Raw genomic sequence first — 72089 nt, 5'->3', positions numbered from 1 at the left:
TATGGTTGGGGTGAAGGTTCAGGGTGATACAAAGGGCAGGAGCATCTTTTAACGGTTAGGAATCTCAAGATTTCTACTCCCAGCACTGCCACGGACTTAGTGTGCAAACTTGGGCAAGTCTTTTCATTTCTCCATGCCTCAGTATCTCCATCTGTAAAACGGGGATAGTGATGGATCTGTATCATGGCAGGGGTGGATGGGGCAGACCTGGGAGGCTAAGTAACTAATATCTGCAGAGAGCTCCAGTGCTAGAGTAGGGCAAAGCACTATTTAATATTCATTGACTGATATTGTATCATTTCATTCAGTATAAAATGGTGTGTGGAGTGGACCATTTTCCTAGTTTCAAAAGAGACCCAGGGTGAAATGAGCAGCATCATTTGGGAGAGAATAACGTAGAAGTTAAGAGACATCTCTCACTGGTGGAGTTAACGGGCTGCACTTTTGTGCTGGCTATTCATTTACATAGAATACACAGCCTTACAAGCTTTAGCATCAATCAGAATGGTGGGGAGTTTGGCCTTCACTCTGGGATTCAAATTCTTTATAAGTCGCTTCATCTAGGGTGACCAGACAGCAAATGTGAAAAATCGGAACAGGTGGTGGGGGGTAATAGGAGCCCATATAAGAAAAAGACCCAAAAATCGGGACTGTCCCTATAAAATCGGGACATCTGGTCACCCTAGCTTCATCTCTTGATGTTGAAAAGACAAAAATAATGAACCTCTTGAAAGGAGGTGCCAATTATCCTCCCGTTCCATTGTGGCATTGTTTGGACACCAGCTATAGAAGGCTAGAGTCAAAGAAAACTTGTTGAATGACTAAATCGGCTTACAGAGCTTTGTAGCGATTTATTCCGCTCTTTGGTCCTTTGGGTTTGTGTGCCTCTCGTAAATGAGCTTATTATTCTATCATGATTCATGGCTCTGCAGAGGGTATCTGTGCCGCCAGGGAAGAGAGAGGAGCTGGCGTTGGAATATTTGAAGTGTAGATCAAACAGAGGTAAAGCTGAAATGCAGAGGAAAGGAAAGGAATGGCTGGCCATGGAGAGGGCTGACAGATAACCACATGTGTGATGCAGCCAGAGCAGGAGATGCCCCTCCATGATCAATACCATCCCTGTCTCTGGTGCTCATTTCCTGGGCTTTAGAGATTGCTGAGTGATTTGATGCCTCTCAAGGTACCATGTCACCACTCGCACCCTCTCTCAAGGGCAGCTTCCAACCCCTGCTTTCTTTCATGGGAACTTTCACATTCTTCTTTCCTTCCTCCAGGGATCTGCTCTCTCTCCACACAGGGAAATTCAGCCTTCCACCTCTGATGACTGGGTTTCTTATGGGGACACTCTGCTCCTCCATAGATCAAGCTGTCCTAAGACTCCTTCCTGCCCCAGAGATCAAACTCTGCTTAGAACATATGATATCTTGTCCTACTTACTGGCACTGCGCAGCTGGCTTAGTCACACTGGGCCCCCTCTGTCACTGGAGATTAATACCACAAATGGTAACCAGCAGGCAGTTTGAGACGGGCCTTCAAGATGTCCCAGCCCGTCATCCGCATGTCTGATCTAATCTGTCAGTCAATGTCTCCTTGGTAAGAGAGTGACAGCTTGAGCCAGACTGCTTAGCCACATGCCATAGCATGTTTGGTGCCTCTGAGTTGTCAAGGCAAGAAATGGTCCATCTTTTAGTCCCTCCCTTTATCTTTCCAGGGCACTGTGTGAGAGCTATGTCCCACACAGGCCTCACCTGGCCATGAATTAGGTGCGTTTTCTCTGAATTATTCAGCCACAGGCCAGGTGAGAGGGCCATGGTGCAAGCCAACTAGATCCAGTCTCAGTCCTGTGTGAGTCCTTTTAGCTTTCCCAGACACTCTCTCAGCAAAGGGTTCTTTGCATATCACCTGACAGTTGCTGGTGCAGCTGTGGCCATGTTCACTCAGGTCTGACCTTGGGAGGTCTCCACCTCTGATCCTGTTCTCTAGAGTCACTTAGGAAGTCAGGGCCTGATTCTCCTCCCCTTTACACTGGCATAAATCAGGAAAAACTCCACTGAAGTCTATGGAGTTACACTAGTGTGAACCAGGGGACAATCATGCTCACAGTCTTCATGTTTACTTTGTCCTGAATTTTCTCCACATGCTTCTCTACTGATGGACCCACATTTCTGGACTGGAACAGCCTTCCTTTTTTGGGCAGCAATTGGGGTATTTATTCTCGGTGTTTGTTTCGTCATGGGTTTGGTGCTCACACTTACTGGACCTCGCTCTGCCTAGTCTCTCTCCTTATTACGTCCATTGTGGAGGTTGGAGGCATGCCTGAAAACAAATATGCACAAGGAATGGGCAAACCAGTTCAGACAAAATAAAAGGCATCTTGAATAATGTCTCCAGGCCCAGTCCGAACCGCTTTTGAGTACGGAGACATGATGGTTCATTTTTAAAATTCTTGCTATTTTCTGCTTTCCTGTATTTGGGGATTCATAGCAGAGGTGGAATGCTTTGCTGCCTTGACATGTGGGCTAGGCATGGCAGCACCAGCCCAGCCCGGAGCAGGAAGCTCTAGCATGCGGTGAGAGAGCTTCTTTTTCTTCAACTTTCAGCCCTGGGGAGCAGACCTGAGAGGTCCTGCATGAGCAGTTTGGACAAGCACATGAACGTGTGGGTGCTTTGCTTCTCTTGCCTGAACTAGCAGACTCCTTGACCATGCCAGCTACTAAAATAAACCCAATAAAATAGAGAGAGGGAGACGGGGGGCCAGGAACTTAACTAGATTCAGCGGGGTTTTGCACAGCATCCACATCAGCACAAAGTAGCCCATGGCTGAGAACCATCTCTTGAGGCTCCAGGCACTAACCATTCTGTTAAAAGCATGCACGTATCTTTGCATCTGCCTGCTGTGCCGGATGTGCCCTGAAGCTGAGCCCCGGAAGACTGGGATTTCTCCAAACCCACTGAAACATGGTAGGGAAGGGGCAGGGAATCAGCCCGACATGAGGCCAGGACTACATGAAATAGTGCAAGTAATGGGAGACTTCTGCTTGAATTTGGTGTGTGCTGTTCCTTGGATTGGGCAGACTGTGGCACTTGTGTCATACTCCATCAGTCAAGGTGAGGGGTTTAATGCCTGTTTAACATGACTCCTTGCTGATGGAGGAAGGAGCCACTTCCTGCTAATCTGATATGGGGCAGGCTGGAGAGGTTTATAATGGCTGGCAATCGGCAGGGGAGCGCTTAATGGATTGGTTTGGTGTTTGCATGGGGTGCAAAGAAGAGAACCAGTGAAACTTACTGTGGTTTAAAAGAAACCAAGTAACCAGGTAGATAAGAAGAGAAGGGCTGTGACATTCTTATTATCATTACTATTTATATTACAGTGCTACCTAGGGGTTCAGCTGAGGTCAGGGCACCATTGTGCTAGGTGCTGTACAAACAAATAGTGAGAGAAAAGCCCTACCCCAAAGACTGACAATCTAAATAGACAAAAAAGCCCAAGGAGGTATTTCCATTTTACAGATGGGGTAATGAGGCACAGGGAGATTGCATGAGCTTGGGCAAGTGCACAGGTTGCTTGTTACAGAGCCAGGAAGTGAATCCAGATTGCCCGAGTCTCAACCCAGTGTTCCAGAAATAGATAGCGGCAAAGGGCCCAAAGTAGAGGTGCAAATCAAATTCCGAGCTGGGAGAGACTGATGCTTCTTCACTGGAGCTACAGCTGCTTCCACCAGGTCTGAGTGTGGCTTGGGGCCAATCTGTGCCATGGAAATAAGACAAGAAAGAGAGAAAGCGCGTGGTTGATTAAATCTGAGAGATAAGACCTGGGGAGGAAATGGGAGGTGCCACCCACAGCAAATTGAGAGGAAAGCTACCAGAAGAAATTACAGGGTATTTTTTTTTAAATGATGGTTTTAATGGCTGAAATAATAAGGAAGGAACAGCTCGGAGAAGGCTGCTGGTGTTGAGGAGATGTGGAGGCTGGGGATAGCAGCAGGAGCACAGCCAAGAATGCCTGCAACAACACGGCCTCCCCAGAATGGGGGAGCATCTCAGCAGCTGTTAGAAAATGCCACTGAATAATAAAACTGAGTGATGACTGATGTCTAGATGTTGTGTCACTACTTGGGAGAGGGTCCAGGGTTAGCTATGGATCCAGCAAGGTACTGAGCGCCTTCTGTTACAGCCAAAGGGTCCTGCTCTCTGTGAGTTCAGGACTGGGCCCCTTGCTTGTTTGAAGCACAGCACTCTCTGTGAAAGGCTTGGTGTTGGATTGTGACCCTGCCAGTTTGCCAGTTCCCCCTAGACTCAGCACAGCATGTGGGCTGGGCTTTTCAAAGGAGTGTGACAGGGTCAGGTGCTCCAAACACATTGCAATTCAATGGGACTTGGATGCCTGACTTCCTTAGGCTCCTTTGAAACTCCCAGCTGTTTTCCTCACTGACACACAGAACAAGAACAAATGGATATAAACTGGCCATCAACAAGTTTAGGCCTGAAATTAGAGGAAGGTTTCTACCCATCAGTGGAGTGAAGTTCTGGAACAGCCTTCTTAGGGGAGCAGTGCGGGCAAACTACCTAATTGGCTTCAAGACTGAGCTTGATAAGGTATGATGTGACTGCCTTCAATGGTCTGGTGCTGATCTGTTACCGCTAGCAGCAAATATCTCCAATGGTTGGTGATGGGACACTAGATGGGGAGGGCTTTGAGTTACTACAGTGAATTCTTTCCCAGGTGGGTTTCTGGTGGGTAGAGGATTTTCTGTAACTTGAAGTTTGTAAATCATGAGTTGAGGACTTCAGTAACTCAGCCAGAGGTTAGGGGTCTATTACAGGAGTGTGTGGGGGGCACGATCAGCATTCACATCACATTCCCCGCCAGTACCCGGCCCAAGCCAGGGAAGCTAATGATCCAACTGACAGACCAAATTCAGTGATGAGTCCTGGTCATGTGCCACCTGAGGCACATTGCACATGCGTGAAGAAGATGAAGAAGACAGGAATGGGTGGATGAGGTTCTGTGGCTTGCAATGCACAGGAGGTCTGACTAGATGACCATGATGGTCCCTTCTGGCCTTAAAGTCTATAAATCTACATACTAGGGGCCAGATTCTGACAGCTGTATTCATGTGGAACGCTACCTTACTCCTCGAGTAGTCGTTGGTGTAACTACATTGTGGTCTTGTGCCAGGTTGATTTACTATCGGTGATAGATTCCTCATCACTTGGAGTTTTTCATTCAAGACTGAGTGTCTTCCTAAAAGATCTGCTCTAGCTCAGCCATAAGGTACTAGGTTTGATGAAGAAATCACTGGGTAAAATTCTATGGCCTGTGTTATGCAGAAGGTCAGACTCGATGGTCCCTTCTGGCCTTAACACCTTAGCATCTGTCAGCTTGCTGGAGCAAGTCACACTGGTACAAGCCCTGTCTTGCATTGTTGCAGCACAGCTACCCTAGGGATTTGCAATGATGTAACTGCAGAGGGACAAATGAAAGCGGCAGAGACAGGGCCTTACAATGAGCATGTCTACTGTAGTAAGAACTCCTTTGATGCTGAATCATAACAGTACTTGACAATGTAAACAACAACAAAACTGTAGAGATCAGCAGACCCTGAAGGCCCTAATCAGCACACATCTAGCTTGGTTTCTTCTGTTGCACAGAGAACAATCATCTCCTGGAAGGGAATACTCCAAGTCCTTCCTTTTCTCAGTGGGAAACATGGACTTGCTGAATAGAAGACTGAATTCCTAAGGTAAGCCTGTGCCCTCCAGTAGCTGATGTTTTGACTTGGGAAATGAGCCAGCTGGAGAGGGGGTGTATGGGAGACAGGATACAAGATGTGGATGGAAAGGAAGCCTGGGCAGTCTCAGAATGGCCTGAGTACAGGGTTGTTTAATGCTCCTTTGGCCCACAGCATGTGTGCTGTATCTGGGAATCCCTTGGTACTGACACACACATGTTTTAAAGCCAATGGGTTCATGGTTGGGGCAATGGTTTGTGTTTGTGTGTGTGTAGGGGCAGGGGAATCACATCTCTGATCTGAACAAACCATCTAGGTCTCACCATGAGCAAGTAACTGAGAAAGGGGGTCAGAGTTTATCAAATCTCAGCCCGCTGGGTTAGTATGGGGAAACCAAAAGCTGCTAGGTTTCAGAGTAGCAGCCGTGTTAGTCTGTATCCGCAAAAAGAAGAACAGGAGTAGTTGTGGCACCTTAGAGACTAACAAATTTTCGTGGACTGTAGTCCACGAAAGCTTATGCTCTAATAAATTTGTTAGTCTCTAAGGTGCCACAAGTACTCCTGTTCTTCCAAAAGCTGCTAGTTGGCTCCCTATAGAGTAAGGAGCATACCAAAGGGAACAGTTGAAATAATTCTCCTCTGTTCCCTGTTCATCCTGGCCCTGATTCAGGACAGCATTCAAGAACGTGGTTAACGTTAGATCACGCATTTAAGTCCCAATTAAGTCAACAATGCAAAGCTTCAATTTTCCATTGACTTCAAAGCATAGGGCTAAAGCTAAGCACAGGCGTAAGTGCTGTTTGGAATAGAGATATTTTCCTGAAATGGAGCTCCTAGGAGGGGTCTGGTTCCTCCCTGGTTGGAGCTGGCCCACTAGTGGATTATTTATTTGTATTACTGCAGAGCCTAGGAGCCCCAGTCATGGACCAGGATCCCACTGTACAAACACAGAACAAAAAGTCACTGACCCAAGGGGCTTACAGTCTCAGAAGGGAACCCAGGATGGACTGATGTTTCTCTTGTCCCAACTCATGGACAGAGTCTGGGCCTATGGCTGGAGCAATGTGGGGAAGAGCAGGGGGGAACGAACAAGGAAACTGAATTGTCTTTCCATTCACTTTCACAAAGAAAATTGGAAAGATAAAAATGTCCTGCATTGTTTCTGGACCCAACGGGTTGTCTGCTGAGCTGATGTATTGCTTACACTTCCTATGCATTATAGTCTTTTTGTTTTAAAATTGACCATGCCTTTTAAAACAGGTTTTTATGTAACTTCATTTCCTCCCGAGCTTTTGTACACCGCAGGCGGGGGGATAATCTTTCCAGCCAGCAGGGGCAGACAGAAGTAAAACTGAAGCTTAGCGGTTTCAATTGACCCTTCAGAAAGAGTCAGCCTGAGTCTGGCAATTTTCTTCAGTCTCCAGCAGGTTGATAATGTTCCCCTCATCTCCTCAGACACAGAAGGGGACATCTGGGTAATTACCTGCCATTGCTGCTATGGCCGTATCAAAGCAGCATTGGCAGTTCGGCCTAGCAGACCCGATCGGTCTTTTCCATGTCTGACTCCTATGATTCTGTGCTAATGAGCCACTCCTTCATAGTGGGACAACTGAGGGATCGTGCCGGTTATATCAGAATGGAGCGAGAATACTGGGGAATTCAGAGACGGACCGTGTGTGTGTGTTTGCATTCGCTTGCCTTAGTATTTATTGGTGAGTCTGTGAGACAAATTTCTGTGCCCCCCTGCTCACCCCACTATGCACAAGGTAGGCTTGAGGATTTTCTTAAGCTACTGAGTGGATTTATCATGGCCTTGTTTTACATCAAAAAGTGTATGTTCAGTCATTAGGACCCCAGACTCCTGGCTCCTCTGATATCATAAAACTATTAGTTCTGCACTCATCCACAACATCTTCCAGGAAAAACCAAAGAGACAAGACCTGCATTTTTAATTTAAGAAACAAGCAGAGTACAAAACCCGAAAGCTGCCAGGCCATTTTTCATACACCATAGGGAAGCAAAAAAGACACAAACCCATTTTCCTCCCTTTGCAGCTCACCTTTGAATACATTAATATAATTTTGAAGGGTTGTAGTGGATGGGAATAAGCTAAGTATCAGGGGGTAGCCGTGTTAGTCTGTATCTACAAAAACAACAAGGAGTCTGGTGGCACCTTAAAGACTAACAGATTTATTTGGGCATAAGCTTTCGTGAGTAAAAACCTCACTTCTTCGGATCTCGGATGCATCCCTTTAAATAGTTTGTGAGCTCTTAAGTGGACCTTGCCACCATGTTCTATGTTTTGAGATGCTCCCAGAAACCAGTGTGCATGTAGCTACTCTGTGCATGTTTGTGCACTCCTCCTTTGAAATAGGTGTAGATCGAAATGCACTAAAGATCCATTTGTGTGTGTCACCAGAGTCCTCACGGATACTTAGTGTGCCACAGGCTAGTGTGGGATAGAGTCACACCCTGATTTGCAGCAAGCTAAGTGTGCGTGGGGACAAGCCCAGATACCGTTATTTGGGACCCAGAGGGTGGTTCCTTCATGTTGTTGTATAAAAAGCAAAAGACGCAGCAAAGGAGAATGAAGAGGCTGAGAAGGGAAAGACAAAACTCCAGGATCACAGCAGCATCCTCATTCAAATCATAGCCTTCCCAGCTTGCAATGGAAGGGACACGTTGAATATTCTCTACAGCAAGGTTAAGTCGTATTCAAATAACCATTCCACCCAGGCTTTATTAATAAGTTCTCTGTAAGATTTTAATTTTAAAACTGAAAAAATCCACATCACCCAGTGCTCCTGTCCTACCAGACTGGGAATAGTGTGGGCAGACCTGCCTAGAGTCCAAACTTTGCATCCTGCTGGTCATTTGCAATTTCATTCGAGAAAGAGGAAAGACATAAACCAACCAAAGAGACATCATCGCAACCCCTGAACATAACGAAAGGAAAGGGTATTGTGCATTTTCCATGGGGCTGTATTTCCAGGCTGGAAATAATGTGATTTCTTCTGTTGTAGATACAAACTGGCTCTTCCATTTGGATTGCAGAGCTGGAAAATGTGTTTGAGTCTGATAATGTTTCTGTCCTGCTCGGTCATAGCCTGTGGTCCCAGAGATACCAATGCAAAGCACGACTCCTCGGTGAGATTTATCTGGGGTGGAGTTAGGAGGGCCTGTGTCTATGCACCTGTACGTATCTAATAATCTGCATGTGCTTGTGTTGTTAGTAGTAATTATCTGTATTATAGTAGTGCTTAGAGGCTTATTGTTCCAGGCACTATACTTACAAGTAAGACAGTCTTCCCTGCCCAAGAATCTTAAAGTCTAGGCAAGGCAGTAGAGGAAGAGTTATCATTTACAGAGATTGTGATTTGCCCCAAATCAGGGAGTCTATGGCAGAGCCAGGATTTGAATGCAGATCTCCTGAGTTCTTAACCACAAAACCAGACTTCTTCTCAAAGGCTGCCAGTCTGAGTACATTATACATGGACCAGTGAGTCTAGATCTGTGTGTCAGATTTTGCACGTCTGTCTGTATGTCTAGGCATGTCTGTGAGGAGCTTTGGCTCTTGTAACAGCTACCTGTTGCATGTAACATACATATACCTACATAAAGCACACACACAACTGGGGAGCCAGGAATGGAAACCCTGGTCTTTCAACTCCGAAAAACATAGGTTCCCACTCGCTGAGCTAGAGGAGAGCTCCTCTGGCAGCTAGTAGTAACAGAGAATGCTTTTATTTATTCATGTGTTTTGAGCTGCTCCTATCTGTACCACAGGGCCATGCTCAGCAACATATTTACAAACAGTAATGCTTTTTTATTTTCCTTTCTGGGGTAAGCTCTCAAGTGTGTGCATGAGACATAGAGCTACAAGTCCTCATGAGTTTGTGTGGGAAGTGTGGGCACTGAGATGTATTTAGTGCATAGATGGTAGGTCCTTTTACTGGGATGCCAACCTTCAAGAAGAGAATGAACCTGGATGGCTTCAGTGCAGGCCTGGAGTCTCAGGGATGTGTTTTGCTTCATGTTTAATGACGTGGAACAGGATTCCAGAACTTGAAGGTATTTAGCAGTGTTTGAAGTCTACAAGTGCTTGGAGGATGTGAAAACCACGGAGGGTGAGGAACTGAGTATAGCCGTGGGTATAACCAGAACTGTGCAAACTCTCCCAGGTATATGTACCATGAACTCATGTTCATGAACTGTTTGATATCACAGTTGGTGCACATAGCTTTACGCTCCCTGGGGTTTAGAAAGATGCTCCGGTACACAGGGTTCTGTTGCATCACACTCAAAGCCTAGATTTTTATCTGTAAAAGTCGGTAAACAACGATTTCACTGTACACACACAAACTGATGAAAGAACATAACAGTTGAAATATATAGATCGGCGAAGTAAAAAAAAAAGCTGCTTGAAAACGTCTTCGATTTGATTTAAGGATAATTGCTTTGAGTATTTTGACATGGAATGTTCACAGTTTGTGTATTAATGGTTATAAAGCTTTAAATTTTTGCATCTCAGTATCTACTGTCATTAAATAATTATTGCCTGAGCCCCCATTAATTTCCCATAACTCTGAACATTTAAAATAAAAAAAATGCTTAAAATCCATAATTTTGCACAAAATTAAAATTTAAAATTGATAAACACAGAAAACATGCTTAATAATAAACATTGAGGTTATCTGCCAAAATTATAAAAAAATGGAATTCTGCCAAGCCGAGGTACAATTCTTATGTGTGTCAAAAGGTAGAACAATGAGTCAGTAGGCAGGAGTTGGAGGAATTACAGAAGGTAATGTCCCAGCCCACTGCCTCTCTGCTAGAACGAGCCACGAGGGTTTGGTGAAAATTTCTCTTGCCTCCAGATTCTCTCAGCCAAATCCAATAACTCCGCTAAAATATCTTCTCTCTCTTTTTTGGAGAAACCAAGTAGAAATAGATTCTGCTGAGCTGACACTCTTGGTCACAGGTATTTGGCTGAACCAATCAAGGAGACAGGAGAAACACCAATAAGACTCATTCCATTGATCTATCCAGAGAAGCCTGGTCCAAACCCAGAATGGCCCAGGAACATCAATATCACAGTTTGTGGATAGCCAGAGAGGGGAAAATGTTCTCAGACTGTGATGGTTTGTGGTCAGAAAAATTGTCATGTGCCTCTGTTGGGTTACAAACATGGGGCAAACTCTGACCCAGGCTGATTTCAAATAGCGTTGCAGTTGTAACTGAACATGTGTGTAGAGCTATGTGGAATTATTAAAAACAATGTGATGAAATTAAGCAAAGGAAAATTTAGGCTGAGAACTCTTAGACTGTGGAAGTCTCCTAAGAGAAATGGCTGTAGTCCTGTTGTTTGAGGTCTAGACTGAACAGGAGCTATGGGATAAAAATCAGAATTTATTATCATTAAATCAATTACGGGTTAATTGGTTCCTTTCCAAAATGTATTTATTCACATATGAATCAGAAGCATCGTTAAAAGCATATGTCAGTAATTTGAAAACCTGGGCGCCTAAAATTAGGCTCTGGAATCCAAATCTAGGTTCCTAAATAAAAGTTTCTTGTTTTTTTGGAGGTACTGAGCACTTACTGCTGCCATTGATGTCACTGTGTCTTGAATCAGGTCTCTGGTTCATGGCGATTGGTCTTGTAAGTCACTTGGCATTGCTTCTGTTCACCGATTGCATGTGCCTAACTCCTATAGTTATAAGGAGGGCTTGAAGAAGCTGCTCCGGCCTTGCTTGAGGGAGCAATAGAAGCAGTATAGCAGATAAATGAGATGAGGACGGCTTGGAGAACTGGAAACCTTTTCCCATACAGACCTGTACTGAGGCATTGTTCGTAGGAAAACATAGGCTACTGTAAGATTTCTAGGCAGTGTGCAGAGTTTAAAACTGAGGCCCCGGATTGGAAGAGCCGAGGTTGCTACCAGTCAGGAAGAGAGGGATTCATTGCCAAAGCTGTATTTTGCCTGGTTCCAGTCCCTCGCCCTCACAAGTACTAAAAGTTAACCAAACTCCTCTCACAAAGTAAAGGTGATAAACAACCTAATTTTCTTCCGAATTACATGCCAGTCCCAATGAAATGCAGCAGCAGGCCAAGCTGGCCTCCTAAAGAGCATGTGGTACAAATATCTCTCTGAGCCAGGACCTGCCAGCCTGCGAATGTTAGGATGGAACAGGAGGACAATTTCCCTGCTGATGAAACATTGCCTTGCTCAAGGGACAATGTTATTGCTATTATTTATTATTTATGCAGAGCCGTAGGTGTGCATGGTGCTTTATAGTCCAATAAAAAAGGATGGGTCCCTTTCCTGAGGACCTTACTACAAAGCTGGAGTATTACAAGGAGATGAAGTCATGGAGCTGAATTCTCCCTACGCCCCAACATTGGTCTGGCTACCCTTTTAGGGTGTCTTCTTTAGTCCCGAAGGAATTTCCTGGGCATCGGGGTCAGGGTGGCTTTCTCTTCTCCTCTCCTTAGCTGCAGATGGCATTTGGGAGGTCGTGTCTCTGATCTGATATGCATTCCAAGGCTGTCGGCAATAGGCATGAGCACACAATAAAATTGACGCTCTCCCAGCCCCGGAGTTTTCGGAGTTTTACGGATTCCCAGCCATCTGCCACTTCACCAGCTGCTCACAGTGCAACCGGAAACTTCTTTCAATTCAGTGACACAACCTCTCGGGAGGAATGGAGGAGCAAGACTGGCATACCCCCGGCCCTATATCTAGTGGGTCCTGGCATGGACTCCGACTCCTGGGAGGCTGAGGGTGTGGAAGTGAAGGCAACGACAGGGGAAGAGGAGAAAGGGGGCTTGGAAAATGCTGCCAGACTGCTATTTCACACAGCAGTGCCCAGGCAGGTCTGTCATGGAGATATGCTGGCCTGGAAAACAGTGAGAATGTGAGTGCAAACCTGAGGAGAGCTTATCTCACCAGAAGTGGCCCAGCCACCCTAGCACACTGGGCTCCTAGAATTGAACTCCAAAGGAACTCAGACCCCTCCAGTTCCATACTTTGCTGCACCAGCATGCTGGGGCTAGCCATTCGGCTGTGGAAGGGCAGCTGTGCCAGGCACGGCAGGGCAGGGGTGGCGGGAGTCACCTGGTTTGGGAGAAAGAAGAAACAAATTCTGCTGGAATGAGGGAGAGGCCATGGAAGGGTATTTAGCTGTGAGCAGAGCGCCCAGGAAACCCAAGCCCTAGCAGTGGTTAAGCATCTTTCTCTCCTCTGAGGCTCCCCTTTGAGCACTTCCCAGTTTCATTAAATCTCATTATTATAATCCCCTTTGGATTCCACCAGCTGCCGAGAATGCTCTGCAAACCTACCCCGCTCATGCTCCCTGAGGAACATGGGGTGATACAGGGCTGGGCTGGGGAAGGCAATCTGGGTTCCTCAGACCAGCTGAGAGTGAGCGGTCAGTTTACATAACTCCCTCCTGCAGAAATTCTTCCCCTGGCATGTGCCATTTCAAACCTGTGCAGAAACCTCCACCCCCACCCTGCCCCATCACATTTTTATGCATTTTCCAATTAAATTTCCTCCACAAGAAGGAGAGAGACACTCCGAATCCATTAGCATTCGTAATTATGCCAATGCTTCGGGGAGCCGACTGTCCGTCATTACATATAATTAATGCTTCTGGTTACAAGTCGAGGGATTGTTCCTTTTTTTTTTTGGTAGGGGGTAGGGGTGCAGGGAGGGCAATGTTCCTGTATTTAATTTGCATAATCAGGAAGTCTGATTGGGTATTCATGAGGGTGGGTGGAGGGACTCCTCTGGAGCACATGCTGCTGAGCTGGAAGGAGAATCAGAATGAAACGTGTGGGCCCTGAGTGACTTCAGTCAACAAGGTATCTGGGGGCTCTGCTCTGGACTGGGCTGTCTGAACCAGCTGGAAGATGGAGCTGCCTTTGGACTGCAAGGAGACCTGCTTCTGGATATATTTATCCCTTTCCTCTACCTTACACTTCTACTGGAGACAGCTCTGGCCCCTGGATGGGGTGCAGATCTGGGATGCAGGAAATAGGGTTTGTTCCTGGCTCTTCCACGGACCTCAGGTAGGTCACTCAGGCTGGAATTTCCAACCCTGGGTGCCCAAAGCTAGGCACTGACATCTGTATTGAAGCACCTAAATAGCTGCCCTGATTCTCAATACTAGCTCTAACTCTAGCTCTTCAGTGGGATGTGTAGGGGCTCAGAACCTCCAAAAAGCAGGGGACTTATTCAGGTGCCTGAATCTGGATTTCGGTGCCTGATTTTGGGCACTGGGGTTTGAAAATGTGAGGCTACACAGCTCTTTGTTTCAGTGTCATCACCTGTGAAATGGGCATAGTGAGCCTCCCCCTCCTTTGTAAAACATTGTGAGATCCAGGGATGAGTTGTTTTCCTGCATATGTTGTAGTCACCATTAATCCTCTCTCCTCCCACTCCCAATGCAGGATATGGGGCAAGACCCGCTCCCTCCACCACAAACCTTTCCTCGCTTTCCCTCTTCCACTCTGGCTCCTCATGCTCCTCCTCTTCCCTGATCTTTCCCTTCACCCATGTTTCTTTCCCTCCTCCTCTCTTCTCTCACATTCCTCTTCTCCTTGTTCCACCCTAGCAATCATCAGAGTAACAGTGGATCCTTTGGCATTATTTAAACCTAAAGCTAGGGGCACGTGCAGCTCCAGAAGGTTTGCTCACTGGTGCTCAGATATTTGCAGGGTGTGCCACTGACACCCACCGAAGGAATCATTTCCCTGTCAGCAGACCTTGCTGGGTTTTTAATGGCAACCATTCTAGGGAGTTTCCTCTGAACTGTTTTGCTAGAGGGAGAGAAAGAACATTCAGGCCTTTGACTTCTAACAGGGCATTGACTGGGTGGTAAGAACAGAAGGCACATGGGCCTGGGACGGACACTGTCTTCTACATTCAGTTGGTCAAAGGCCTACGGAAACAGGTACCCAGATAAGGGACTATGGGGAGGTGTAGGGGGCACTGGCAGAAATATGTGCCTGAGTACAGCACAGGATCACGTTGTCCAGCAAGGCAGCAAACGGGGAGAGCAGAGAGACCCAAAGGTACCAAGCAGATGAAAAGGCAGCCTCGGGGCAGAGGTACAAAGGAGATTTTCTAGAGTGGCCAGTTGTCCTGCAAGGGAGGAGGGCCAAGTGTGCAAAGTGGTTTGGAGCAGGGCCTGATGCCTGAGGTGTGAGGCTGGTTGGCGTGAAGCTCACCTCCCACTTTGTGGATGGTATGGTACATTCTCCCCAATTCTAACTCTGCTTTTACAGGACGGACACTACTAGAAACTGAGTGGACCTCACTGCCTCCTGGCAATCTGGCTCCCAAATACTTGCCTGATGGGAATGGGCACCCAAAGGCATGTGGAAGTCTCTGGAAGTCTCCTTCATCTGGGTCTCTGGCACAGCTGCAGTTCTGTGTACTGGCCTTGGTTCCCCGATTCTCACACCGCGGGGCTAATGGGAGCTGGAAGGATTTGCAATACAACAACACTGAGCTGCTGAAAGGGAGGGAATTCTCCTGCTTGTTCTTCAGCTAGAAGGATGGGGGATGTAAATATAAAGCAGAAAAGTGTGTGTGGAGAGAAGAAGAAGAAAAGTGGCCGAAAAAGAGGCTGACATTCACCAGATCCCCTCCAAAAACCCATAAATATCTCAGTGGTGAGACATTTCTGGAGTGTGAGTGATTTCACACTGGAGAGGATGGCTGCTGGAACAAGGGACTCCTGGCAAAGCTGGATTCGCTTGTTATGGTTTTGCACTATCTGACTGAAGATCCATTTGAAGTGGATGACGTGGCGTTCTGAGGTTCAAAGAATCATAGAAGATTAGGGTTGGAAGAGACCTCAAGTGGTCATCTAGTCCAACCCCCTGTTCAAAGCAGGACCAACCCCAACTAAATCATCCCAGCCAGGGCTTTGTCAAGCTGGGCCTTAAAAACCTCTAAGGATGGAGATTCCACCACTTCCCGAGGTAACCCATTTCAGTGCCTCACCACTCTCCTAGTGAAAAAGTTTTTCCTAATATCCAACCTAAACCTCCCCCACTGCAACTTGAGACCACTGCTCCTTGTTCTGTCATCTGCCACCACTGAGAACAGCCTAGCTCCATCCTCTTTGGAACCCCCCTTTAGGTAGTTGAAGGCTGCTATCAAATCCCCCCTCCCTCTTCTCTTCTGCAGACTACATAAGCCCTTTTCCTTCAGCCTCTCCTCATAAGTCATGTGCCCGAGCCCCCTAATCATTTTTGTTGCCCTCCATTGGACTCCCTCCAATTTGTCCACATCCTTTCTGTAGTGGGGGGCCCCACACTGGACACAATACTCCTCATGTGGCCTCACCAGTGCCGAATACAGGGGAATAATCATTTCCCTCGATCTGCTGACAGAGCTCCTACTAATGCAGCCCAATAGGCCGTTAGCCTTCTTGGCAACAAGGGCACACTGTTGACTCATATCCAGCTTTTTGTCCACTGTAATCCCCAGGTCCTTTTCTGCAGAACTGCCACTTAGCCAGTCGGTCCCCAGCCTGTAGCAGTGCATGGGATTTTTCCATCCTAAGTGCAGGACTCCACACTTGTCCTTGTTTAACCTCATCAGATTTCTTTTGGCCCAATCCTCCAATTTGTCTAGGTCACTTTGGACCCTATCCCTACCTTCCAGCATATCTACCTCTCCCACCAGTTTAGTGTCATCTGCGAACTTGCTGAGGGTGCAATCCATCTCATCATCCAGATCATTAATGAAGATGTTGAACAAAACTGGTCCCAAGACCGACCCCTGGGGCACACTGCTTGATACCGGCTGCCAACTATACATTGAGCCATTGAGCACTACCCGTTGAGCCTGACGATCTAGCCAGCTTTCTATTCACCTTATAGTCCATTCATCCAATCCATACTTTTTTAACTTGCTGGCAAGAATAATGTGGGAACCATATCAAAAGCTTTGCTAAAGTCAAGATATATCACGTCCACTGCTTTGCCCATATCCACAGAGCCATTTATCTCATCATAGAAGGCAATCGGGTTGGTCAGGCATGACTTGCCCTTGGTGAATCCATGTTGACTGTTCCTGATCATCTTTCTCTCCTCCAAGTGCTTCAAAATGGATTCCTTGAGTACCTGCTCCATGATTTTTCCAGGGACTGAGGTGAGGCTGACTGGTCTGTAGTTCTCCGGATTCTCCTTCTTCCCTTTTTAAAAGATGGGCACTATATTTGCCTTTTTCCAATTGTCCTGGACCTCCCCTGATCGCCACGAGTTTTCAAAGATAATGGCCAATGGCTTTGCAATCACATCTGTCAATTCCCTCAGCACCCTCAGATGCATTAGATCCAGACCCATGGACTTGTGCATATCCAGCTTTTCTAAATAGTCCTTAACCTGTTCTTTCACCACTGAGGACTGCTCACCTCCTCCCCATACTGTGCTGCCCAGTGCAGTAGTATGGGAGCTGACCTTGTCTGTGAAGACCAAGGTAAAAAAAGCACTGAGTACTTCAGCTTTTTCCACATCAACTATCACTAGGTTTCCTCCCCCATTCAGTAAGGGTCCCACACTTTCCCTGACCTTCTTCTTGTTGCTAACATACCTGTAGAAACCCTTCTTGTTACCCTTCAGATCCCTTGCTAGCTGTAACTCCAATTGTGCTTCCGCCTTCCTGATTACACCCCTGTATGCTAGAGCAATGTAAGCTCACTGAAGATTTCTCTGTTAAGCCAAGCTGGTCACCTGCCATATTTGCTATCCTGCACGTCAGGATGGTTTGTTCTTGCACCCTCAATAAGGCTTCTTTAAAATACAGCCAGCTCTCCTTTCCCCCTCAGATTAGCCTCCCTGGGGATCCTGCCCATCAGTTCCCTGAGGGAGTCAAAGTCTGCTTTTCTGAAGTCCAGGGTTCATATTCTGCTGCTCTCCTTTCTTCCTTTTGTCAGGATCCTGAACTCGACCATCTCATGGTTGCTGCTGTCCAAGTTGCCACCCACTTCTACTTCCCCTACCAGTTCTTCCCTGTTTGTAAGCAGCAGGTCAAGAGGAGAATGGCCCCTCGTTGGTTCCTCCAGCACTTGGACCAGGAAGTTGTCCCCAACACTCTCCAAAAACTTCCTGGATTGTCTGTGCACTGCTGTATTGCTCTCCCAGCAGATGTCAGGGCGATTGAAGTCCCCCATGAGAACCAGGGCCTGTGATCTGGAAACTTCTGTTAGTTGTCCGAAGAAAGCCTTATCTACTTCATCCTCCTGGTCTGGTGGTCTATAGCAGACACCCACCATGACATCACCCTTGTTGCTCTCGCCTCTAAACTTAACCCAAAGACTCTCAACAGACTTTTCTTCAGTTTCACATTGGAGCTCTGAGCAATCATATTGCTCTCTTACATATAGTGCAACACCTCCACCTTTTCTCCCCTACCTGTCCTTCCTGAACAATTTATACCCATCCATGACAGTGCTCCAGTCATGTGAGTTACCCCACCAAGTCTCTGTTATTCCAATCACGTCATAGTTCCTTGACTGTGCCAGGACTTCCAATTCTTCCTGCTTGTTCCCCAGGCTTCTTGTGTTCGTGTACAGGTGTAACCCACACATCTTCTGGGTGTGGTGTTCTGTCCCATCTAGGGGTACTGAGATCACTTAGAGAGAAAGGTAAAATGAGTCTGCTCTACAGCCTTAGCTAACAGCCAGTTGGCTTTTAGCTCATGTGGTAGAGGCTCATGCATTAAGCACCAGAGGTCCCCGGTTTGATCCTGCCCAACAACAACTGGGGTCTGTTGGCATTACACAGGTACCTAAAATAAATACAGGCGAGTCTCATCTTACGCAGGGGTTCTGTTCCGTGGTTAGCGCGTAAAGCAAAAACCGCGTATAGTCAAAATCACATTGAGTTGAATGGCGGGCGGAATCGCCCGCACTACAAGTACAGTATTAAAATTGTTATTTTTCTCTTTTTTTTGTTGTTTTTTTTGGCCAACCGCATAAAGCTGAAATCACACATGTTAAATGCGCGTAAGATGCGACAGACCTGTTGCCGATTGCCCTAGATGTTCTGTAGTTTGTAAAGCACCTGTAAAATCTTTGCTAGAGAGGGAGAGGGATAGCTCAGTGGTTTGAGCATTGGCCTGCTAAACCTAGGATTGTGAGTTCAATCCTTGAGGGGGTCATTTGGGGATTTAGTTGGGGATTGGTCCTGCTTTGAGCAGGGGGTTGGACTAGATGACCTCCTAAGGTCCCTTTCAACCCTAAGAATCTATGATAAAAGGATGAGATTTTCAGGGATCAAACCCTCTTCTTAATGATAAGAGAAGACCCAGTGCCACCAGTGAATATGATCTCTAAAGACTTGGAGAAGAAAGCCCAGAGAGGACCTATTGGAATGGAGGTCTTGGGGCTTTAAAGGAAGTATGGCTGCTGCAGAATCATCAGGTCTGGGGAAGTTGATTTGTAACCAATAGGGATGGAAGTTTCTGGCTGTGAAATAATAAGGAGGATGTCACTGGCCCCTGGCCCATTTTCAACACCAATGACATTCAGGCCTCAGCAAAGCATGCCAATGGGGCAGTGGTCATCAAAGACAGCAGCGAGTAGCAAGAAGGAAGGGAGCAGATAACCTGCCTGGAGGGTGCATTCAACTCTGAAATAGTCTCCCACAGACAATGTGGGAATTCCCATCCCTTGAGACTTTGAACACGAGGCGACCTATAGCATGCTATTCCTTTGCCTTTATATCAAGCTTTATCTCTGAGGATCTCAAAGCACAAAATGATGCCCCATAAGGTAGGTCAGTGTTATTGTCCTTAGTGAAGATGAGGTCCTGATGGTGTGAGGACTGATCCAGACCTGAAGGCCAAAGGTGGGCCAAGGGAGAGGGAGTAGGAGCGAATGAGGTCATGAGGATGAGAGGTTGTGAGGAGTAGAGGGGAGAGCCAGGTATCACAATGAGCAAGGCAGGAGGATGGGGAGGAGTGTGCAGACTGACCAATAACACTATGTACACACCTATGTCTCAGCCTCCAGGAAGCTTTCACACCAGAACATACTGTTCCAATGGTCAATCGGGATCCTATCTCCAACTGTGGCAATTTCCAGGTGCTACAGAGGAAAGCATAAAATCCCCAGAGTGCATCTAGTAGAGCAGTACTTCTTTGGGGGCAAGACAGCACTCCCCACGAATGCAGTGGCATAGTGTGTATACCCCCAGGGCCACGGAGGTACCATCTTGCTGAACAGATTCTATAAAAGGCTGATTCAGCATCCATTGAAAGATTTTAGGGCACTGAGGGAATCAACTTCCAGCTGTCAAGCTATAACTATGTGGGGAAAGGTGAAGAGCAGAATCCCCTTTGAACTAAACCCCCTGCCAGCAGCTCCATGAGGGGTCACATTGCTGGTTTGTGTAGCTGTCTCCTCCCCTCCCCCCCCCCATTTCTTTTTTGGTTGTAGGGAAACTGATGTGCAAGAAGGAAAAACACAGCAACACACACACATGTGCGGGCGCGCGCACACACTGGAGATTGCTAAAGGCACAAGTTAAATCCCACATCAAAGCAAAGAGCTATCGGAGCAGCACTGTTCAAAGGCTCCAGCTTCCTTTCTGGTAAAGACAGATTGTCACTTTGATTAAGAGATTCTAAGGGGAGCGAGGGGGGAGACTGTGAGAGAAGAGACGAAAGAGAAGAGAGAGTTTTCACTTATACGCCTCTTCCCTTTGGCCATCCAAATAACATTTGGGTTTGCAGAAAAAAAAGAAAAGGAGCCCAGTTTAAAATAAGTTTAATGTAACAATGAATTATTTAAGTGGGAAGGAAATACAACCTTCCGCTTAAAAAAATGGAAAAAGCTATTACGGAAATGTCAGAACAAATACCTAGCTTGATCTGCATTAATATGATAAATACTAATATATTCATTTCGCCTAGTGCTTCTGGGCTCACAGAGGTACGTTTGCAGCGCATTGCTTACGGTAATCAGGTCATAGCTTCAAAAGGAGAAGTGCAAAGTATTCTGGGTCACATTATGCAAACTGTTGCTAGAAACCCCAGCTGACCATCCAGTATTGCTGAGAAGAGCCACTAACAATCTCCTAGTAAGCATGGGATTGAAAGAGCAGCTGTAGTCTGAAGGTCCTGTACTCCCTAGCATTTGGCATGGCAAACATCATCCTCTACTAGTCATAAGAACATAAGAATGGCCATATTGGGTCAGACCAATGGTCCATCTAGCTAAGTATCCTGTCTTCTGATAGTGGCCAGGTGCTTCAGAGGGAATGAACAGAAAAGAGCAATTATTGACAAATCCATCTCCTATTGTCCAGTCCCAGCGCCTGACAGTCAGAGAGGTTTAAGGAATCTCAGAGCATGGGGTTGCATTTCTGACCATCTTGGCTAATAGTCATTGATGGACCTATCCTCCATATGAACTTATCTAATTCTTTTTTGAGTCCAGTTATACTTTTGGGCTTCACAATAACCGCAGCAATGAGTTCCACAGGTTGGCTGTATATTGTGTAAAGAAGTACTTTCTTTTGTTTTAAACCTGCTGCCTTTTTAATTTCATTGGATGATGCCTAGTTCTTGTGTGATGTGATGGAGGTAAATTACACTTCCCTATTTACTTTCTCCACACCATTCATGATTTTATAGACCTCAATCATATCCCCCTCCCCCCGTTGTCTCTTTTTCTAGGCTGAACCGTCCCAGTCTTTTTAATCTCTTCTCACATGGAAGGTGTTCCATACCCCTAATCATTTTAGTTGCCCTTCTGTGTACTTCTTCCAATACTAAGAGATCTTTTCTGAGATGGGTTGACCAGAACTGCTCACAGTATTCAAGGTGTGGGCATAGCATGGATTTATATAGTGACATTATGATATTTGTGTCTTATCATCTATCCCTTTCTTAATGGTTCCTAACAGTCTGTTAGTTTTTTATCTGAGGATCTCAAAGAACCTTTGGTTGCTACTGCACGTTGAGCAGATGTTTTCAGAGAACTATCCACAATGACTCCAAGATCTCTTTCTTGAGTGGTAACAGCTAATTTTGACCCCATAATTTTGGATGTATAATTGGGATTATGTTTTCCAGTGTGCATCACTTTGCATTTATCAATATTGATTTTCATCTGTCATTTTGTCACCCAGTCACCCACTTTAGTGAGATCCCTTTGTAACTCTTCACAGTCAGCTTTGGACTTAACTATCTTGAGTAATTTTGTATCAGCTGCAAACTTTGCCACCTCACTGTTTACCCCTTTTTCCAGTTCATGTATGAATATGTTGAACAGTACTGGTCCCAGTACAGCTCCCTGGGGAACCCTGCTATTTCCCACTTTCCATTGTGAACACTGACCATTTATTCCTAGCCTTTGTTTACTATCCTTTAACCAGTTACTGAGCCATAAGAAAGCCTTCCCTCTTATCCCATGACTGCTTACTTTGCTTAAAAGCCTTTGGTGAGGGACCTTGTTAAAGACTTTCAGAAAGTTTAAGTACACAGTATCACCTGGATGACCCTTGTCCACATGCTTGTTGACACCTTCAAACAACTCAAATAGATTGGTAAGGCATGATTTCCCATTACAAAAGCTGCATTAACTCTTCCCCTCCCCAACAAATCGTGTTCCTCTATGTGTCTGATAATTCTGTTCTTTATTATAGTTTCAACCAATTTTCCTGGTGCTGAAGTTGGGCATTGACCTGTAATTGCTGGGATTGCCTCTGGAGCCTCTTAAAAAATGGGTGTTATATTAGCTAGCTGCCAGCCATCTGACACAGAGGCTGATTTCAGGGTTAGGTTACATACCACAGTTAGTAGTTCTGGAATTTCATATTTGAGTTCCTTCAGAATTCTTGGTGATACCATCTGGTTCTGGTGAGTTATTATTGTTTAATTTATCAATTTGTTCCAAAACCTCCTCTATTGACACCTCAATCTGAGACAGTTCCTCAGATTTGTCACCAAAAAAGAATGGCTCAGGTGTGGGTAGTCACCTAGTCATCCTCCTCCTCCTTGTTGCTTGTCAGGCAAACAGTGGAACAAGAATTTCTGCTGATTTTGGGTTGCAACATGAGTTTTGGGAGCCTGTTTGAGCACCACCTCCACCTCCAAAATAAGGAGCTACAGATCCACCACTACTCTGTGCAAAGCCAAGGTTGTCTCTTCCCCAGAAAGGATTAGTCACCGAAACACTCCTAGTGGCAATTCAGCTGGTGCCAAGTTCATGCAGGTTGGCTGAAGATTCCCGGCATATGAACAATGTTGGGCGACGGTGTGTGTAAGAGGTGTCTTCCTTTGCTTTTAGTCAGCGTGGGAAGCAGATAACTCTTGCAGCAAGTGGATGACCACAATGGGGTCACCTTAAAGAAGAAACAATGCTGGTTATGCATCTCCAGAAGCCGTGGTTAGAAGCTTCTTGGAAGTAGACTGGACCCCCTTCAGAAATTCCTTTGCTGTGGTTTTCCTGCAATGGCCCAGTTTCTGGACAGCATCGAGTCTCCTTTCCAGTACATTTGATTTATCAATATAACGGGTGTTGCGTCCAGCTGCTTCTGTCCCTCTGTCTCTCTTTTCCCTAAATTTAAATATTAATGTTGGCTTTTGGGCATTTTGTGTGAACATGTTATGTCCCCGCAATGGACCAATTCCTCAATTAAACAACACATGCGTTCAATTATTTATACCATTATTTTCTCTGGAGGGATTCCAAAGGATGCGCAGTCCGGCTGCTGATGTACAGCCTGGCCGCAGCTTGTGGCTTTGGGCTGGAGAAGGCAGACTCTCCCAATGGCCATTTTCAATCCGTCCACTGTAAACAGTGATTACTTCTTATTTATTACAGCTAAATGTTCCTGCTCGCAGCCGCCATGGTATTAAAGTAAAATGTTCTATGCTTAACACGCTGAATGCAGAGACACGAGGCTAAATGCAACACATAAAATCTTTATGGGGCCATAAACAGCCTCTCAGAATATTTTCGGCAGTTTTTTGTGCTGTCAGTCCTAGGTCAGTTTTTTGTGCTGTCAGTCCCTCATACTCCCCCTCGGAGCCCTTAAGAATCAGACAAGACTGTGATGACACTGCCAAGGGATTGGTAAGTGAAGGGAAGGGAGAACTAAACTGAAACAGGACCTAATTACCCACAGTCATCACTTATAGACCTTGCATACTCCAGGATTTGCCCCAGTTACAGCTATTGGCAGCCAGTGGCTGGTGTAGCTGTGCCAATGCAATCCCCTAGTGCAGACAGGCAAGGTCTCTGTAAGCTGCAATTTGCATTAGTGCACTTACCCCAGTTTCACTCATGGCTAGGCTGCATTGGAACAAATTGTAGTTTATAGTGATTTTTTGCCTGTCTGCAAAAGGGAGTTGCACCTGTGCAGCTATACCAGTCCCTGAAATCCCCAGTGCAGGAATGACCTCAAGGGGCGAAAAAGACACTTCCTGTAACTCAGTATTTAAAGTGCAAATCTACTCTGGAAAGTCCCACCTTCTTACTCCAAAGACCTGCTCCTTGTGTCTGTGCTGAGTTCTCTGCTCCCTGTGTATATCCATATCTGCTTAATCTACTGACCAAAAAACAATCTTGTCTCCTTTTCCCTCCTGTTTGCTCTGCAGTCAATGCAGCTATGGGAGAGTGAGCTGGATTCTTATTATAGCTTGCTCATTGTCCACAGACTTGTTAACCAAGTTCCAACTAAAGGGCCAAAGTTTAGCCTCAGTTAGACCAGTGCATCCACTCCAGAAACAATGGGGTTGCACTGGTGAGACTGAAGAAAGCTTGTCCTGCAGAATCTCTATTACTGATGATGATGTGGAAGCAGGACAGGACCCTGATTGACTCTCAGATCCCAGGTTGAGTTTATAGGGCTGGCTGTTCAAATGAACATTTCTTTATTTTTAAACCGAGCATGTTTGATCTCGAATCACTGAGACATTATAAACATGACATCCTATGATGCTATTTTTACAATAATTGTGTATTGGGTGATGACACTTCAGTACCAAAACCTCAGCATTGCCTTGCTCTGTGTGTGAGAAATTTTGGCACATGGAAAAAAAATGAAGCTGTTATGTCCCCCGTGACTGTGGAATGTAAACATTGGTTTACATTCAGCCAATGTATTCAGATGTCTCTCAGTGTTGTGTACCATTCCAAGTGGGGTGTGGCCACTGGAAAAGAATGGAGACAAAGTTGGGACTCAAGCTATGTGTGTCTCTAGTTTGTAGTTTTCTTTAATAAAAGCCTCCTGGTTAAGACCATGATTCCAGCCATGATCCACAGAATACTCACTAACTTTCCAAAGTCATCTTCTGGAAGGTACTAGGCTTAATGTCAAACCTAGGATGGTTTCCCGGGGTCTGGTCTGATTTGTGGTTGTTATTGGTCTGTAATCTGCAGGGGGATATCCCTGGGAGGTTAGCAATTGTAAATCTTTTCATACACCACATAACATTCCCATGCATATTGGGAATGCCCCCTCCTGCCTGCAGTATGGTGATGGGGACAGCTTTAAATTCCTGCACATTCTTGATAGCTCTGGATGTTTCAATGCCACAGAAGTTTCCATACCCCTGCATCTCCTCCTCCTCCATTCACTAATTATCTCTTGCTTCTAACATATGGCCAGAGCATCTTCTGTCTAATGCAGACACTTCTGCTTCCTCACTTCAGCAACCATAACAACTGTGGAGTGGGAAATCTGTCGTTTTACTCAGCCATTTGCAACCACCAAAATGAGATAATTACAATGGCCCTAATTAGCCAACTGCAGTACCACTGCCCGTATAATAATAAATAGTGCACACTTAGGAGCTAGACTAGATATAACAGTGTTGGGTTCATCCTCCTCCACCTAGGCATGGATCCAGCCTACTGAGGAGACCAGCAATGGTGTCTGCTGGAGCATTGAGCAATCCTACCTTTTAGAAAAAGGACCCTGTTCAGATATTACACTCTTCTCCCACTGCAGCTATTGACAGACTTCGTAAGCCCTCTTGAAACCCTGCCAAGAGGAACCCTGCTAGGGCAAGCTGCTGGCAGCTTCACCCACGGTGCCCACTCACCCTTTTTGCCTGAGTTCTCACCCCTCATCACTGCCTTTCCAGGCTGTTGGGCTTTTTTTTGTCATTAGCAATTACACAGGCCATGCCATCCCAATTACTCACTGCTTTATGCTGGCTGCTGGAAACCCACCCAGGACTGGTAATCACTATTAAGTGAGGGTGCAACCTTAACTATGTGCCATTACGTTCAGTTTCAAGTTGATATATGGCTAAAGCAAATTGAATTCTTGCTGCTATCCTGTCTGACTTTTGTTACATTACGATCCATGCTCTTTTGTTTTTGAGTCAATAGCTGCTGCTTTCGAGAAATATGGATTATTAGAATTTATAGCTCATCCTACGCGTCTTTTCAAACACTCATATCCTTTTATCATTTCTTTTTGTTGTTGTTCTGCCCAGAGTGGTTTGTATTTCTCCAGGTTTTAGCACCTGGGACTCTTGCTACTTGTGCTAAATCAATACTCCTTGTCCTCATTGCTTTAATATACACAACCATTTGTGTGATGCATGAATTGCAGTGGGTTTTCTGCCTGTGATTGCCATTTACTCCTCCTGAGAGAGCATTGCGTCCCCACTCTGCCTGTGCATCACTCTTTGAAGTAAATACAAAACATCTGCATTTAAATGCATTTAAATGCAGATTTCCATCTGAAGTCCTGTACCTTGGGTGGTGGATTTGCCGGCTTCTTTGTAGGAATGTATTGCAACTGACATTATTTAAATACTTCCTGAAAAGCTATGCAACATAGGCTTTATATGATCTGCTTTTTGCACTTCTGGCAACACAGATGAGTTCCTATGTGCAACTCTGACAAAGGATCTGGACAGCAATCAGTTCAGAATGAGAGTGGGAATGGCCCAGGCAAGTGGTAATGGGGTAAAGCACCATTTGCTTCTAGTATCTAGTGGTGACTTTGGATGTTTGTGGGAAATTGAACCTCCTAATGACATGGTGTCCACCTCACAAACCTACCCTTGCTGTTGCAGACAACATGAGCAGAGAGGCTGAGGACTGGATGGGTCATGGGGGCTGAACTATCTTCTCAAGTGGTCTCTCCAGACCTGAGCTGATGTACAGTGATAGCACAATATGGGGAAGTTTGTACTATTGCTACATCTGTTCTACCTGTTATGTGGGTGTATAGAGGACTCCAAGGATATTAATTGTTGTTGACAGGTGGAGGCAGCAATATGCGAACCATACTACACTGTACAAGTTTAACTGCAGGGATGTGTGATCTTCCTGAGGCATTTCATTCACATACTTACATTCTTGGCCCTTTTCCAGTGGTGTAATGGGGACATAAACCTGCTGGGAATACTGCTAGTGTAAGGGGTCTCCCCAGGCATTATAGTGCTGCCAAAATGGTGATTCACCATCCCCACTGCAGCCCCCATGTAGGGAATATGCAGGAGGCATGACTGGAATGGTGCTGTGCTCTGGCTATTCTCAGTTGCAAGAATTGTCCCCAGGGGCCTGTTGCACCCATGTGCAAGCTAGAGCAGCCCTGAGGTTGCTCTAACTTATTCCAGGGTCTGGCCCCAGAATATGGGGGAAACCTTTGCCCTTCTCCTCCATTCCTGTGCTGGGTGTAGAAATACAGCAATGGTGGCTCAGTCCCATATCTCTAACTGCACACAGTAGGTAGGAAGGGAAACACATACATAGTGAATTTCATAGCCCTTTGCAAGGTCAAGGAATGCATGGATCATGAGCAGCGAGTAAGGGTCAAGAGGCGACCCTTGGCCAGGACACATGATCAGGAAAGCGAAGGCTTAACATGACCAATCCAAGGGCTTGTCTACCCGAGCCCTTAGTTCATGGCAAGCTGGAGTGTAAATCTACCTGCCACACGCTACGTGCGTGGACTCTGCTGCTGCAGACTAAACGTTCCCTTGTGCGCTTTGATCTGCTTGGAAATGGACGTAGATCAAAATGCATTAGGGAACTTTAAGTGCATGGCAGCAGGGTCCACACAGACACTTAGTGCACGGCAGGCTACTGTGGGATAGATTCACACCCCAGCTTGCCATAAGCTAAGCGAGGAGACTCAAAGGGCTTGGCTTGTTTAGCCTAACCAAAAGGAGGCCAAAGAGAGGTATGATTGCTCTCTATAAATACCCAGGGCCACCCAGAGGAATCAGGGGGCCCGGGGCAAAGCAATTTTGGGGGAGTGGACATAAAAAAAGGCACCACCCGCTGCAGCGCTTGTACTCATTGGGTGGCACTCCAGGTCTTCGGCGGCACTGAAGGACCCGCCACCGAAGTGCCGCCGAAGACCCGGAGTGCCTCTGGGTGAGTAAAAATCCCAGGGAAAGGATTCTCGGTCAGGGCTCGCGGGGCCCCTGTGGGGCCCGGGGCCTGGGGCAAATTGCCCCACTTGCCCTTCCCCCTCTCCCCCCGGCAGCCCTGTAAATACCTCAGAGAGATAAATACCAGGGAGAGCAAGGAGTTATTTAAGTTAAGCACCAATGTGGACACAAGAACAAATGGATATAAACTGGCTATCAACAAGTTTAGGCTTGAAAGTAGACAAAGGTTTCTAACCATCAGAGGAGTGAAATTCTGGAACTGCCTCCCCAGAGGAGCAGTGGGGGCAAAAAACCTACTTGGATTCAAGACTGAGCTTGATACGTTTACGGGGGGGATGGTATAATGAGACTGCCTACAATGGCATGTAGCCGATCTGTGACCGCAGATATTTCCAATGGCCGCTGATGGGATGCTAGATGGGGAGGGCTCTGAGTTACTCCAGAGAATTCTTTCCCAAGTGTCTGGCTGATGGATCTTGCCCACATGCTCAGGGTCTAACTGACTGCCATATTTGGGGTTGGGAAGGAAGAAAGTTGCATGTTACTTCCGTATGTTGCGCATACATTCTACATGCAGTGCTTCTACACATGCATGCTACTGTCAGACCATGCTACACATAAGTTATATATACAATTCTATACAAGCATGTTAAAGCCAAATCATACTGCACATATGTTTTATATACAGTACTTCTACATATACAGTACATACTATTGTCAGACCATGCTTCATATGCATTCTACATATAATACTTTTACATGTACATCCTACTGCCACTCCAGATACTGTATAACCTATACATATAAACCATATTTCTAAATTGCATGCATGTTACATACACATGTCCATACTGCTCCGTGTATGCATCCATCCTTGGCACTGTCATTGGATTTACCTGCTTCTGCCCCACATCTCCAGAGCCTCGTCCCTACCATGTCAAGTCTGCCTTTGTTCTCTGCAGTGATGGATCCTCTCACCTGCGATGTGCTGCTCACTCACTCTCTGTATTAAGAGATAACATTGATTGTTTGCTGTTTGATCTGTTTTAATTCTCCCCTTCTTTGTACCAGCCCCGCCACTCTGAGTTGTTACCTGCTGTACCTATTTCCTCTCTGCTGCCACCACCACAAAAGGGGAGCAGAGGTGGTGAGGATGCTGCAGCCGCTGTGACCTCCAGCAGAGGTACTGGCCTTCTCCTGCTGACTCCATTACCCACCATTAAAGGTGTGAAAGAGGGAGGTCCTCCTCTTCATGGGCCGGGGGGGGAGGGGCAGAACTGTTTGCTGTTGGGGCTGTCAGCTGAAGTACTTGTCCCATGGCAATGTCCTCTGAGCTAGTGGAGGGGCCTTCCCTGATCCAGGGCCGTGTGTGTCAGCCTGTCTCACTCACCTGTTCCCCTGTCCACTAGTGGCAGGTGTCCAAATAAGTGGTGTGGCCTCAGGTGCCATAGACTTCAACCTGTCCCCTGCCCACCTCTTTCTTTCCTGCTAGTTTGGCCAGGTGTTCAAGGGGAAAGCTGGGGACCCCATGAGGTTTACCCTGGGGACAGACTTGGTGGGGGTGAGGGAGGGTAGGGAGAAGTGAGAAGAAAAGGGCTCCTTTTCCCCTCTCCTTGACAGCAAAGGGCAGGGCGAGAGAAGAATATTTGTCTCCTGTCATCGCTCCACTCTTTCCTTCAGTCACGGACTCCTCTCTCTCTTCCATTCCAGTCTCCCCACCCCCAGATCTCCAGTCATATGTACCACCAGTTCATTCCCACTCAACCCCCCCATTAATTCCCTCCCCCATCTCAGAGAAAGGCTTCAGTCTCCAAATCTTCCTCTTCCATACCCCACCTGGCATAACCCCCCCCCATCAGACAGAGAACCCCTTCTTCCTACCCAAACTCCCCCAGCTCAGAACTGCTCCATCCCTCCCTGAAACCCCTTCTGCTCCCAGCCCGCACCCCCAGGGCCTAGCTGAGTCACTGGGCTCCAGCGAGGAGAATAGCTCCCGTTCAGTTGTTGGCACTGGAGCGGTGGCAATTGAACTAAGCGAGATTTCCAAGACCGATGAGTGTGACTTTGTGTGTCTCATTGAAACCCAGGGCAAAATCCCTCATCCCAAGAATGAGGCTTTAAAAACTGCCTCAGAAATTAATGCAAGAAGAGCCAATGTCCCACTCCTCACCAGTGAGAGCATTGACCCTTCCTCTTTCCTCTTCACCTCTGCCTTCACAGACATCTTGCCTTTTTCTCTATGCTGCTGCTGCCAGTCTTGTCTCCTTAGCCTTCCCCCACCTCCGAAAAATGAGGTGGCAGCTCTCTTGAAAGTGAGCGGTTTCAGGTACTCCTGGTAAAACGTATTCCACAGAAACAGATGGGAGAGAGACTGACCAGCTGGATTAACTAAAGCAGAGATGGGCAGCAGAAAGAAAAGAGCTGGCCAGCTCCTTAGTTTGCTGTAAATCAGTGTAGCAGCTACACCGAAGCAGTGATCACTTTGCACCAACTGAGGATGCAGCCCATTGAGCTAAATTCTATATACACTCTGTGTAATCTCATTGGATCAAATTCTGCTCTCTTGGACAGCGGAGTAAATACAGAGTGACTTGGCTGGACTTCAGTGGAGTTATCCCCAGTTTGCTCCAGTGTAACACAGCAGAATTTGGCTCCCTGACTTCAGTGGGGGTGTAAACCAGCCCAGAATCTGGCTTTTATTGCAGGGTTTCTCATTAGTATCAAATTTGTAAGCCACGCTTTTCCCAATCCTGGTGAGGCCTGTCCCGTCTAACACAGTTTGAAGCCCGCAGTGCTACCCATGTCCCAGATCCCAATGGCAGAACCCTGCAGCGATTTCAGAAGGGCCTTCAAAAATCTGTCATCGTGGGCGGCATGCATTCCTGCACACTCCGTGAAACATAAACGCTCCGGAATATAAAGATTATTTACATTCCTGAGCAAAGCTGCCAACCACTTTTAAAACGTGTGTTAACAGCTCCTCTCTCTTTCTGTCCCCCTTGCTTGCTGATAAAGGGCCATAAACAAACTTGACACATTTATAATAACCTTCCCCCCGCTTTTATTTTTTCTTCCTCTCCCGTCTCACTCATATGCTGTGTTGGGTAATTTTTTATTATTCTGCCATTATTCGGGAATCTATTGTTTGATGGGGGAATAAAATGTTGAATCTCTTTTTATTTTTATTTTCCCGTTGCAGAGGACGGCAGCTGTTTCAAATGCCCCTAGCAGATTTTTGGTTTGAAAACTTTTTTGTTCCTTTTTCCTTCTTCCCCTTTTTCCATTTCTTCCTTCCGAAAGGTCATCTTAAATGATGCAAGGATAAATTTTTTGCAGGTTGTTTTTATTGCTTCTCAGGCGATCCCAAAGGTCATTCAGCCTGCTCAGCAAAGGTTGTGGGTTTGCAGTCCCTCCTCCTTTCCTTTTTAGAGGAATATTGATACTATAAACAAAACAGAACAACCCCACAAAAAATCTAACCCACTTAAAATAAGATCCAAGTAATTTTTTTGCTCAAAGCCAGCTATCTCTCAGATCCACCTTTTCAGTGATGCCTAGTCCTCTTTAGAGATATTGATGCAAGCACCATGTCTGATAATTCCTTCTCTGTTCTGTATTGATGGAGGTCTGGAGAGAGGGGAAAGAAATATCCCCACCCCGACTCTGCTGCAGATGAATGGGGCAGTGACTCCAGTAACGAGTGGTTCCTTTGGAGCAGCTCTTGTGGATTTCTTTGGTCCATGAGTTGTGGGGGTGAGAGTGAGGGTTTTGGGATGTGGGGGGAAAGGAAATATACCTATGGCCAACCAGTTCCTGAGGGAGCACCATCCCCATATCCCCAGCCAGCCCCTGGAACTAGTTGTCCATAGACATATTTCCTTTAGTGTTAGCATCCTCCCTAACAACCCTAACTGCATTTGGAGGGGCTTTTTGAAATGTGTTTGTGCATGGCTGGGAGCCATGCTGCTCCCTCCTTGTCATATTTCCAAGGTGATCCACGGAGGAGAAATCTGCGTGCTGTTCCCATCCCACCCAACGGGTGTGTCTCCACTGCAAAAAACTCGCCAACCCACGGCAATGAGTCTCAGAGCCTGAGTTTACAGCCTACAGTGCTAAAAAGCCATGTAGATGCTCCAACTCGGGCTGGACTTCAGGCTCCGAGACCCCCTCCCGCCTTGCCAGGTTTCAGAGCTTGAGGGCCCAAGTCTGTTGACCGGAGCTCTGAGACTCGTTGCTGGGATGGGGTGTTCCAGCACAGATGTACCCCACTATGGTCATGAAGGTTGTAGTACTTGGGGTAAAACGCGATTGGGCATGACTGAACTGTTGGGGTGAACTAACTCTTTCCCCACCCCTACACACAGCACAACATAAAGAGCCAGAGAAATTGTGGATTCCTTTTGCCTTCCTGCAAATCATCAGCCACAGGCCACTGCAGGAGGGAAGGGAATGAATTTGATGGACCTTTGTTCTGATTTGGAATTGCTCATTCTCTGGGGCCAAAGGAAGCCCTGGTGTCACGCTTTAGGGTGGAACTTAACTCTATGTTGCTAAACACCTCCTCTCAAGATAGGTGGAGTGATCCTGGGAACAGGGCACTGAACTAGGAGACTTGGGTGCTATTCCTCACTCTGCCATTGATCAGCTGTGTGACCACTTCCCCTCCCCACTTTGTCTTGTCTCCTTAGCCTGTAAGTTCTTCAGGACAAGGACCGTCTCTTATGATGTATTTGTACAATGGGGTGCTATCATAGTAATAACAACTATGCCATAGGATTCTTAGATGCTATAAATTGTAATCTTTGCTTAGAACCTTTGGTGATGGGAAAGGAATTTTTAAGATAGATAAAATTAGATCCACTAGTTTTTCTGCACACGATATAGGTCATGGTGTGTGCCCTATAAATTTACAGAGATGAAGTTTTGGTTATGGTGCTCATACAATTCTTTAATTAAATGGCTTAATGGTAAAGTATATCATACATAACGATCATCAGCTATTCTTTTGTACCACACGTAAAGCACTGCAATTAAGAAGAGCTGACAGAAACCTTTGCCCAACACTTGAACCCAACCAAATCCAAATTTGATTAGCTGTTTCTATAATTAATTAAATTATCACGGTGGCCTCTGCTTTCACCAGGGACTGAACACGGAAGTAGGGGGAATAACACACGAAAGGCAAATCTCATGGTATTTCCAGCACAGATGAAACCACTGAGTCTAGGAAATATGGCAAACAGATCTGATCTTGCAAGAAGGCCAGGCTGATTTGTAGAATTTAGGGGGCCAGATCTCTAGCTGGTATAAATTGGCATAGTCAATGGAGCTACACTGATTTACAACAATGGAGGATCTGCCCCTAGAAGTTCAAATTAAGCAAGCAAAGCTTCAGCATTTGTATTTGATTCAGATACTGTCATGGCCCTTTAAAATACCTTCCACTGAATGACATGGAGATCCTGTGAAAGAAGGTATATGCTTTTTTAAAAGAGGTGGAACTTTGGATGGACAGCTGGACCATAAGTATCTAAAAATGTGAAGGTTCAATTTGATGAACAGATTAGTCATGCTAAAATCCTCACTTTATTTGAACCTCTTGGCTCCGCAAAGAACCAGGCTGGAGAACATGTTCTCCCATAAAATGTTGCTGGTATCAGAACCTTCTTAAGACCAGAAACGAATATTTCAGAACCTCAACCAAGTTCAGTCAAATTTGGTTCTAAACTGGGCAAAAGTTGAAGTTGAAGTGGGAGTGGGGATGGGGAAGGCAGAGCTGGGCAAGGACCAGGGGTTCTTATCTGGTTCTTCCATCTGGACAATCATCCAAAATTTGGGATGATAACGCAACCAAACAAGGTCCTCCTCAAATGCTGAAGAATTCACAGCACTTTCTCCTAAGATGAATGCCCCACCCATGTTTGTCTCCAGAATGTGTTTACATTCCTCTTACAGCAGTTGGCCCCTATCCTGCATCAGCATCTACTAACACAGATCCTTTGCCCTGGTGCAGATAGGGCGGCTCTATGTTTTTTGCCACCCCAAGCCTGGCAGGCAGGCGGCTTTTGGCGACGCGCCTGCGGGCAGTCCGCTGGTCATGTGGATTTGGCGGCATGCCTGCGGGAGGTCCGCCGGTGCCGTGCCATTGGCGTCCCCGCTGCTGAAGCCGTGGGACTGGCGGACCTCCCGCAGGCCCGCCGCCAAAAGCCGCCTGCCTGCCACCCTCACAGCAACCGGCAGGCCGCCCCCTGCGGCTTGCTGCCCCAGGCACGCGCTTGCTGTGCTGTTGCCTGGAGCTGCCCCTGGGTGCAGGGCCCTGTTCAAATGGATTCGTGTTAGTGGTCCTGAACCAGGATTGGGACCCTGATCTGTTCTAAAAATGATGCAAGAATGAAGTGTCCTCTCTAATACAACATGAAACCCTCATCACATGAGCTATATTCCAGCGTATTAATATTCATTTTGCACTAATGCTGAATGAATACATTTAAATGTTTGGCCAGAGCACATTAGTCATTTTTATGTCATACTCACAGAATGTATCAATGTGATATATTGTGTATTTTAACATAATATTAGACAATACCGTCCAGTATTTCATGTGGACACACACCAAGCTGTGAGACAGGGAGACAGTTACGGCTGGACAAGGGTGAGCTCAGGAAAACAGAAATAAATTAAAATAGATTATTCTGCAGTGAATGTCATTTCTCGAATAAATTACAGGCCTCAGCTTTAACCTCTCGCTGGGTTTGTCTTCCCCTGTGTTAGTCTAATTTTGGGAAGCCTGGTTTGAAGACTATCTTGAACATGGTCACAAGTGCGATGAGTTTAGGAGACTCAGCTTTGCATGTAGCAATCCATTGCGAAATTTAACACCGTTGTCTGACTGTGCTCAGGAGAGGTACAGGGCTGGGACAGCAGAGGTAGGGTGACCAGATGAGGGGAAGAAAATATTGGGACACATGGGGGGGGGGGCTCCCGCCGGCAGATATCGGTTCAAATTGCGTCAGACACCGAAATATTGGGATGGTCCCGATTTTATCGGGACATCTGATCACCCTAAGCAGAGGAGCTACAGGGCAGACTCAACACGCACTGGCAAATGTGTGGGAGGGGAACTTGCACGGTGCCCATTTACGGGCTGTGTCTAGCTCTGGACAGTGTTATTAGCATTGGCTCAAGAAAGGACCAAGATTGGAATCGGCTGGGGCATTGTCGGTCTGCAATGAGGTGTATTAGTAAAGCTATAGGACTCCTATAAACAAATAAGTAGAGGGCGTTTCAAGTCTAGACAGAGGAGGCCTAGCAAAGCTCTATGGCATGCCAGGAGTAGCAGGGGATGCTACCATGGGGGAGCATTGACGGAGATGGTAACATCTGAGAGCGTAATGGTGGGGAATGCTGTAGGTCAGGATTGAAGTGCATTGGGAGAGAGTGGAGGGATCCCAAGTCTGTAGTGACAGCTCAGGAGGATGAAGGTGCACTGGCAGAGTTGGTGGTATCCCAGAAGTGCTGCAGGTCAGGATTATGGTGCATTGGCAGAGCTGAGGGAAGATGGTGGGGGAATTGCAGATGCCTTGCATGTGGGAAAGGGAAGAAGCAGATACGCTATAAGAAAGGAAGCTATACGAGGCCAGTAGAAGAGAGACTGGGAGGTGCTGGTACCTGTGTGCATGTTGAAGCAGGGGGGATGGGAAGGAGGAAGGGGGAAGACCAAAAGAGGCTGGGAAGTTGCACAGTTACTTAACAGGCTTTTCTGTTTTGCTTTATTTATTCCGGTGTTTTGCCCGGGAGGCTGATGTTTAGTAATTTAGACCAAATGGATCCAAAGAGTGGCTGTAAAGGGTAGTTCAAAAATCAATGGATGTTAGAAAGGGCCAAGCGATGCCATAAACAGTTTAACAGCAGCAAGGAGAGATAATATTCCCCTGATTGTGGATATGGCCAGGGAGCTTTATGAGAGGGAGAGGAGAAGAGCAGCAGCCCGACCAACACCCCCTTCCCCACTGGCCCTTCCCTGGTAAGGCTCAGGGCTGGTGGGAACGGGAGGGGAGCTAATAAAGGCAGATGCATATATGAGAGGAGGCAGCAGTCTGGGGCCAGTGAAGTCTTAGTCTAACCCAGGCTGAGTGCTGCTTTGTTGGCACAGGCCCTGCTAAATCACTGGGGAGGAAATGACTTACTCAGCAGCCAGCCACGGATTTACAGCGCGAAGGTCAGACTTTATGAGGGTCCCCTGCAAGCGTGCGGCATGGCACCGCAGTGCTGCGTGCCACCCTCCAGGCATTGGCTCAGTCACAGAGAAGGCAGGGGAAGCAGCTTGGCACACAGATAACTGCAGACAGGGGAGGAGCGCCCCACATCCCCCCCACCTCTTGGCCCCTTGCATGATGGACTAAAGGAGCCAAATCATTCATTGGTATTTATAATTTATCCAGCACCATCAGCACACTGGGGCGTGTACAGAACACACAGAGGGAGGCACAGGCCTGACCCCAGCCTTGCATCCTTCGGCTCTAAGGCTGGCCTTTTAAAATGAAATGAGGGGCCCAAATCCCTCACTGGGCACTAGGTTGAAAAATCCAGCCTGAGCCTCCACGTGCTTCCCGTGAGGATCGCCGGCAGGAGTCCGCTGAAGTGACTGGATGGGCGGCTTCCGTGCGTGGCTGCTGGATAGGGCCCCAAGAAGGCCAGGCAAGAATCACGGCTGAGGAGGACGTAATGGTCTTTCCCTCTAGTGGTTAGTTTCCGGGTCAGTGCCGCTGTTGTTCTGAATGCTGCCGGGGTGACAATTTAAATGACAGGGATTTGAAAAAGGTAAAAAAGAGAGAGAGAGAGAGAGAGAGGTTTGGAATGTCTCTGAGAATCCCACTGTCCTGGGAGGCTACAAAACCCCTTCAAATGAATCAGTAATGAGTGAGGCATGGCAGGCTAGCAGAGTCTCCTACAGCTCCAGTGCATCGGTGTCTGCCTTCAGAAAGGGGGAATTTCTTGGCAAAGTCTCTGGAGCAATGCAATTCTTTGCATGGACAGCAGCTAGTAGCACTGGTTGTGGCTGACCAAACACAATGGGTAGCAGCGTTTCAGGTGCCCTGAGTAGCCATAGTTACAACATGGATTGCACTGTACTGCCTGTGAGGGTGCTGCTCCTGGTTTGCATGTGCATACCCTGCATTGGCCCAGCACATCCCTCAGCTGTTTCAAGGCTCCAGCTAGTGAGCCAGGTGACCATCACATGACAGTAGCCTGGAGGCAGTGCTTCATATAAGAGGGGGCCTGCTCGCTCTAGGGCAGAGAGGTCTGTAGTGGGTAGAGAAGACCTGGGAAGGGGAGCTCCGTGCCATTCAGATGGAAAAGCCTGCCTGGACCTACCAGCTGTGAGAGGAAGAGACCTGAAGAGGAAGGGGCTTCAGGAAGCGTCAAGCAGCAAGACTTGGGATTTGGGAAGAAAATCTTGAGTCCAGCAAGCAGGTGGAGTCTGGAAAAGGTAGGGTTGTCTTTGACATTGAACAGTGGTTCTCAGGCATCAGAACCCCCAGCAGGGGATGTGTTGACCGACTTGAGAGGTCGATGTGCTGTTATTCGGGAGCCCAAGAAGGGGAAACTGAGGCAATGACCCTTCATGAGGCTGAACTGGGAAAGCAGATACATTTACACTGCCCTTCTGAATTTTAAAGGTATCTGCCTGTCTGAAGATGCAGCTGCCATTTTGTGAAGGTGTGCTGATGCGAAACGTTACAGAGGAGTTTCACATGCTGTGCTCTTTCATTGATCCTGTACTTTAGTCCTTTCACATCTGATTGTTTCCCTCAATCTAAATAAAAGCCATTCAGACTGGAAGTATGCAGCTGGCTCTCCTTGCGTGGGAAGAACATATCATGACATGGTTACTTGGACGCAAAGGAGCAGCCTTTTTCCTGTCTTCACCCATCATGCTCTCTGCCATCCCTCAGCGCGGCTAGTCAGACCCAGGAGTGGCTTTACGTGTGTCACTGGACTTGAGTCACTGTATCATGGGGGACAAAAGGAATTGTTAACCACTCCAGCACCTACACTGATCCCTTTGCAGGTAGGCCTGCTGGTAGCACAGCCAGACTTGGAGAGGCTTGGAGAAGTGGCCAGTTGCCTGTTGGATGGGGTTCCATAGGCTAGAGATGGATCTTCACCGTGGGAAATACAATTCTTTATTCATCTCACCTTTTTTTGCCAAGGAATTGACATTTGATTTAGTGACCTTAAACCTTTGTTCATGTGAGCGCCTGCTTTTGCCATGTCTTTTTCCTTCGCTCCTTCCATCTCTCACTTTCATGCTTCTTTTATCTCTGTGACATTTTATTTTTCTGCCTTTCTCTTATTATGTCTTCTCCTGACTTTCCCACTCCCCCTATCTCTCCTCTCCCCTCCTGCCTCCCTCACTGACTGTGGTGAGGAGACCAGAACTGACCCACCCAGTTTCCTTTCTAGCTGCATCAGTTGTTCCTGCAGAGCCCAGTTGATCAGTATCCCTGTGTAGGAGTGGAGGACATGAAATGATAAAAGGATTAACCTATACATCTTGTATTCTATTTATTGCTGTTCTCTTTCTCCCCCCAGCGCTGAAACAAGTTGCAGGGCATATTGATGCTGCAGCTGCCACTGCTGTTCCAGGGGAAGTGCGATGACACTGGTGGGTGGAGAGTTGCAGAGGAGGATCGGAGCAGGCAGAGACTGCGAGGCTGTGCCTGGTAGTGGGGAGCTCTTGGAGGAGCAGGAGCTGTGGCCTGGAGAGCAGGGGGCGACTTGCAGACCGGTGGGAATCCTGACACCTCAGCACAAGGGCCTCTGCTGCAGCCAGCTCTGCTTCCTCCTTTCCCCTCTCTGGCAGTGTCTCCACAATAATCCTTCTGTTCTGCAGGGGGGTTGACAGCCCAGTCAGACAGGGTCTGGCCAACTCAGGACCTGCTCAGCCCCCAGAGTGGTGGGGACCTGACCCCACTAACATTTCAGAGGGCTCCAAGGCCAAAGGGAAGGAGCTGACTGCTCCTTGGAGGCTGAAGATGAGTTCAGCGAGGAAAGAATCACTGTAAAGCAAACTCCTGTGCTTTTCACAGAATCACAGGGTTGGAAGGGACCTCAGGAGATCATCTAGTCCAACCCCCTGCTCAAATCAGGACCAATCCCCAAATCCCTAAATGGCCCCCTCAAGGATTGAACTCATAACCCTGGGTTTAGCAGGCCAGTGCTCAAACCACTAACCCATCCCTCCCCCCATTGGCTGGGTCACAGGGTCACAGTCTGGAACACTGCTACAAGCACAGGCTGCAGAGGGATGAGGTTATTCCCTAATCCAGACCCCTGCAGCTCCCCAGGCAACTACTTCCCAGTGCCAGTTCCCTTTTGGCCTCTTCTTGTCTACCAAATATGCCCAAACAAGCAGAACAGACCATTTCCCAGGGCCTGTCTACACCTGACTGAAGCGCCCGACAGTCCTGCAACTTAGGCACGGCCAGTTACTGTAATGAATGGTTACACCAGGAAAAGATTCCCAGCCCTGCAGTTTCACAGCAGGGAAACATCTACTCTTGGGCAGGAAGAATGTCTGGTGCCGAAGCTCTGAGGAGTGGTATGAGCTAGCTGAGTTCAAACCAAACCGGGAGTTTACAGTGGAAAAGGCAACCCAAACTGGAGCCTCAAGGCTCAATCTTTCCTGAGCATCCTCAACCTCTCCTGAAATCAATAGAAGTTGAGGGCACTCATCACCTTGCAGCATTGAGCCCTGGAAGAGCAAGGCTATAGACAATATAGGCCCGGTGCTGCCATTTGCATTTCAAAAAAGAGCCTCAGGAAGTTATAGACCCACCCATGGCAGGGATGGGACAATAGGTCTTAGTTCTCCAACTTTGTGCCAAAGGCTGTGACAGTTTCTTAGGATGCTTGCATTGCTGGTAATGCCGCCTAGCTCTGCCTGTGATGCTGAACAAGGAAGGAGATTTTTGGGCATTTCTTTTCTCTGAGTGCAACGTGGCAACAACAGTAAATCCACAAAGTCGTTTGATTAAAGAGGCCTGGTATTGCTAATAGAGGAGGGTGACACAAAATAAAGGGCCAGTCTCTAACAGATGCATCCACCAGCCCTAGGAATAGCAGAGACCTTGGAGCTATGGCATGCAAATGAACTGCATTGTTTTGTTTCTTAACAAAATTCCCAACAGCTTCAATGGGACCAGGCTTTGGCCCTAAAGGAATAACAAATAGACAATTATATAAAGTTAGGAAATGCCGTCCTTGGGATCTTATACCCTGAGTTTTGCCTAGTTAGATGTACAATCTCAGTGGAACCATTCAGTGTTCTCCAGGGGCCCGTCCTGCTGCACTAATACCTAATCTAATCTAGCACTTTTCACCAGTACATCTCACATCACTTTAGGTGGCTGAGCTAGTTGAGCTGGCTCTTCTGTTCTCACGTCAACCTCTCTTCGAGCCTGCCCTTGCACCCTTTATAGGGGACCCTGCGTGGCCAAGCTGTGTACCGCAGAGTTGGCAGGCTGCCCCGGAATCCCGCCCCACACCAGATCCACCTGATACCAAAGGAGCCGCCTCAGCTTGCAGAGACAGGCTGTGTCCTCTAGAGTGAGGACAGGGATGGGAAATGGGACCAAGCAAGAAGCATTCCCAATGGAGAAGGATCCAGCCGTGGGCAAAGTGAGAGGGGGGAGAAAGTGGGACCTCTTGAGAGAGAACATGTACATTTCCTCTTAGCATGGCTCAGCTACATCTAGCATCAGAGAGGAGCTGCTATCCAGGCAGCCAGGGTGGCTGCTTTTCCCCACAGGCACCCTGTGCAGTACATCTCCATGGGTGTTTGCTTTTCCCCAGCCTTCCCTTTACTTCTGCTTTTGAGCTTTCATTCTGCCCGTGTCCACAATGGACAGAAGAATCCGCCATGGCACAGTTTATCAGCCTGGGAAGACCCGTGGAATATTAATGAAAATGAAAGAGGGGGGAAGGAGGGGAGATGTATAAAACCTAGAGACCGCATTCAGAGCGGCAACGATAACAATAAGCGAGAATAATAGTCTAACAAGTCGGAAATGTCACATGCGATCTGGCGCTATTAACACAACATGGATCTGAAATATCACATAATTAGTTTTGTGCCTGTTGTTCTGATTTGGAGAGAAAAAAATATGAAAGGAAAGAGAGGTGGTAGCGGGGGGCATGTATGAAGCAAAGTCATAAAAGGGTGAAGTTTACAGCCTCTAATGTTTTTGGAATAATATAATAAAGCTCTGTCTCCTTACCCATGTCTGAGGCAGAGATTTTTATCTGGCGGTATGGGATAAAAAGAAATGAGACCTTGAAAAGGCTAGATAAAATTGTGATTGATCTCTTTAAGACCTCCTTGCCTCTTCTCAGAGATGGCTTGTGGGCTTCATAGATTGCTCCACTGCTGCAAACCATGACCCCCCTCCCCGTGCCCTCCACTCCATCCTTAAAAGAAGAAAAATCAGTGTTTACAAGGCTTCTTTTAGCCTTGGGCACAAAACATCTGTTTAATGGCTGCAGGATGGGCATGTGAGCTGTTAATTCCGGGAAAGCACCCCTGACATGTCTGTGTTTGAGAAATAAAAATGGCCAATTGCCCCCTCCCCAATAAAAGTCTATGTAAATGCAAATAGATTGTGCTTCTCCACATTCAATTCTTCCAGGTTTATATGCATCGGTGACTGCCAAGTGCACAGAGGCTGCTGCCTTTGCCTACACAGTCAATGTGCTGCTGGTGTTATTTTGTGACTCACTCTGGAATATGTGGCCTATAACCAGCTGTAAATAAACCCAAATTCCTATTCCACCCCTGCATGGTAAATTTTCCATGATGACAGTGATTTATTAATTACATGGGTTCTTCCTGCCTGCTTCCAAAGGCATTAACAGAAGGGAATGTTGCAAGTATAATTGTGATCGACACTTGCAAAATTGGAGCTCTTGAGGCATGATCCCAAAACTCTTACCTGCAGAATTCTATGAACTCCATGGGACTCCGTGCATGGGCAAGGTTTCCTCGCTGGAGCGAGGGTTGTAGGATCCTGTTCTTCAGTGATCTCTTTGACACGATCTCGGGTCCACGTTTTGCTCAAGAGAATCTATAATTATTTGGGACCAAATTTTCGAGAAACTCTAGCATTTAAAGCCAGGTTCTGCAATCTGTGCTTATGGATTTAGGGCTAGTTCCTGGAACCTGCTCCAGCCACTTTTCATTACTTGAGTAATGCAAAGCAGCTGTAAAGCTTCCAGATTCCCTCTCCATGTGCCTCCTATGCTCCCCTGCCCTGGCCTGGCCTCTGGATGCCTGGGGAGACAGAAAGCACGGTTCAGGTGTACTTGTTCTTCTGAGATGTCTGGTTTCTGAAACAACCACTAGGGGCTGCCCAGTCTTTGCTGGAACACCACCTGTAAGTAGGAATCAAGGCTGAGATGCTAACCATGTCAGTATTCCTAGGGAATACACATGCAGGAATGACCCCGCCAGACACAAATAGGAAACATCAGCCGGCTGGGGCATCCTGCCCACCTTTCAGACTCCAACCAGCTATTCTCGTCTTTTGGCAGGAGCAGCCTCTTGTGGTCAAACATGTCCTCTATGCCGTGTGGAAAATGTCTGGTAGCCACTTTGAATGAACTGAAGTTCATTTCGGTAGATGGCTATTTCCCTGTGACTTTATGTGCTAAGAATCATGGCCTTTCTCTCTCTTTCCCAAGGCAGTTCCCGGTTAGCTAGGCTGGCCTCTGCTCTCTTATTTGGGAGGCCAATTTCCATGAATGCTTCATTTTTCCTCGTTCCTCTGAGTAGAAACCTTGGAGGTCAGTGGGATTCTGGAGTTGGGGGGCCCTTCACCCCAATCTCTGGCAATTCGAGATGAAACTATTTTGTAAATAGTCATGTATGAATTTTGCTGTCTGTCATTGCATCAAAGAAATCCCCTTCTCCATCTCCATCCATGCCTGTTTGCTGGCCTATGTGAAATCAATTGAAGGTCTCAGCCCAGCTTCCAAGCCTACATCATAGAAAACATCACCATCATTGTCACGAATAATTCACTGACACCCTTCCTGGCAGTGTCAGCAGAGAGGCCAAAGCACTGAGTGATCCACAGAGAGTAGACTATTCACTGGCCAGGTCCTTCCAGATCAGGATTAAGGCATATTGGTGGGATAGATCAGGGAAGCTCACACTACTGCCCCTGTGACTGCAGCCAGGACTTTGCTCTTGCACTCTGTCAATCTGGCATCTTTCCTTGGCCCTGACCTCTTACGGCGAATGAAACAGCTTCCCATGCCAGGCATACTCGCAGGGTGGGGGAACCAAGAAACTAAGCAGATCAGATCAGGTGCTCTTGGGACCTAGAAGGTTTCATTCTTGATTTGTCAGAAGACCCAGAAGTGCATCCATTAATATATTATCAGCCTTTCTGCAGGGGCATGGAGAGTTATACATCAGCATATTTCAAATATTTATCTTAATTTTAATTATTTTTGTCTACTTCTAATTATTTTCAAATGTTTTCTGGGCAAGAGATACTCTTAACCAAAAGCTGCATGCTTGTGCCAAACACTGATTGCTCTGTCCAGGGGTGATGGATGACTGATGTCACTATATATAATATCCTTCATCCAACAATCCTAAAACTGGAATTTTGTTTGTTCTTTTACAAAGTACTGAAATAGGGAATGGCTGAAATGCAGCCATCTCTGCGATGGAACGCAGCAGCTGTTAACAGCAAAACTGCGCAACAGATTAGCACAGGAAATGAAAGAAGACTACCGGACTAGTTAAAATGCAGGAGGAATATAGGTTGCACAGCTGGATAGAACCGGATTTTCCATTTCATGGGAAATTCTGCAATATCATTTTTCTTTCCATTCTGAAATGGAATGAAAACCAACCCACTGAAAATTTTCTGAGAAACAATGTTCTGAAAGTCCTCCCTCATTTGGGGTTGATCGAAACATTGTTTTGATGAAAAAGAAACCCTTGATTCTGATGTTGACCTAGTTAAACACCTAAAATGTTTTCTTAATACAAAACAACACGTCTTGTTTCAAAAAGTTGTTTGGAAATGACAAATCGAAACATTCCGTGCAAAAAATGTCAAAATGGGACATTTCATCATTATTGAAATGCTTGGTTTTGTTTGTTTTCTAAACCAAATTTTGTCTAAATCCACATTTTTTTGAAATGTTTACAATGCACAAAACTGGCATTTTTCATTGAAAAAACACTTCGATGAAAAATTTCCAACCTGCTGTATTTGGTAGGTAGGATGTATTACACTGGCCTTTGGGCAGCACAATAGGATAGCACTCTGCTGCTGTGAGAAGTGGTGCATGGGATCTTTAATGAGCACAAGCCCTCAAAAGAACCTTAACTCTATGGCTCATCTGTGTCATGTGACAATGGTAAAGAATCACTTTCTTCCAATAGTCAACAAGGAACTTTAAGGAAAACAGGAGCCAGCTTCCTCCAGCTACATATTTAAGGGAACAGTACACACATGGTGAGAATTGAATTTGTACCAAATAAAATGCAACTTGTGGGTCCTGCATCTCTTCTGGAGGGTTCTGGGTCTCCAGCAGTGGCTGAAATGGGTGGTAAGATGAGCTTGCAACTTCAGTGTTTGCATCAGTTTTGATTTGGCTGGTTCCAGCCTCATCACCTGAGCTTTGCTTTGAGTTTCAGCTTCTGTTGAACCCCCAAACTCACTGCAAATTTCTGCCAATACCACGCTCACTCTGAAAACCAGACAAACACGAGTTCTGCAGGGTTTTGTTGCAAAAGTGTAAATCAACCCCAACTTTGGTTTCAACCAGTCCCAGTGTGCTTCTAAAGACTTGCGAGTCACAGCAACCCAATTAGATCAGATTGTCCCTGGCTCTGCGTTTTGTGTCGTCAGTTACACCAGTGCAAAATGGGCGTAAGATGCAACTGAATCAGAAGGGGAATGATTTATGTCCAGTTTTCACTGGTGTAAATGATGGTAAAACAACATGCTGGGCAGTGGAGAATCCGGCCCCCAGCATTTGGAAACGAAACACAAAGCCACGTGAGTTTTCCAGGGTTTGGGATTTGGTCATGAAAGTTATTTCTAACCTCTGGCAGAGGGGGAGATGACTGTGGAGACAAACCTTAAGCCAATATACAAAACTATTTTGCCTGGTGCCCCACAGCTGCTACAGCATTGCCAATCTCAAGTATTCAAAAATCAGGAGTCAGATTCCCCCACCCTCCCCAGTCATGAGATGGGCTTAAAAATAACGGAACAATAAACTTTAGATTCTTCCAATTGCCTTCTGGTTTGTGAGCCTTTAGGCGTCACATTTGCTAGCTATTCTCTGTAATCACAAGGACTGGACTTTTTTTTTTTTTAAGTGAAAGCCAAGATTCTCGTGATTCCAGGAGCTGGGAATTTAAAATAACAAACAAACCACCAACTAACTTGATATTCATGATAAAATCATGAGAGCTGGCGGCACTGCAGTTGCTGCAGATCAACTTGCCCACGGCTGGACTGGCAAGAGTTAACCAATTTCTCACTCTTTTTTAAAAAAACCCTGAATTTATTGTTAAATTAATTAGGCTGAGTTTCTAGTGAGGGCAGTAATAGCTGAGCACCCACTTGTGAACCCGTAATATGGGTGGCTGAAATAGAGGAGAGGGCCTCTAATGAGGGAACAGCAGCTTAGTAGTGATGCATAGCTAATGACCCCTGTCTCCAGCGGCCCACAGCCAGGCGGAACAAAAAATCTATTTCTACCAAGTGCTTCATTATAGCACAGCTACACTTGGCTGAATCGCTCCATTCAGCAGAGAGAGGAGAGGAGAGGAGAATATAGCAGCGCAGCAGGGGTGTGGAGCCCTGGCACGAGATAGCCTCTGGGAAATGAGAGCTGTCCCAACAACCTGCACACCAATCAACTTCCCCATCCCACAGGAGGAGCGTTCTGTGCCCCTCTTTGATCTTCGGATGCTGGGCTATGGATGTGAGTCAATGGGCCATGGGGAGGAGACACCGGGTGTGAAGTAAACCACAGGTCTTTAAAGTCATCAAGATAGAAGTTGTGATCTCAAATCATTAACAGAGCACATAATGTAGAAACTTAGGCTAGGTCTATACTACCCGCCTGAATCGGTGGGTAGAAATCGACCTCTCGGGGATCGATTTATCGCGTCCCGTTGGGACGCGACAATCGATCCCCGAATCAGCACTCTTACTCCACCAGCGGAGGTGGTAGTAAGCGCTGCCAACAGAAAGCCGCAGAAGTCGATTTTGCCGCCATCCTCACAACGGGGTAAGTCGGCTGCGATACGTCGAATTCAGCTACGCTATTCACGTAGCTGAATTTGCGTATCTTAAATCGACTCCCCCCTGTAGTGTAGATGTACCCTTACAGTGTGAGGGCCTGGCCCTGCTCCCATGGAAGTCAATGTAAGTTTTGCAGTTGATATCTATGGGAGCAGGATGAGGGTTTGGAATCAGGGGCCCCAGGTTCAATTCCTGGCTCTCACATCACATGCATGTTTAAATTGGGGTTGCACGTGTACATAGGTGTGTGTGTGCACATGCACAAATGGCTGACCTTTGTACACATCTAGGGCCAGATCTTCAGCCAGGGTAACTTAGCATTTCTCCACCCATATCATCAAAATTCCTGGGCAGCTTTGCATACCTCCTTTGTCTCAGATGGGGCTGCTGCTGCTTAGCTGTGTCTGACTGTTCTCTGAAATGAAAGACGGAGGTCACAACAGTTTAAACAAGGATTTAACCCAATACATACAATATTTTACCAACCACATAGGGGTGTTGTGAAGCTAAATTAACTGAGACCTGTGAAGTGATAGAGATGCTAGAGAAGAACCAATTATTGTTAGTATTATGACCATTATTTATTAAGAGCACATTTACAGTTGAATGGGACAATGACAAATTAAAAATTGTAAGGAAATTTGCTTGCCTATTATTTAGCAACATCTGAGGCCTAGATCCTGCCAATGCTTGAGTACATGCATAACTTTATTCATGCAAGCAGCCTGATTGAAGTCTTAAGTCTCTGTAGGAATGGAAATAGGCCAGGTCTACACTAAAAAGTTAGGCCAACCCAGTTACACTGCTGAAGGGTGTGAAAAATCCACACCCTTGAGTGACATAGATAAGCCAACCTAACCCTTGGTATAGACATTGCCAGGTCGACAGAACAATTCTTCCATTGACCTAGCTACCACTTCTTTGAAGGTCAATTAACTGCAGCAAAGTGACAACCTTTTCCGTGGCTGTAGTGAGTGTCTGCAGTGAAGCAGCTGTGCTGCTGTCGTGGATGAAGTGGAGACATAACTTTAGATATTAAAAATGAAAGAATTTTTAAAATCAAAGGTACGTTTTGCTATTTGCACAGTCAACTTCCTTTTTTATCTAATCTATCTATCTATCTCCTGGAAATATATTTATGAGTCAAAAAATTTTCTGGTGGTTTACAAAATCCAACTTTCAGTCAAATTTGAATTGTGTCCCTTTCAAACAAACTATTTGCAAGCCTTTTCCTCCTCTACTTACCTTCCCAGAGCTGGTTTTGATTCTGTTTCTGATCTACAGTAGCTAACAATATCACACAGAAACCTATGCTAGCATGTGATGCACTGTTTCTCTGTGTTCCTGAATCCAATACGCTGGACTTTGTCTCCTAAGCCCATGTGATCTGACTGTGTGATGCAGTATGGTGCAGCTTACACTTTATGCTGTTTGGACTTTAAGGGGCAAAAATTCCTAAACATAAGCAAGAGATCCCCAGGACTAACCGGGTTAGCCCTAATGGACATATAGAGCTGCAAAATTTCAGCTGTTCTGTCACCATCTGAAACCTAAGACTGCAAATCTTTTGTTTTTTAACTGTTTTAACCTTTTAATAAGTCTCTCTTTTTTTCCTAGTTAATAAACCTTTAGTTAGTTTATTACAGGATTGGGTACAAGCATTGTCTTTGGTGTGAGATCTAAGGTGCAAATTGTTCTGGGATAAATGACCGATCCTTTGGGACTGGGAGTAACCTGAATATTTTGTGATTGTTCGTGTACAGTGACCATCTATCACAGACTCAAGCTTGCCTGGTTGTCAAGAGAGATCAGAGTGCCCACAGGAACTGTCTGGGACTCCATGTTAAGGCTGTGTAGTGTCTGAGGAGTTTACATTGGTTACTTGGTTGGTGAAATCTAGTTATAGAGCTCAGTCTGGAGTTTGTGCCCTACTTCCTAACATCTACCCTGAGGTTACTATTCTTGCTCGTGAGCCTCTCCAGAGAGCGTGACAATTTTTTTTTCAGAGTACTGACCTCAATCGCTGAAGTCTAATCCAAGTGGAGCACTGCTGCTAAGAGATTACTTATCCAGTGACAGCCCAAAGCAGAATTTCCTGCCAATAGGTTGATCTCTACATTTGCTTTTTTGTTGTTGCTGCTGAATGATCTAGTTGGATGGAGACAATTACCCTTCTTTGGGGATTGTGTCTTATCCTACTCTTCATATCTACACAACAGATCCAGCTTCATCTCTCTTGTGCTCCACATGGTATCTACCTTCCAGGGGCTTCCCCCGAGTTAATTTCCAACATCCAGTTCAGGTTCCTTGCCCCCTAGGAGCTTTGTCTATAATCCATTCCAGGGAGGCATAGAAATCCACTTCTGCTTCCAGGGTCTGTACTTAGCTTCCATAGTAAATCAAGGCACTGATCCTGGAAAGATGTATCCATTCTTTGCAGAATCAGGGTCTAGCATACCGATTCTGTCTAGGATGTACCTGTAACTGAGCCTGGGGAAAAGATCTAGCTTATAGAAGGCGGTGGTCTCCCTCTATTACCATTGTTTTCTTTGTAGCACCTAGACTTGTGCCTGGCAATGGACAAACATAACAAAAGGATGGTCCTGGCTCCAGCGAACGTACAATAATCCGGGCAGTGTCCTGCAATGGGGTCAAGCGCCAGAAATGGAGTTCTGTGCCTACCTGGAAGGACCACGTCTGTTTTGCAGATAATGCCTGTATACAGAGAGCAGGTCAAGTCCCCATTAAAGCCCCAATTCAGTAAAGCACTTGAGCGTGTGCTCAGGTCCCATTGGAGTCAATGGAACTTCAGTACATGGTTTAAGTAAAGCATAGGCTTAAGTGCTTTGAATAGGGATGAAAATGCTTAAAGTTAGGCATGTGCTTAAGTGTCTTGCTGAGTTGGGGCCATATTGCAGGTCAGGTTTGCGTTAAAATTCCATAGTCAGCAGTACTTAAAAAGATCTTAAAATCTGTGGCAACTCCCCCCAGTCTGAGCTGGATCTTAACTGCCCCTCCCTCGAATATTTAATATGGTGCCCTCAATTCCCCCATTGCAAACCTAGCAGCTGCCCTTGTTATTTGCATCCCTTGGAAAGCAGAGGGGCGGTGGCCCTACTGAAATTATTAGACAAATAAACCTTTGCCCAAGCAAAGCAATGTGTTTAACAGAGAGCAGATTCTAATCACCTCCTCCCCCATTTCAATTTCTTCCAGACAAGCCTCACAGCTTGCAAACCTCTCTGAGCCCTTTGGAGGCAGCTTGCCTGAGTGCTTGCTCCCTCCACCACCCCTTCCTACCCATCACTTTAGTTTAACTGCAGTGCAAAATTTTGGCTGCCCACTCGGCAGGAGGGGGATTCTCCCCTAAGACTGGTCGTTACCAGCCCTTCGTTAGTTGCGGGCTTGTAGTGGATGGCCTGAAGGAAAGCCAGAGGCGATGCTTACTCAAGCCACCCAGCCGGCAGTGACCACATTTTAAATTTGAGGCCTCAATGAATTTTTGTGCATGTTAAAGAAAAACAGACCAATATAACTCCCAGCGCTGACTGGATGCGACAGTTAGATTTGTGAATATTTTCCCCAATAAAAACAATAAGTGGAACGCTTATTTGTCTGAAAAGTCACCCCACAACTTCCTCCTTTGTTATTCGTTCTCCTCCGCCTTAAAATGTTTTAGTCATCCAATCAGGTAGCAGAAGTAAGATCACATGACCAATGACAGAGTACAGATAAGGACGAGTGAAAGAGAACAGTTTGCAGACAGCCCCGCAGGCTGCAGATGATTCACTGTGTCTGGGTAATGAATGCACCTGAAGGAAATGCAGATCAGCTTATGCTAGCTAAGGACAGCTTTGTAATGCATCTGATTCATAACAAATAATTTAGCCAGCTTTAATAACTTCCTTTGTCAGTGTTTTGTCTGTCGTCCATCCCTTCTCTGTTTTGTGTCCTTCTAGCATGGTATCCCCATCTTTTGTGTCCACCAGAGAATGAGATATAGAGATTTTGGTGCATTTGAAAATGAGCTACTGGGAGCCCCTTCCTTCTGGGAATGGGAACTGCTTTCTTGCTTTGCATTTTCTATGAAATTCTGTGATATTTCTTGGCTCTAGGAGAATCCATTTCCTATGGTGGACAGGCCTAAGCATCAGGGATCACAAAGGCACTTGGCCACTACGGAGATGGGTGGCTGTATGAAAAATAACTAGGGCTGCTTGAAAAGTTTCCTTTGACACTGTTTTTTGAAGGAAAAATGGGTTTTTGACAAAACAACTTGTTTCACAAAGAGTGTCTGCTTTCTGTAGAAAATTTGAGTTTTCATCAAAAACTGGAATGCCCACAAACCAAACATTTTTCAGCAGAAAAATGACATTTGGATTTGGATATGACATCACAATGCCTACGGGAGCTGGAGTTTGGTTGTCTCATGGCTCTATTCTCCTCTGTGGGCCAGGTGCCCTAGCCGGATTATGTCGTCCATGAAAACAGCACCTCCCATCAAGAGGGGAAACTGTGGTATGTCAGGGGTGATGTAGCCAAAGAGGAGAACGGAGCACAAGGAGCACAACTTCCATGAGGAATTGTGGTGACATTTCCCAATCAAAATATTTCACACTTTGATGTTTGGCCAAAATGTCAAGTTTTCCATGGAACGCCTGGCTTCATCGGTACTACGTCTGTACAGCACCCTTTACAATGGGATCCTGAGCCCTGACTTGGGTTCCCAGGAACAATCTTAATATGTATGCCAGGGTAGGCAGTCTATGGCACGCGTGCCAAAGGCGGCACGTGAGCTGATTTTCAGTTGCACTCACGTTGCCTGGATCCTGGACACTGGTCCAGGGGGCTCTGCATTTTAATTCAGTTTTAAATGAAGCTTCTTAAACATTTTAAAAACCTTATTTACTTTACATACAACAATAGTTTAGTTATATTTTATAGACTTATAGAAAGAGACCTTCTAAAAACGTTAAAATGTATAACTGGCACACGAAATCTTAAATTAAAGTGAATAAATGAAGACTCAGCACACCGCTTCTGAAAGGCTGCCAACCCTGATGTATACTAAGAGACCATACCAGCAGTATCACAATAGAGTAGCATGGTGCACACGTCCCTCATCCCTTTGGTTTCTTTACAGCCATTTTACCTGGCTAGTGCCACCACTATAGAGAGAAGCAGGGCCTGGGCACGTGAGAATATTTAATTAAGGATTTAAGTGACTTATACCAGGGAAGAGAAAGGAGAAAAGCCAAAAGCTTAACAAGTAGAATTGTTGAAGTTAGCTTAGCTTAACAGGAAAGACCATTACCCTGTTTCCCAATAGCACTGCACATAACAAGGCTACTCCATGAAATCAGAGACAAAAACCAGCAGCTAGCCCATGTCAGCTGCCCTGGCCCAGCTGTGGCTGTGCTGCTGGTATTTTATCCTGTGTAGACGTACCTTTTGTGGCTAAAGAACCAGACTTAGATTTCAGCCACTTGGCTTCTAATCCCAGCTGTGACACACTCTGACCATGGGAATTTGGGCAAGTCACTTACCCTTCTCTGTACCATGTTCTTCCCATTTGTGCCTACCTCACCAGGAGACTGTGGAGCTTCACGACATTTGGAAAGTGCTTGGAGACCCCGGGATGGAAGATGCTGTAGATACACAAGGATTGTTATTGAGAAAGGATCAGTGGGTTGCAATATCCAGTTCAGACAGCAGTTAGCAACTCAGCAGCACTTCCTTGCTTGCCTGGCCAGGTCTTTTAAAGATGAAAAGACAAGACACTCCCATTCTCCCATCAAGATGTTGGTTGCAGCCTCAAATGACCCCTTCCATTTCAAGGACATGAAGAATGACCCCCTGGACAACGTGATTTGTAAAACACACCATTGCCACAATGTTTTATTCCTGCTATGTTTACATTACAGTGTCAGTTACACCCATTCTCAGTTATACCCATTCAAGCCTGCTGGAATCAAGGTCTTGCACTGGTGTTGTCTATGGGAGAATTTGGCCCATGTATTTGTGAAGCACGTTGGGATCCACCTGCATAAAAGCACTAAATGGATGTGAGTCATAAGTTGTCCTTTCCATCCACTCTTGTTTTCGAAGGTTTGTTTTCTCATCTTACTGAGCACAGGATGTGGCTAGTTTTACTTAGAACATTACAAGCAATCCTGTCTGAGTTAATTGACCAAGACAAATTTTGTTAAAAAAAGCCCTGACATTAATAATGAGAAACAAGAGCTGGGAGGCAAAACACGTGTGCTGTATACATAAGTTATTGGGCACCCCTCCTTTCCCGGCTCCTCCTTAAGCAGCTTGACAGAGTGTTAAGGTCAATTAGTTTAAAATTAACTTCTGGCTTCTAAGTCAGCCTCCAACTAGAGCATCTGAGTGTGGCCTATAACTAGTTTAATTAGCCTCTCTGAGTCAAGGATGGACAGAATGGTTTAGTGATATGGGATACCCTACCAAATCCATCACTGCCAACAGACATCATTATAATATGAACTACCTCCCTTGGGGAGCTGGGGCCTAGAAAGTTGTTCCTTCAGCTCCAAAACTGCACGCCTTGATTACTTGAGCTGGAGGAGAGTGTCACTAGCTAGCAGCAGTAGCAAGGCTCTTATCCTTTCTGAGGGCCAGTTACAACACTGCACCCACATGCAAAGCTAACTCATTACAATACCTCAAAGACAATATAAACTGTTAGGCTCCATCTTTGCAGTGATAATTCCCATCCCTTTCCCTGCTTTTCTGGAAGCTTTTTGAATTCTACAGGGCCTTGAGAGTTTCCCTGATGGGCTGGAAGCAGAAATAATTAATGTTCCTTTCCCTTGGCCATGGGTAACCAAGATAACCGGTCTTTACATGTGCAAGGCTCAATTTTGGGGTGGGGGAGAGGCAGCAGTACTAGTAGTATTCTCTCACTCTGCCCACGGCTAAACTCAACGACTTCACAGTTATCATGACTGGGCATCTAAATTAACATCCCACTGAACGAGGCACTTCCCATCTCTGAAAGCAATTGTTGCAGATGGGCAGATATCGTGGCATTGGGTACACTCAGTTCATGTTTCTTTGTGGCCGGGAGGGATAGAGACTTACTAAAAAAAAAAAAAAAAAAGGCTGAGATTTTGGAGAGAAAGATGGCAGCCTCCCCAAAAGGCTAACATGGAGTCACCTGACCCAGTCTGAGCCCTGCTTATGTGTGACATAAAACCTTCGCCCATGTGATGCCGAGGCACGATCTCGCTAGTTTGCTTCCTTTCTCCATCATGGTTAGTGACAGGTGACCCTCAAAACCGTAAGAGTTGTTGGTCTTCTGCTCAGATGTTCCCTCAGAGGATTCTGGGAAGCTCGTGAAACAGGCTCTGCCGTGGCATTTCGGTCCCTCGGATTACAATTCCAGATAGACTAGAAGGGAAAAGATGTTCCTGAAATATCTCAGAACCTCCAAAAAGGTGGGATCCAAATTTGCTTCTAGAAGTGGGTGGAAGCTTGGGGGCTGATTCTCATCCCCCTTTGTCACCCTGCAGAATTGTACTGCTTTGGCCTGTCTCAGGAGACTCTGCTGCCATGGGTTGCTAAGCGGATGTGTTCCTCACAGGCAGTCAGTGAGTGCGGTGTGGTCCTTTTCCAGTGGCAGAGCTGCACCCGTACATAACTGATGGATACTGCCCAACCTTGACGTGGAATCAGTCACTTGGAGCTTGCTCATTATTGCTGGCTAACTGTTTGCCTGCCTCATCCCCCATTAATATCCTTCCCTCACTGCTGCAGAGTCACAATGGGATTCTGTAATAGTCTTATTTACATACATACAGCATTTCATCAGTCTCTTCTTCCCCTCAGTCAGTTTCCCATCTGCGTCATACCTCTGCCCTCTAACATCCCCAGAGGATGGAGGTGTTGGGGGCTCGGGATGGTAGCTTCAGGTCTCTATCGCTGCCTCTGTGGCTATGGAATACCCTTCCTGTGGCTAATTGGGAGGACCATGGAACTGGCACCCTGTAAATGCAGTATTTAAAAGTCTCTGAATTTCAGGAGGCCTTTGGCATGCTGCCTTGCTTTTATTATGCTTTTATACTGCTTTTTAATTGCACTCATTTTAATCCTCTATGTATTTTAGTCTTCTAATCTGTTTGTGTTTACATTCTTGTAAAAATGCTTAGGATGCTCTTCCCAGAGATCTGCTCTAGGAAGACAATGTATTATTTATCACATATATAATCTGGGCATTTTGAATGTATTCACACAGGGAAGAGAGTTCCTCGTAGGTGGTTAGGAGCTGCAGGTTGAGCCCCATATCCCTGCAAAGGCAATTCCCCTAGTTTGACAATAAAGTCTCGGATTTGACTTATGACCTCTATGTCATGATCTCCAGGCAGATCACTGACAAACGTGCGTTGGGAGATGGTTTTGTAATCTGCTAGCACTTCATTGGTCGGTATGAACAGACTCAAACTGTAGAACTCATTTCATTGTTAAAGCTGCCCTCATTGACACGGCGGTCTGGCTGGTGATTTTGTGGGAGGAACCGATTGCACTTGTGGGAATGGGTGCACACATATCTGGTGCCCGCCAGGAGTTATTTTGGCAGGGTGGCTGGGTACTGAGGAAATAAAAGTGGGCCCCATAGAAAACGCCTGACTGAAAACTAGAGTGGGGCCAATACAACCCCCCAAAATACACACAATTTTTGTAAATTTAAAAATGCATATTTAAACCGGGCAGCCTTGGGGAGGAAAGTGCACCTGGGCCTAGCCAGTGCCCTCCCCTGAACCCTGCCCCACTTCCAGCTTGTCACAGTGCCGAGAAGTGCCTGGAGGCTCTTCCAGATTGGAGAGACAGCCATGCACAGACCCACTGGGAGAGTCCCCACTTCCAAGTGTGGCACTAGGGGATATATGTAGCCCTGCATCCCGTTCCCCTTCTACCATAGGAGTGGGCAGGGGAGAACAGCCTCAGAGGGGAGACATTGCCAGCCCATGGAGGACTAAGCAGCAGCATGGATCAGATGAGAGCAGTGGTTTGTAACTGGGTGGCTACTCTGGTTGCGGAGGGCTGGGATCAGGTCCAAGAAGGAGCCCAGTTACATGGGTATTGGCAGAGGGTCAGCAAGCCCTGCAAGAAGAAACTGGCTGAGCAGCCAGAGGGCTTTCACCGTGATCTTCTGGCTGGAGAATACCAAGGGCTGGTCCTGTTGTTGCTGCCAGGGCCCCTGGTTTATTTTCAGTGGTTAGAAGGAAGCCACTGTATGAATTCCCTCCTTATTTCACAGTGCAAGCAGCACTTAGAGCATTAGCATAAGCACTGCAGTTTGCTGTGTTTCATTGTCATGTGTGTGGGGTCTTTTCCTCTCAGGTCAGCTTTTCAGGATATTGTATTAAAAAGTCAGGAAAGGCTGAGTGCTGGAGCTGTTCTGCTTGTTAGGTGGAGAATGTGCAGGTTTGGCCTCAGAATTCTCTAAAGCAGAATGTCCAAGGAGATGGGTGGGAGGAAGTTCCATTGCTGCACCCAAAAGTGCTTTTCCATTTCACCCTTTTAATAGTAAGGACTGGTTCCCCTATTAGGGTGCCTGCTCTATGTTGGTATGTGTGCACAGGTGCACCAAACCAAAGTGGAGTTGATTGTCGCTGCACACAGGTGTGAAAAGATTGCATATAACCAATATTTTATGTGCAGTAAAGCAACCCTGCATGACTGCAGAAAGTGGAACTCTACGGGTTTGTCTACACTACAAACTACCCATACTACAATTACACCTTAGACATACTTGCACTAGCTTCAAGCTAGCTAGCCTGGGTAACAATAGTAGTGAAGACATGGTGGCATGGACTAGCCACCCGAGTACACACCCATCTCCACCTGGGCCACCACATCGTCATTAGTATTGTTACCATGTTACCTAGATTAACACTAGTGCAGGAATGCCTACATGAGCTACAGTTACACATTAATTTTCAGTGTAGACATACCCTTAGTTTTCAGTGGCCAATTACATTAACAGCATAGTAGATGCAATGTGTTGCCAACTTCTGCAATGTTATTGCGAGGCTTGAGATATTTGGTGGTTTTCCTAAAGCCCTAACTCCTAGAGTCATGGGAATATGTGAGAAGCTTGGCTCTCTCTCTCTCTTTATATTTTTTAAAAAAATACAATTTTAGCTATTGTAGTTGAGGAGAAATTCCCATGGAAGTAGAGGTTTGTTCCTCCTAATGCCCCTCCACATTCCGCATTGGAGAAGTGTGTTCTTTCCTCATATTGGTGGCCACTGCAGCACTTTCCCTCTAAGTGTAGACACAACCTGGGAGGATGCTGACAATAGTACTACAAAATCAGCAGCAAATCCCTTTCCAGAAGACCAGGAAATGAATCATTTCCAGTGTCCATGCAACAGGTTCACTTTTACTGAGCCAGCAAGCAAGAGTTCTGAGGTGCTTTTGTCAAACTTAGGCAGACATGAGAGAGACCCATAACCCATCAGTCCATCTTTCCTCATTATTACAGCTTCAGGGAAACAAGCAGTCCCTGCTGTGGTTAAGTGCTGAATGCTGGAATGTTGTTGCCTCAGTAACGCTGTTCAAAGCTGCTCAGGGGCGTCTGTCCTTGGAGCTCCAATGTTACCAGTTCTAAGAGTAGAGAATGCAGCCTGCTTGTTCAGCATGCTATAATGTTTCTCATAAAGAAAGACCACAGGCATGGTTTGGTAACAAAGGCACTCAGCCAGGTTTATTGCCCTCAAGGCACAGTCCTACTGCCCTGGTTCTGTGGTTACATGTACACAAACACATGAGTGTCCAGTGGCAAGGAATGGCTCAGTCAGCAGTGGGAGTTTCTTCTGTCTCCTAGGCCACAAAAAAGGATCAAGGTGAGAGACCCCAACATTTATAGACTGAGGCAAACAACTGGGATACACAACTTACACACAACCTTACGTGTTTCATGACATCTGTTTGTTACCTCCCCTTGTTTCTGATATCTTGGACACAACATCCCTATTCATTGTTCTGTTAAACCATCTTATCTTGGACTAGATTGGGATGTATCTGTACTAGACTTGAAATATATTTACATAAATAGCTAATGCCTAATATGCTAGCAACAACTCTGCCAAGTTCATGTACTGGCAGTGAACTTGTAAGCATCCACTTTAATACCTGGCCTAACTTTAGTTCACAGCTTCTGCTTCATGCCTCAGATCTTGCACCAGACCCAGTGCTCTCTCTCTACCACATTCCCCTGCTTATTGTCTTTTTAGGCAGAGGATGTTTACCCATCATCCCGGAGAAGCAAAATGCATGACCTGAAAATGACCCAAGGGGCTAAACACTGTTTTATGGCTCAGTGGTTCAGGCTCTCTCTCTTTACTATACTTGCATCATAGATAACTGGAAGGGAATTTGGGCTGGAGCAATCCAGTCTGAATTGGAACTCAGGGAAATTGTAAATAGAAGCTCTGTAGCCAAAATCCAGGTCAAATGCATACAAATTCCAATCCAGGTTTTCTCTGTGATATGTGAAATGTCACAAGTAGAAACTTACCTAGCAAAGTCCTGACTGGTGGCAGACTGGGAGGAATTTCCCTCTTGTAATGGAAAGAGCCTAAACATATCTGTGGCCTTGTCCAGTCAGCGAGATGGTGTTCGGCAAATTAAGTTCCCAAGTTCCCTAGTGCACTTTGCTCTATTCCTGTTTCAAAGTGGAGTAGATCAAAGCACACTAGGCAACTTTTAGTGTGTGGTCACAGGATCCACATGGCCAGTTAGTGTGCAGCAGGCTAGTGCTCTGTAGATTTAGATCCCGACTTGCCATGTTTTAACTCTCCATCTAGACAAGCCCCGTGTGTGGCTGGAGGCTCTGGGTACAGCTTCTGAGCAGAGGAAAACCTGAACTGGGTCACAGTGCCCTCCAGAATGGAATCGATAGCACTGGTCTACAATTTTTGAGAAGTCGTCTGCTTCAGAGATAAAATGTGCTATTTATTATGTATTTTGATGTGCTGAATTCAAATATGACAATTAAAAAACTGATTGGCTACTGTTTCTAAGATACGTATATTGTGTAGATAGTAGAGTTTTAATCATAAATTGTAAACCTGGGTCTTTTCATGTGTTTATGGTTGCTTTACATGATAATATTTCATCTGTCCTGTTTATGTAACACTTTAAAAATCAGCAAAAGGGTTATATAAATAAAATTTATTATGAAACAAAAGGCAAAAAACTATTATGTACATAGTTTAGTCCTATTCAGTGTCTACTCGGCGCTTCTTGGCTTGTCTCTTGTATTCATTAAATGGAGCATCTCTTGTCACTGTCCAGCAATAGTCTGCAAGCATTGATGGGCTCCGTTTGCCCTGATAGCGTTTCTCCATTGTTGCAATGTCCTGGTGAAATCGCTCGCCGTGCTTGTCGCTCACTGCTCCGCAGTTCGGTGGAAAAAAAATCTAGATGAGAGTGCAAAAAAATGTATCTTTAGTGACATGTTGCAACCAAGGCTTTTGTATGCCTTAAGGAGGTTTTCCACCAACAACCTGTAGTTGTCTGCCTTGTTGTTTCTGAGAAAATTTATTGCCACTAACTGGAAGGCTTTCCTTGCCGTCTTTTCCTTGCCACGCAGTGCATGGTCAAATGCATCATCTCAAAGAAGTTCACGAATCTGAGGACCAACAAAGACACCTTCCTTTATCTTAGCTTCACTTAACCTTGGAAATTTTCCACGGAGGTACTTGAAAGCTGCTTGTGTTTTGTCAATGGCCTTGACAAAGTTCTTCATCAGACCCAGCTTGATGTGTAAGGGTGGTAACAAAATCTTCCTTGATTCAACAAGTGGTGGATGCTGAACACTTTTCCTCCCAGGCTCCAATGATTGTCGGAGTGGTCAATCTTTCTTGATGTAGTGGGAATCTCTTGCACGACTATCCCATTCGCAGAGAAAACAGCAGTACTTTGTGTATCCAGTCTGCAGACCAAGCAAGAGAGAAACAACCTTCAAATCACCACAAAGCTGCCACTGTTGTTGATCATAGTTTATGCACCTCAAAAGTTGTTTCATGTTGTCATAGGTTTCCTTCATATGGACTGCATGACCAACTGGAATTTATGGCAAAACATTGCCATTGTGCAGTAAAACAGCTTTAAGACTCGTCTTCGATGAATCAATGAACAGTCTCCACTCATCTGGATCGTGAACGATGTTGAGGGCTGCCATCACACCATTGATGTTGTTGCAGGCTACAAGATCACCTTCCATGAAGAAGAATGGGACAAGATCCTTTTGACGGTCACGGAACATGGAAACCCTAACATTACCTGCCAGGAGATTCCACTGCTGTAGTCTGGAGCCCAACAGCTCTGCCTTATTTTTGGGTAGTTCCAAATCCCTGACAAAGTCATTCACCTTGTGTTATGAGGTTTGGTTCAGAGGAGGAGGATGGGAGAAAATGTGGGTCCTGTGACATTGATGGTTCAGGACCAGAAGTTTCATCCTCTTCCTCATCTGACTCAAGTGAGAATGATTCTGGTGCATCAGGAACTGGCAGTCCTTCTCCGTGGGGTACTGGGCGTATAGCTGATGGAATGTTTGGATAATGCACAGTCCACTTTTTCTTCTTTGACACACCTTTCCCAACTGGAGGCACCATGCAGAAGTAACAATTGCTGGTATGACCTGTTGGCTCTCTCCAAATCATTGGCACTGCGAAAGGCATAGATTTCCTTTTCCTGTTCAACCATTGGCGAAGATTTGTTGCACAAGTGTTGCAGCATATGTGTGGGGGCCCACCTCTTGTCCTGATCTCCATTTTTGCAGCCAAAATAAAGGTGATAGGCTTTCTTAACCATAGTGGTTATACTGCGCTTTTGTGATGCAAAAGTCACTTCACCACAAACATAGCAGAAGTTATCTGCACTGTTCACACAAGTACGAGGCATCTCTGCTCATTTTGGCTAAACAGAAATGTGTCCCTTTGCAAAATCAAACACTGACAAATAAGAGAGCACGACACTGTATGATTTCTAGAGCTGATATAGGGCAATTTGTTCAGCAGAGTGATGTAAGCTTCGTTATGATTGCATCATCCATGACTTCTAGGAATAACATGATGCAATTCATATCATGTATGACGCAATACCAGCTTCAGATTGCATCATTCATTGTTTTGCCTAAAAAGCAAGTACTGTCCAAACCCAGTCATAGATTTATTCATAGATCCAGTCAAAGATGTATTTTAGTCATTTCTGGTTTAAATTGAGATCCCTTCCCTTTATAACTCACTTATCCTCTGCCATTCCCAAGTCAAGGGTCATATATACTGACCCAATAGCATATCTTGAAAACTAGAGCCAATCAACAATTTTAAGCATCATTTTCGTTCTCAGTGACCCAGAATTAGTAAAGTTTGACTATATTTATTTCAGAAGCATTTTGGCTGTAGAGCAGGGTAGCCTCTAGTTTTAAATCTAGCTCGCCTCGACTTTTCCCCAGGTCCAGTGGAGTCCATCTTAGTTGGGAATCTGCTGAAGCTTATGTTCTGTAGAACGCAGAAATGCCTAAGCTTCCCATAGTCCTGGTGGGTTTCTGTGGTCATGTCAGCTGCAGCGAGAGAGAGACTCCTGTTTCCCTGCCTTGTCTCTTGGCCTTAACTTTTTTCCTCTTGATTTAAGAGATGAGTTTCTAGTTTCACAACCCTGCTGGGATTTGTTCCCAAGCAGGGCAATGTGGAGAACCTGACAGTCATGGGCTTTAAATAACCAGCACTAGAAGTGTCAGTAATAGCAAGTGAACTTAGCAGTAGAGCCTGCACTTGGGTCATCTCATCTCTGTCCAGGTGGAGCTTCAGAGAACAGAAGGGGAAGGGCAGAGTGGAACTCTGGCCAGGATAACATTGCCTTCTCATGAATACCCTTCCGATGAGGCTTAGTGAACTAGCTCATACTAAATGAGGACTAACCAGAACCGAACCTGACCTTAGAGCTGGACAGAAAATGGATTTTCCTTCCTGTGAAAAATTTTGAGTCTGAATATTTTTTTGGCCCCAAATCAGGATAAAAAGTAAAAAATGTAACATTTTCTGTGCTAGGGAGAATTGAAATAGAAATTTTTGGCTTGCTGGCTGCCTGGCTGGCTTCCTGAGGAGCTGGGTAGCCCAAGAGCCAGCTGTTCAGGGAACCAGCCAGCTGACCTGCTGGGTAACCCGAGGAGCAGGGGAGCTGGGGAGTAGGTCAGCTCAGGGAACTGGCCACCAGGGAAGCCAGGCACCTTGAAGAGCCTGAGAGCCCATTTGCCAGCTGGCTGGCTGGTTGGCTAGAAACCAGGCAGGGAGGTAGCTGCCCAGCTGGTTTTGATGGAATCAATGCTTCCTGTGGAATGTTTCAGTTCTGTGGAATTTGCATTTCCTGACTAACTCTACCTCAGCTGAATTGATCTGGCAAAGTACAATCAACTTTTCAAACTATTCTCTTTTCCCCTTTTGTGCTTCTCAGTATTTCCTGGCTCCACCAGGGACTGGGAGTGTTGGGGAACCCTGAAGCAGGCTGTTTCCAGGATGTTTCTGGCCTAGCCAGGAAGCACTGGAAATCAAACAACAAAGCCTGTTCTGAGGTTTCCAGACCGATTTTACAGACCCAGTGTTCAGGACACACATCCCATTGGCAGACCACATCCTCTGCTGGTGAAGTCAGTGGAGCTACACCATTTTACATCTGAGGAGAATATGGTCCTCAGTATATCCTCAGGATGTAGCCAGGTATTTGGGAGCTTCCTCCCAACCAGGGCCGGTGCAAGGATATTTTGTGCCCTGGGCGAAACTTCCACCTTGCACCCTGCCTTCCTCTCCCCTAGCCCCGGAGCATTGCTTATTATAAACTTTCAAAAAATGAATACTGCATAATGTGGCATTGTTCATTAGAATTAATACACGCTCGGATTGAAAATTTATTAATTTCATTATTTAGTCTACGTATTTAATGGGAGTCAGGATCTGGCTTCTAGTTTCCACCTAGCACCAACTCACTGGATGACTTCAGGCAAGTTACTTCCCTGTTCTGTGCTTCAGCTCCCTCCCAGCGCTAAGGTGTGAAATGGTTCCTTGCTCCTGGGCTGGAAAGTGCAATGCAAGTGGGAGGGGGTGTCTGAAGGCCTGTCTTCCCCACAGGTGTGAGGCGAGGACAGAGTTCCAGCCTCTGTCATGACCATTCTGGTTGCTTTACTCTGCCCCACTCCAATCGCTGCTGAAGCCCCTTACTCAGAAAGCTCTGTCCCAGGGCAGAGGCATCAGTGTCATTCTGGGCCTGATTTTCAGAGATGCTGAGCACCTGCGGTTCCCCGGATGTCTGTGGGAACTCCGAGGTTCTCAGTACTTCTGAAACTCAGGGCACTTTATTTCGAATGCTGGGCCAGGACTGAGCCTGCAAAGGCAGGTCCTATACAGCCCTCAATCCACAGCAGATCTCCCATCAATAACAATACAAGCAATCAGGAGAATGATGAGGGGCAGTTGGCCCAATGCTGGGAGTGGGGAGGATATGGCCCTAATGTGGTCACTAAACTTCTACCTAGTAAAATTACTGGTGCATCTGCTGTCATTCAGTGGGAGAACAAAAATCTCTCAAGTGCTGCAGCCAGCCCAGGGTTCAGCTGCACTTAACCTGAGTTGCTCACACACTTGCAGTGGTTGTGCACCACGCAACTGGTCACCCATGTTACATGAAAATCTGGCTCTGACAATGTTGTAATTAAACTTAATGGTTACTGCTGCATTTCCTAGAGCTGTTGTCCCAGGCTGGCTACAGACTCAGGCAGACAGAACTGTGTCGGCTAGACGCCCATCTCCTTTGGGGGATTTTCCTTGTAGCCATAAGGGCTTGAGACAGCCGTGTTTCTTCACTGAAAACTTGCAGTGTGCTGTCCCTGAATCCCAGATTAATACCTTGTGTGGGCAGGTGCAGAGCTCAGGGCTTGGAGGTCTCTGGTCTAATGGTCTGAGCCAGCGCAGAACTAGGAGCTTTGATCTCCTGTGTTCAAAGCAGGACTCCGACAATGACTCCCCGGGTTACCTTGGGCAAGTCACGTCCCTGTTCTCTGCCTCAGTTTCCCCCAAAATGGGGCTCTATTTACCTGCTCTGCGGATATGGATGGGGATGAAGCCTTGGAAGGTGGCACGTGCTGAGGACGGTTACACTTTTGCAGCTCTTTAAGCCTGTATCCTCTGGCAGGGCCATGATCCACCCCCGCAGGTGGACCGATAGCCACGGTCTCCTCTTCCTTTCCCCTACACCCGCCCCCTCTCCCACCACTGCATTGCTGTCAATAAAGCCAGCTGCAGGTGGGCCAATATCACTCGCTCAGATCTGCGGCCGGCAGCCCTTGGGCAACAGCCGCTGCAGCGGCAGGGGGTGCGGGACTGCCAGAGCCGGAGGGAGCGGGCTAGGAAGCGATGTGGCAGCCCGGGGAGGAGGCGGCTCCAGGCTGGCAGGGGGGGCGCGGGCGGGCAGTGATGTGGGGTGCGGCAGAGGGAGGCGGCAGGGCCCGAGGTCGCAGAGGATGCCTGCAGAGGTAAGTGCTAACGTGGCTGTGAGTGGCCCATACCCCTGCCGGGAGCAATAGTATAAAAAAAAATTGGGGGTACCGCTTTTTAGTGCCCCTAAGTCTTGGCCCCATAGGTGGCCGCCTAGTTCACCTAGTGGTTATGCCAGCCTTCTCCCAACTGGACCTGGTGAAATCTGCTTCCCATTGTACAATAATCTCCCATATACTGACCTCCAGCCCCCTCTGCCTATCTCCACCACGCTGCAGGCCTCCTATACAGTGGTAGTCCAGCAACAATCAATTTGGTGCTTTCAAATATTTATGAGAAATTGATGGATTTTTTAAAGTTTGAAGTTGTAGCTTTCATGGAATTCAGTTTTATTAGCTGGAAAGTCAATATTTTCACTGCGCTGTCTTTGAGCTGCCTTAATTCCAGCCCAGCAGCAGCACTTCAGCACTGATGGTGCCCGCCCATGACAATTTGAGTTTAGATGGCCTTCAACATACTCAGAGCAGGTGGGAAACCTCAGAGAAGGAAAATAAGGCATAAAGATCATTGTGAATATTGGCAGAGGTGGGTAAGGAACTGGCCTCCAGCAAAAGTCGGTACTCCATAAGGAGAGACAGAGGATTGTTTTCTCTCCAAACTACCCTCACTATGACTCCAGCAAACTTAAACAATGTAGAGTGCACTTTACCAAAACTCCTGTTGCCTTGCCCAGGAGCTCAGGGTACCTGTGTCTCAGAGGTTCAGCATTTCTCAGGATCAAACCCTTCAGCCCTTGGCATTGACTGATTTAAATAATAACACTTAGCTCTTTATTTTCATCTGCAGATCTCATATTGCTTTACAGGACTGAGTAAGCATCATCAACTCCATTTTATAGATGGGGAAACTGAGGTACCGAGGAATTAAGTGACTTCCCCAGGTTCACTAGAGTTATGAATATAACCTATCCTTCCATCTATATTTTTATACCATGCCACCAGTCACTGTCAGATCTGAGAACCTAGGTCTCCTTGGGCTGAATTTAATGTACTGCCAGTTAATCTTTGACTGATTCTGGCTAGTTGAAGCAGGCCATTGTTGTGATAATTGCATATGGCTGAAGAACCAAATCTGACAGCAAGATCTTAAACTCTTCATCCTCATGGTAACTACAGAAGAATTTTTAGGCAGAGATTATTCTATTCTATACAGGTTCTTACACTGTGCTCATCACCATAGTATCTGAGCACCTTCCACTAGTGCATTAAGCACTGGGCCACCTTGGTGTTAGCGCGTGATGGTGTAGCAGGGCAATGACTCACCGGCGCAGTGCCTCCTGCCGGTCATCTCAGGAAGTAGCTCTTGCCAGCCAGGAGCACCCTCTGCAGGCCAGTGTCTCGCCTGCCGCTGGCCCCCCATATCCCTCCCAGACCCCTTTGCCCAGGGGTTCTGCCCACAACAGTACCCCCTCACTCTGGGTCTCCCCTCCCAGGGGAACCCCAACCCCCTATTTCCACCTTGCCTCAGTGGCTACTACCAGTCACCATCTAGCCCCCACTCACTGGGGCACACTGCGGTCTATAAATCACTTATCATCAGCAAGGGGGGTTTGGACCTGCTGTCTTTGCCTACCCTGGGCTGCACCTCTGCAACCCCAATACCTGCTCTGGGCCTTCAGCAAGGTCTGCAGCCTGGGGGTTTCTCAGGCTGGAGCTCCCCAGCTACTCTGGCCTTCCCCGAGCCCTGCTCCACTCTCGGTACCCTCCTGAGCTCCCAAGTAGCCAGGCCCATCTCTCTCCACAGCAAGCGAGAGAGTGTATCTGTTTCAGCCTCTGGCCTTCAGCCCTGTTATAGGGCCCAGCCATGGCCTGATTGGGGCATGACCCCAGCTGTGGCTGCTTCTCCAATCAGCCCAGCTTTTTCCAGCCACAGCCCTCTCCAGGGCTGCTTTAACCCCTTCAGGGCTGGACCACCCCACTACAGATGGTATAAGTGAAGGTAGAGAAGCTACAGCTGTGTGTCAGCTCTAAATTGGCCCTAATGGGCCAAATGCATCCCTGGTGTAACTCCATTAACTTCTGTGGAGTTGCACCAGAACTGAATGTGATAGAGTTTGCAGAATAAAAGGTACTCAAGCTTCCAGCATGAAGGGAAACCCCCACCCCCCATCAATGTCACAGTATCCAAAAGACTTTGGGGGGCTAGGACAGTTCTGTGGAGCACACAAGACATATACAGGGCCAAGCTGTGTGAAAGGGCTGCAGGTGAACATCATCTTCAGTGAGACCCCTTGATGTACAGAGCATTGAGTCAGCTGAAGCACCCTTAGAGATAACAGTTTAATTAGAACTGGAAAGAAGGGTGGCAAAGCAGCAGTGGATTTGCACAGATCTTAAGGATACCAGTAGTGGGAACATTGTCCACGAGCTATCGCAAAGGACTGGGTTCTATCATCTCTGCCACTAACCTGGTGGGAAGTCGTTTCCCATGTGTACTGCGGGAATAATGGCACTTGCTATGCATACCGAGACAAGTTGGGGCTCTGTCTCTACCGCTTCTGAACTGTGGATGAGTTTACAAAATTGTATCATAAATGACTACGTCATGGAAAGCCTCTAGCTGTGTGGGGCCACCCTGAGCTAGCAGAGTTTTGCCATGTCTCTGCCAAGCCAGAGACAATGGTGAGCGATAAGCACTAGAGTAAAACACCTTGGGACACTGGGTTTCCTCCACCTGGGAGAAGACAGTTCCTCCTCTTGGCTGAAGGGAGGGGGTTTGGGAGTAGTGGAAATTACCCAAAGGTGGAAGAAAAGAAGCAGGAGACTCCAGCAGGAGTCGATAAAGGGACTCACAAGGGAGAGTATCCTTTTACACTAGGTTAAGATGAGGGAGGCTGCTGCAGGGGCAGGCTAGGTGAAGGGGTGGAGAGCCATGCCTGCCTGCCTGACGGCACACAGGCGGTCCCCAAGGGCAGGGTGAGCGACTGAGGGACATTGTGTTTTGGATGTCTTAATTGTTTTCTATATGATCTTTACTCTCCTGTGCTTTATCTGTTAAGTAATGAACAGAATGTTGTTAGACTGTATAAAGTGTGCAGGCGTTCCTCTAGCAGTTCCCTAGTGGATGGCCAGGAAGGGGCACTCACTAGGATCTGTGACACGTACCTCTCAGGGAGGTGAGGAAGATGAATTCATTAATGCTCCCCACGTGCTATGAGATCCTTGAATGGGAAGCTGCCATCCAAGAAGAAAACATTCTTGCAAGGCTGAATAAAGTCAGCATTGCATTATTCCAGCGTTAAAAGTGCCCAATTCTAGTGGGCTGATAAAATCCTTTTGGCTATTCTGGATGGGAATGATGGGTATTGACAAGTCAGATTAAACAAAGCATCATCTGAACAGTGCACTTCTACCACCCTGGAGAGCAGAGTCAAATTCCATCACTTCCCCTTTGGAATGAAGTCATCAAGGAAAGAGTTACAACAGAAATAACAGTGAGACTTCTGGGGTTGTCTCAGGGCAGGTCTCCACATCATGAGACGATATGATTGTCATGGCAACTACACAGTAATAATATGACCAGGTCCTAAGAAAGGTCACGGAACTGCCCAGGCATGTTCAGTAAACATGCAAGCCAGTGCAGAGGCACGTTCTCAGCTTTCTGGCTTGATCAAGTTCCCGCTGAAGGCAATCTGGCAGGACTGCGCAAAAGGCAAGTACAAGCCATAGTTAACTTGCTGCCATCCCCACTGGGGAACTATTTTCTGATAGAAAATGCGGATTCATTCAAATAAAAATGTTCTGCTGGAATGTGTCAATTTCAGTGAAGTTTAGTTTAACCCCGCCCAACCCTCCATTCCTTCCGATTTATTATTTCAAAATGACTCTTTGTTTCAAACTTTATTTTATTTTACATTATAACAGTGTGACAGAGGGAGGGGAGGAAAACAAACCCGAGTGGCTGACTTCAATTAATCAATCCTCTCTGAGCCTGCGAGGAGTGGGAGGGGCTTGGAGTCTATATAAGCCAGACCCAGCTTATTCCAGAGGAAGGAGAGGCAATACCCAAGAAGACTGGGAAGCTGAAGGAGTGTCAGGGGGAAAAACAGCTCCAGAAAGGGGCAGGAGGAAAGGCAATCCTGAGTTTGGGAAGAGTTGGTCACAAGCTGGGTCCTAGGATATTTTGGACTTGCCTTAGAGGTAAGAGAATTTATGGAGAAATGGGACTAAAGACTTTGGGTAGATGATGATAAATCAAATACTGATGTCCCCTTGGTAATCACTACAGCATTCTCTCTGGGTCTTTGCTCGCCTCAGCCTTCCTGGGGCAGTCAGCTCATCCTGACCCACCAGGCAATGGCTTGGTGACATTTAGAGCTGTGGGATTTGGGGCCAGGTCACCTTAGTGAGTGTCGGCTGAAGTCCCTGGGCCTGGTGAGAATCTACTGGGTCACAAATACAATGTAAAAGAACATTTAAAAATAATATCAAATAAAAAAGCTCAAACAAAATGTTAGATGTTGTCAAAGCAAACACTTCAATTGCCCTAAATCAACTTAAAAAAAATTCACTTTATGGGAAATCTTGAAATTTCAGCGTTGAGTTCTAATTCAGAACTAACTTCATTTATTTATTTATTTTTAAAGAGTAACGCTGTTCCTCGGAATGGAAATTCTGCTTTCTGACCACAACTAAACCCACATGTTATCACACATCAGTGCTCTCATTTTACAGCTCTAGTCAAAGGGTTTACTATTCAGGCAGATGCATGCAAGGATGCTCCAGGAGCTTGCTTAATGCAGGGAGGAGGGCCTATACTATGTGCAATGAGAGTAGCATGCTGAGACCGTCTCTTTTATTACATGCAGCATGGATGTCTAGCACAATGACAGAAGCTCATGCCAAGCTAAGACAAAAACTGTACAGTCGCCAAAAGTGCCAGCCCATTATTTATATGTCATCAAGGAGATCTAGTGCCAGCAACATGGCAGAGTGGCAGGCATGAGTCCATATCTTGCCATGCTATTACTGCATGTAGTGGTAGCTGTGCCAGCCCCAGGATATTAGAGAGACAAGGTGGGTGCGATAATATATTTTATTGCACCAAGTTCTGTTGGTGAGAGAGACGCTATTGAGTCACACAGAGCTGACCTGAAAAAGAGCTCCGTTTGGCTCGAAAGCGTGTCTCTCTGTCTCCAACAGAAGTTGGTCCAATAAAAGATATTACCTCTCCCGTCTTGTCACGCTATTTCTGTTGTTTATTATTTGCTTCTGGCGGCACCCGCAATATGCTAGGTGCTGTACAAACACAACGGCATGATCTCTGCCCGGAGGAACTTACCCCCTAACATGGCAAAAGAAACAAGCAGAGTAGGGGGAAAGGGGACAGCATACAAGTAAAGAGATCAGGCGGTAATTTGTAGTGCTGGGGGCATCAGAAAAAACTATGGACTTAACCTTACAATGCCTGTGAGGGATACACAGCGGCCAAATCTACCTGAGGCAACTGCTTGACAAGTAGGCAGTACCATTACTACAACATACCGCTAGCTGAATCTGAATCTCTGGCTTTCCACATCCAGCCCCCAGCAGGCACGTGACATGTATCTCTCTCCAGCAGGAGACAGTGTGACCAGGGGATAGTGCACTTGACCGGGAATCAGTGTTGTGGATTCTATTTCTGCCACTGACTCCCCATGTGACCTTAGGCAAGGCACTTTACCATGTCTATTTAGTTTACAAATTCTTTAGGGCAGGAACCGTCTCTCTCTATGTGAATGTGCAGCATCTAATCAACCAGTCTTGATTGGGGCCTCTAGTTAGTTAGTTCTTATGCTGTCGCTTGGACAGAGTAGAGGCCACTGAATTGAAAGCCTCCCATTGCTTTCAATGAACTTTGGATCAGGCCCTCAGGCACTGGGCAGAACCTGATTCTTAGATGAAAAGAACACCCCATCTCCAATGTGCAGTGCTGAACTGGAGGGGGAAATACTGGTTACTGCCCTCTGCAGGCGATCAGCTAACGGTCTCAGATTGGGTTCCCCCAAGTTTAGCCTGTACAGCTACAAATATTATCATTAAATATCTGCCCCCTTTGAAAAGTCCAGGTGCTGTATGTGTGTGGATGACCTCCTGATGCCCTCTGTTCCCCAGGCTGACTCCATGCTTCAGAAAGATGTGCTTCCTTTTATCTTCTTAGTTTTCTAAGTGTGCTGGCCGATACTTTCATGGCTGGTTTATGTACAGAGCACAGTGTGCCCCCACCTTCCTCACTTTCTCCAGATAAGCATGAGGAATGAGAGTGGAAGAGATGAAGGCATGGAGAGAAATGGGAGTGCTCTGTCATCCTCAGTGGAGGCTCTCCCCCTGTTGTCCATGCAGAGTGTGGCCTTGTTGTTCTATGGCTTAATGACACAGGAATTGCTGGACAAGTAATCCATGCTCACTCAGATGGCATCTGACACTGCCAAGGCATTCCAACTTCAGAACTTTAGAGTCTCACACAGGGCGTGCTGTGAATGCCTAGTGGGTTCAGACTCAACAAAAGCTCCATTGAGAATCTCCGCAGCTCCCATGAAAGCAAATTCACTCAACTCCCTGCACCTCAGTTCCCATGTAGGGCCCTATGAGCTCTAAATGCCTGTACCTGCTCGGCTTACGCATTCATGGTTTTCTCTCTCTCTCTTTACCCACCTGAGGGCAGGCAGGAATGCCATAATTACCAACCACCCGGGAAGGAAAACTTTAGAATAATTAAAAAGCAATTAGTATTTGCACTGCTAGCTGTGCCATGGCATTGCTGTTTCCAGTCACATCCTCTGCCTCCCGGTCTCCCCACCACTTACCTCGCTTTGTAGGTTTTCTTTATCAGTTGCTTTTCATTTTTATTCAAGCTGGCTGTGAAAGCTGCACTTGGAGTTTAGATTAAATTGCAGCTGAAATCTGCTTCGCTGGGGGGATTATGGAGTTTGCTGTGATGTGTTAGCTATCAGGTGGGGAGAGCAAGCCAAGGCTTTTAGCATGCTGAGATCAGAGGGAAGCCTTTACTTTACAGGACTGCAAATGCAGGTGTAGGCCTGAGTGGCCAGTCAAAGTCTGGGACCCTGTGTGTGTGTTCCTCCAGTTTCTTCTTCCAACTGGTAGTCGGGTGTTTCTCTGGTGCAGTTGTGTTTATTTACCAAGAGTGTACAAAGTCCTGTGTCTCTGAATGCAGAAGGACTCAAATAGCAGGCAACAGTTTCTTTTGCTCATAGCTCCAACAGCAGTCTTTTCTAGGGTTACCATATTCAAACATTTAAAAAAGAGGACACTCCATGGGGCCCCAGTCCCGGCCCCGCCCCTGTCCCCAACTCCGCCCCTTCCCCACCCCAACCCCACCCCTTCTCCGCCCCCATTCCAACCCCTTCCCCAAAGTCTCTGCCCCAACTCTGCCCCCTCCTCTGAGCACCCCGCATTCCCCCTCCTCCCTCCCGCTCTGATCTTGGTTGGGGGTTGCTAAGTGCTTCCCTGCTCCCCACTCGCCCCGCAGCCCCTATGCCCTTGCCTGCCCTGTTCCTCCTCACCCTGCAGCCTCTGCACCCCCCCGCCCCTGCAGCCTCTGTGCCCCCGCTCCCCACTCGCCCTGCAGCCTCTGTGCCCCCTGCTCCCCACTCGCCCTGCAGCCTCTGNCCCCCCCACCCCTGCAGCCTCTGTGCCCCCTGCTCCCCACTCGCCCTGCAGCCTCTGCGCCCCCTACCCCTGCAGCCTCTACACACACACACACACACCCCGCCGCCTGCCCTGCTCCCCCCGCTCACCCGGCAGAGGGAGAAATGCAGGCTCCACGTGGAATCAAACACAGCCATGCTGCTCTGTGGGGGAGGATGAAGCGGGGGCGGGGGAGGGACTCTGGCTGCTAGAGGCCCTAGTGGCTGCGAGTGGCTTTCAATCAGGCCAGGCGTCCAATCAGCCGTGCCGCACTCCGCATGAGGGGAAGGGGGAAATCCCGGACATTTCTACTTGATTAGAAATCCCCCCCAGATGGCCATTTAACGCTGAAAAAGCCGGACATGTTCGGGGAAACCCTGACAGATGGTAACCCTAGTCTTTTCAGCCTGATGC

Source organism: Trachemys scripta, chromosome 10 (assembly GCF_013100865.1).
Source record: "Trachemys scripta elegans isolate TJP31775 chromosome 10, CAS_Tse_1.0, whole genome shotgun sequence".
NCBI lineage: Eukaryota > Metazoa > Chordata > Testudines > Emydidae > Trachemys > Trachemys scripta.
Note: the sequence above shows the minus strand (reverse complement) of the source record.